The 61,792-nt window shown below is 39.5% G+C and overlaps 7 pseudogenes; all 7 read left to right on the top strand.

The window, feature by feature from the left end:
- The first annotated feature begins 9,747 nt into the window (after positions 1-9,747).
- LOC121281612 lies at positions 9,748-9,856 on the top strand (annotated as a pseudogene).
- Positions 9,857-17,414: 7,558 nt separating this feature from the next.
- Positions 17,415-17,523, top strand: LOC121281703 (annotated as a pseudogene).
- An 814-nt stretch (positions 17,524-18,337) lies between these two features.
- Positions 18,338-18,446, top strand: LOC121281610 (annotated as a pseudogene).
- A 10,375-nt stretch (positions 18,447-28,821) lies between these two features.
- LOC121281702 lies at positions 28,822-28,930 on the top strand (annotated as a pseudogene).
- Positions 28,931-29,744: 814 nt separating this feature from the next.
- LOC121281609 lies at positions 29,745-29,853 on the top strand (annotated as a pseudogene).
- A 13,325-nt stretch (positions 29,854-43,178) lies between these two features.
- On the top strand, positions 43,179-43,287 carry LOC121281701 (annotated as a pseudogene).
- A 3,577-nt stretch (positions 43,288-46,864) lies between these two features.
- Positions 46,865-46,973, top strand: LOC121281700 (annotated as a pseudogene).
- The last annotated feature ends 14,819 nt before the right edge of the window (positions 46,974-61,792 follow it).

Genomic DNA, 61,792 nt, shown 5'->3' with positions numbered 1-61,792 from the left:
ATAGCCAAGTGGTCATGGTACTGGGTTTGTAACCCCAAGATCAAGAGTTCAAATCTCACAATGGCAAACTATGAAATAATGTAACTTCATCTGAATAAGAACAGATGGAAACATGTTTACTTGAAAGAGTTACAATACATGAAGGCTTGGCCTAAGTAGCCAAGTGGTTATGGTACTGGGTTTGTAACCCCAAGATCAAGAGGCTTGGCCTAAATAGTCAAGTGGTTATGGTACTGGGTTTATAACCCCAAGATCAAGAGTTCAAATCTCACAATGGCAAACTATGAAACAATGTAACTTCATCGGAATAGGAACAGATGGAAACATGTTTGTACTCAAAAGATTTACAATACATGAAGGCTTTGCCTAAGTAGCCAAGTGGTTATGGTACTGGGTTTGTAACCTCAAGATCAAGAGTTCAAATCTCACAATGGCAAACTATGAAACAATGTAACTTCATCTGAAACAGATGGAAACGGGTTTGTACTCGAAAGAGCTACAATACATGAAAGCTTGGCCTAAATAGCCAAGTGGTTATGGTACTGGGTTTATAACCCCAAGATCAAGAGTTCAAATCTCACAATGGCAAACTATGAAAAACTATGAACATAAATTTACTCAGCATCCAGTCACAAATTGCAATTCCTTTATGGCTTGGCCTAAATAGCCAAGTGGTTATGGTGCTGGGTTTGTAACCCCAAGATCAAAAGTTCAAATCTCACAATGGCAAATTATAGCTTGGCCTAAATAGCCAAGTGGTTATCGTACTGGGTTTATAACCCTAAGATCAAAAGTTCAAATCTCACAATGGCAAACTATGAAACAATGTAACTTCATCTGAAACAGATGGAAACGGGTTTGTACTCGAAAGAGTTACAATACATGAAGGCTTGGCCTAAGTAGCCAAGTGGTTATGGTACTGGGTTTGTAACCCCAAGATCAAGAGGCTTGGCCTAAATAGCCAAGTGGTTATGGTACTGGGTTTATAACCCCAAGATCAAGAGTTCAAATCTCACAATGGCAAACTATGAAACAATGTAACTTCATCTGAATAGGAACAGATGGAAACATGTTTGTACTCAAAAGATTTACAATACATGAAGGCTTGGCCTAAGTAGCCAAGTGGTTATGGTACTGGGTTTGTAACCCCAAGATCAAGAGTTCAAATCTCACAATGGCAAACTATGTAACTTCATCCGAAACAGATGGAAACGGGTTTGTACTCGAAAGAGTTACAATACATGAAGGCTTGGCCTAAGTAGCTAAGTGGTTATGGTACTGGGTTTGTAACCCCAAGATCAAGAGTTCAAATCTCACAATGGCAAAACTATGTAACTTCATCTGAAACAGATGGAAACGGGTTTGTACTCGAAAGAGTTACAATACATGAAGGCTTGGCCTAAATAGCCAAGTGGTTATGGTACTGGGTTTGTAACCCCAAGATCAAGAGTTCAAATCTCACAATGGCAAACTATGTAACTTCATCTGAAACAGATGGAAACGGGTTTGTACTCGAAAGAGTTACAATACATGAAGGCTTGGCCTAAGTAGCCAAGTGGTTATGGTACTGGGTTTGTAACCCCAAGATCAAGAGTTCAAATCTCACAATGGCAAACTATGAAAAAATGTAACTTCATCTGAAACAGATGGAAACGGGTTTGTACTCGAAAGAGTTACATTAGAAATTGGCTTGGCCTAAGTAGCCAAGTGGTTATGGTACTGGGTTTGTAACCCCAAGATCAAGAGTTCAAATCCCACAATGGAAAAACTAGGCTTGGCCTAAATAGCCAAGCGGTTATGGTACTGGGTTTATAACCCTAAGATCAAAAGTTCAAATCTCACAATGGCAAACTATGAAATAATGTAACTTCATCTGAATAAGAACAGATGGAAACATGTTTACTTGAAAGAGTTACAATACATGAAGGCTTGGCCTAAGTAGCCAAGTGGTTATGGTACTGGGTTTGTAACCCCAAGATCAAGAGGCTTGGCCTAAATAGCCAAGTGGTTATGGTACTGGGTTTATAACCCCAAGATCAAGAGTTCAAATCTCACAATGGCAAACTATGAAACAATGTAACTTCATCGGAATAGGAACAGATGGAAACATGTTTGTACTCAAAAGATTTACAATACATGAAGGCTTGGCCTAAGTAGCCAAGTGGTTATGGTACTGGGTTTGTAACCCCAAGATCAAGAGTTCAAATCTCACAATGGCAAACTATGAAACAATGTAACTTCATCTGAAACAGATGGAAACGGGTTTGTACTCGAAAGAGCTACAATACATGAAAGCTTGGCCTAAATAGCCTAGTGGTTATGGTACTGGGTTTATAACCCCAAGATCAGGAGTTCAAATCTCACAATGGTAAACTATGAAAAACTATGAACATAAATTTACTCAGCATCCAGTCACAAATTGCAATTCCTTTATGGCTTGGCCTAAATAGCCAAGTGGTTATGGTGCTGGGTTTGTAACCCCAAGATCAAAAGTTCAAATCTCACAATGGCAAATTATAGCTTGGCCTAAATAGCCAAGTGGTTATGGTACTGGGTTTATAACCCTAAGATCAAAAGTTCAAATCTCACAATGGCAAACTATGAAACAATGTAACTTCATCTGAAACAGATGGAAACGGGTTTGTACTCGAAAGAGTTACAATACATGAAGGCTTGGCCTAAGTAGCCAAGTGGTTATGGTACTGGGTTTGTAACCCCAAGATCAAGAGGCTTGGCCTAAATAGCCAAGTGGTTATGGTACTGGGTTTATAACCCCAAGATCAAGAGTTCAAATCTCACAATGGCAAACTATGAAACAATGTAACTTCATCTGAATACGAACAGATGGAAACATGTTTGTACTCAAAAGATTTACAATACATGAAGGCTTGGCCTAAGTAGCCAAGTGGTTATGGTACTGGGTTTGTAACCCCAAGATCAAGAGTTCAAATCTCACAATGGCAAACTATGAAAAACTATGAACATAAATTTACTCAGCATCCAGTCACAAATTGCAATTCCTTTATGGCTTGGCCTAAATAGCCAAGTGGTTATGGTGCTGGGTTTGTAACCCCAAGATCAAAAGTTCAAATCTCACAATGGCAAATTATAGCTTGGCCTAAATAGCCAAGTGGTTATGGTACTGGGTTTATAACCCTAAGATCAAAAGTTCAAATCTCACAATGGCAAACTATGAAACAATGTAACTTCATCTGAAACAGATGGAAACGGGTTTGTACTCGAAAGAGTTACAATACATGAAGGCTTGGCCTAAGTAGCCAAGTGCTTATGGTACTGGGTTTGTAACCCCAAGATCAAGAGGCTTGGCCTAAATAGCCAAGTGGTTATGGTACTGAGTTTATAACCCCAAGATCAAGAGTTCAAATCTCACAATGGCAAACTATGAAACAATGTAACTTCATCTGAATACGAACAGATGGAAACATGTTTGTACTCAAAAGATTTACAATACATGAAGGCTTGGCCTAAGTAGCCAAGTGGTTATGGTACTGGGTTTGTAACCCCAAGATCAAGAGTTCAAATCTCACAATGGCAAACTATGTAACTTCATCTGAAACAGATGGAAACGGGTTTGTACTCGAAAGAGTTACAATACATGAAGGCTTGGCCTAAGTAGCCAAGTGGTTATGGTACTGGGTTTGTAACCCCAAGATCAAGAGTTCAAATCTCACAATGGTAAAACTATGTAACTTCATCTGAAACAGATGGAAACGGGTTTGTACTCGAAAGAGTTACAATACATGAAGGCTTGGCCTAAATAGCCAAGTGGTTATGGTACTGGGTTTGTAACTCCAAGATCAAGAGTTCAAATCTCACAATGGCAAACTATGTAACTTCATCTGAAACAGATGGAAACGGGTTTGTACTCGAAAGAGTTACAATACATGAAGGCTTGGCCTAAGTAGCCAAGTGGTTATGGTACTGGGTTTGTAACCCCAAGATCAAGAGTTCAAATCTCACAATGGCAAACTATGAAACAATGTAACTTCATCTGAAACAGATGGAAACGGGTTTGTACTCGAAAGAGTTACATTAGAAATTGGCTTGGCCTAAGTAGTCAAGTGGTTATGGTACTGGGTTTGTAACCCCAAGATCAAGAGTTCAAATCTCACAATGGCAAATACAATACATGAAGGCTTGGCCTAAGTAGCCAAGTAGTTATGGTACTGGGTTTGTAACCCCAAGATCAAGAGTTCAAATCTCACAATGGCAAACAATGTAACTTCATCTGGAACAGATGGAAATTGGTTTGTACTTGAAAGAGTTACAATACATGAAGGCTTGGCCTAAGTAGCAAAGTAATTATGGTACTGGGTTTGTAACCCCAAGATCAAGAGTTCAAATCTCACAATGGCAAACTATGATCCTGGCAACCAAGTAGGCCAATTATTTAGCTTGGCCTAAATAGCCAAGTGGTCATGGTACTGGGTTTGTAACCCCAAGATCAAGAGTTCAAATCTCACAATAGCAAACTATGAAACAATGTAACTTCATCTGAAACAGATGGAAACGGGTTTGTACTCGAAAGAGTTACAATACATGAAGGCTTGGCCTAAGTAGCCAAGTGGTTATGGTACTGGGTTTGTAACCCCAAGATCAAGAGTTCAAATCTCACAATGGCAAACTATGAAACATGTAACATCATCTGAAACAGATGGAAACGGGTTTGTACTCAAAAGAGTTACAATACATGAAGGCTTGGCCTAAGTAGCCAAGTGGTTATGGTACTGGGTTTGTAACCCCAAGATCAAGAGTTCAAATCTCACAATGGCAAACTATGATCCTTGCAACCAAGTAGGCCAATTATTTAGCTTAGTCTAAATAGCCAAGTGGTCATGGTACTGGGTTTGTAACCCCAAGATCAAGAGTTCAAATCTCACAATGGCAAACTATGAAATAATGTAACTTCATCTGAATAAGAACAGATGGAAACATGTTTACTTGAAAGAGTTACAATACATGAAGGCTTGGCCTAAGTAGCCAAGTGGTTATGGTACTGGGTTTGTAACCCCAAGATCAAGAGGCTTGGCCTAAATAGCCAAGTGGTTATGGTACTGGGTTTATAACCCCAAGATCAAGAGTTCAAATCTCACAATGGCAAACTATGAAACAATGTAACTTCATCTGATTAGGAACAGATGGAAACGTGTTTGTACTCCAAAGAGTTACAATACATGAAGGCTTGGCCTAAATAGCCAAGTGGTTATGGTACTGGGTTTGTAACCCCAAGATCAAGAGTTCAAATCTCACAATGGCAAACTATGAAACAATGTAACTTCATCTGGAACAGATGGAAATTGGTTTGTACTTGAAAGAGTTACAATACATGAAGGCTTGGCCTAAGTAGCCAAGTAATTATGGTACTGGGTTTGTAACCCCAAGATCAAGAGTTCAAATCTCACAATGGCAAACTATGATCCTGGCAACCAAGTAGGCCAATTATTTAGCTTGGCCTAAATAGCCAAGTGGTCATGGTACTGGGTTTGTAACCCCAAGATCAAGAGTTCAAATCTCAAAATAGCAAACTATGAAACAATGTAACTTCATCTGAAACAGATGGAAACGGGTTTGTACTCGAAAGAGTTACAATACATGAAGGCTTGGCCTAAGTAGCCAAGTGGTTATGGTACTGGGTTTGTAACCCCAAGATCAAGAGTTCAAATCTCACAATGTCAAACTATGAAACATGTAACATCATCTGAAACAGATGGAAACAGGTTTGTACTCAAAAGAGTTACAATACATGAAGGCTTGGCCTAAGTAGCCAAGTGGTTATGGTACTGGGTTTGTAACCCCAAGATCAAGAGTTCAAATCTCACAATGGCAAACTATGATCCTTGCAACCAAGTAGGCCAATTATTTAGCTTAGTCTAAATAGCCAAGTGGTCATGGTACTGGGTTTGTAACCCCAAGATCAAGAGTTCAAATCTCACAATGGCAAACTATGAAATAATGTAACTTCATCTGAATAAGAACAGATGGAAACATGTTTACTTGAAAGAGTTACAATACATGAAGGCTTGGCCTAAGTAGCCAAGTGGTTATGGTACTGGGTTTGTAACCCCAAGATCAAGAGGCTTGGCCTAAATAGCCAAGTGGTTATGGTACTGGGTTTATAACCCCAAGATCAAGAGTTCAAATCTCACAATGGCAAACTATGAAACAATGTAACTTCATCGGAATAGGAACAGATGGAAACATGTTTGTACTCAAAAGATTTACAATACATGAAGGCTTTGCCTAAGTAGCCAAGTGGTTATGGTACTGGGTTTGTAACCCCAAGATCAAGAGTTCAAATCTCACAATGGCAAACTATGAAACAATGTAACTTCATTTGAAACAGATGGAAACGGGTTTGAACTCGAAAGAGCTACAATACATGAAAGCTTGGCCTAAATAGCCAAGTGGTTATGGTACTGGGTTTATAACCCCAAGATCAAGAGTTCAAATCTCACAATGGCAAACTATGAAAAACTATGAACATAAATTTACTCAGCATCCAGTCACAAATTGCAATTCCTTTATGGCTTGGCCTAAATAGCCAAGTGGTTATGGTGCTGGGTTTGTAACCCCAAGATCTAAAGTTCAAATCTCACAATGGCAAATTATAGCTTGGCCTAAATAGCCAAGTGGTTATGGTACTGGGCTTATAACCCTAAGATCAAAAGTTCAAATCTCACAATGGCAAACTATGAAACAATGTAACTTCATCTGAAACAGATGGAAACGGGTTTGTACTCGAAAGAGTTACAATACATGAAGGCTTGGCCTAAGTAGCCAAGTGGTTATGGTACTGGGTTTGTAACCCCAAGATCAAGAGGCTTGGCCTAAATAGCCAAGTGGTTATGGTACTGGGTTTATAACCCCAAGATCAAGAGTTCAAATCTCACAATGGCAAACTATGAAACAATGTAACTTCATCTGAATAGGAACAGATGGAAACATGTTTGTACTCGAAAGAGCTACATCTCCAGTCTAATTTTGGCTTGGCCTAAATAGCCAAGTGGTTATGGTACTGGGTTTGTAACCCCAAGATCAAGTATTCAAATTTCACAATGGCAAACTATGAAACAATGTAACTTCATCTGAAACAGATGGAAATGGGTTTGTACTCGAAAGAGTTACAATACATGAAGGCTTGGCCTAAGTAGCCAAGTGGTTATGGTACTGGGTTTGTAACCCCAAGATCAAGAGTTCAAATCTCACAATGGCAAACTATGAAACAATGTAACTTCATCTGAAACAGATGGAAATGGGTTTGTACTCGAAAGAGTTACAATACATGAAGGCTTGGCCTAAGTAGCCAAGTGGTTATGGTACTGGGTTTGTAACCCCAAGATCAAGAGTTCAAATCTCACAATGGTAAACTATGCTTGGCCTAAATAGCCAAGTGGTTATGGTACTGGGTTTGTAACCCTGAGATCGAGAGTTCAAATCTCACAATGGCGAACTATGAAATAATGTAACTTCATCTGAAACAGATGGAAACAGGTTTGTACTCGAAAGAGTTACAATACATGAAGGCTTGGCCTAAGTAGCCAAGTGGTTATGGTACTGGGTTTGTAACCCCAAGATCAAGAGGCTTGGCCTAAATAGCCAAGTGGTTATGGTACTGGGTTTGTAACCCCAAGATCAAGTATTCAAATCTCACAATGGCAAACTATGAAACAATGTAACTTCGTCTGAAACAGATGGAAATGGGTTTGCTTGGCCTAAATAGCCAAGTGGTTATGGTACTGGGTTTGTAACCCCAAGATCAAGAGTTCAAATCTCACAATGGCAAACTATGACTCGAAAGAGCTACAATACATGAAGGCTTGGCCTAAGTAGCCAAGTGGTTATGGTACTGGGTTTGCAACCCCAAAATCAAGTGTTCAAATCTCACAATGGCAAACTATGAAACAATGTAACTTCATCTGAAACAGATGGAAACGGGTTTGTACTCGAAAGAGTTACAATACATGAAGGCGTGGCCTAAGTAGCCAAGTGGTTATGGTACTGGGTTTGTAACCCCAAGATCAAGAGTTCAAATCTCACAATGGTAAACTATGAAACAATGTAACTTCGTCTGAATAGGAACAGATGGAAACATGTTTGTACTCGAAAGAGCTACCTCTCCAGTCTAATTTTGGCTTGGCCTAAATAGCCAAGTGGTTATGGTACTGGGTTTGTAACCCCAAGATCAAGTATTCAAATCTCACAATGGCAAACTATGAAACAATGTAACTTCATCTGAAACAGATGGAAATGGGTTTGTACTCGAAAGAGTTACAATACATGAAGGCTTGGCCTAAGTAGCCAAGTGGTTATGGTACTGGGTTTGTAACCCCAAGATCAAGAGTTCAAATCTCACAATGGTAAACTATGAAACTATGTAACTTCGTCTGAATAGGAACAGATGGAAACATGTTTGTACTCGAAAGAGCTACCTCTCCAGTCTAATTTTGGCTTCGCCTAAATAGCCAAGTGGTTATGGTACTGGGTTTGTAACCCCAAGATCAAGTATTCAAATCTCACAATGGCAAACTATGAAACAATGTAACTTCATCTGAAACAGATGGAAATGGGTTTGTACTCGAAAGAGTTACAATACATGAAGGCTTGGCCTAAGTAGCCAAGTGGTTATGGTACTGGGTTTGTAACCCCAAGATCAAGAGTTCAAATCTCACAATGGCAAACAATGTAACTTCATCTGAATAGGAACAGATGGAAATGTGTTTGTGCTCAAAAGAGTTACAATACATGAAGGCTTGGCCTAAATAGCCAAGTATTATGGTACTGGGTTTGCAACCCCAAGATCAAGAGTTCAAATCTCACAATGGCAAACTATGAAACAATGTAACTTCATCTGAAACAGATGGAAACGGGTTTGTACTCAAAAGAGTTACAATACATGAAGCAGGCTTGGCCTAAATAGCCAAGTGGTTATGGAACAGGGATTGTAACCCCAAGATCAAGAGTTCAAAGCTCACAATGGTAAACTATGAAACAATGTAACTTCGTCTGAATAGGAACAGATGGAAACATGTTTGTACTCGAAAGAGCTACCTCTCCAGTCTAATTTTGGCTTGGCTTAAATAGCCAAGTGGTTATGGTACTGGGTTTATAACCCCAAGTTCAAGAGTTCAAATCTCACAATGGCAAACTATGAAAAACTATGAACATAAATTTACTCAGCATCCAGTCACAAATTGCAATTCCTTTATGGCTTGGCCTAAATAGCCAAGTGGTTATGGTACTGGGTTTGTAACCCCAAGATCAAGAGTTCAAATCTCACAATGGCAAACTATGAAACAATGTAATTTTAGCTTGGCCTAAATAGCCAAGTGGTTATGGTATTGGGTTTGTAACCCTAAGATCAAGAGTTCAAATCTCACAATGGGAAACGATGAAGAATTTTGGGCTTGGCCTAAATAGCCAAGTGGTTATGGTACTGGGCTTGCAACCCCAAGCTCAAGAGTTCAAATCTCACAATGGCAAACTATGAAATAATGTAACTTCATCTGAAACAGATGGAAATGAGTTTGTACTCGAAAGAGCTACAATACATGAAGGCTTGGCCTAAGTAGCCAAGTGGTTATGGTGCTTGGCCTAAATAGCCAAGTGGTTATGGTACTGGGTTTGTAACCTCCAAGATCAAGAGTTCAAATCTCACAATGGCAAAACTATGAAACAATGTAACTTCATCTGAAACAAATGGAAACGTTTGTAAGGCAGGCAGCAATTGCCTACGGCCATACTAGTCTGAAAACGCCTGATCTCGGAAGCTATGTAGACTCAGGCCTGGTTAGTAATTGGATGGGAGACTGCCTGGGAATACCAGGTGCAGTAGGCTTTGCTTGGCCTAAATAGCCAAGTGGTTATGGTACTGGGTTTGTAACCCAAAGATCAAGAGTTCAAATCTCACAATGGCAAACTATGAAACAACGTAACTTCATCAGAAACAGATGGAAACGGGTTTGTACTCGAAAGAGTTACAATACATGAAAGCTTGGCCTAAATAGCCAAGTGGTTATGGTACTGGGTTTATAACCCCAAGATCAAGAGTTCAAATCTCACAATGGCAAACTATGAAAAACTATGAACATAAATTTACTCAGCATCCAGTCACAAATTGCAATTCCTTTATGGCTTGGCCTAAATAGCCAAGTGGTTATGGTACTGGGTTTGTAACCCCAAGATCAAAAGTTCAAATCTCACAATGGCAAATTATAGCTTGGCCTAAATAGCTAAGTGGTTATGGTAATGGGTTTGTAACCCTAAGATCAAGAGTTCAAATCTCACAATGGCAAAACAATGAAATGGAAGAGACATTGAACAAATTTTAGGCTTGGCCTAAATGGTCAAGTGGTTATGGTACTGGGTTTGTAACCCTAAAATCAAGAGTTCAAATCTCACAGTGGTAAACTATGAAACAATGTAACTTCATCTGAAACAGATGGAAACGGGTTTGTACTCGAAAGAGTTACAATACATGAAAGCTTGGCCTAAATAGCCAAGTGGTTATGGTACTGGGTTTATAACCACAAGATCAAGAGTTCAAATCTCACAATGGCAAACTATGAAAAACCAAGAACATAAATTTACTCGGCATCCAGTCACAAATTGCAATTACTTTATGGCTTGGCCTAAATAGCCAAGTGGTTATGGTACTGGGTTTGTAACCCCAAGATCAAAAGTTCAAATCTCACAATGGCAAATTATAGCTTGGCCTAAATAGCCAAGTGGTTATGGTACTGGGTTTATAACCCTAAGATCAAAAGTTCAAATCTCACAATGGCAAACTATGAAACAATGTAACTTCATCTGAAACAGATGGAAACGGGTTTGTACTCGAAAGAGTTACAACACATGAAGGCTTGGCCTAAATAGCCAAGTGGTTATGGTATGGGTTTGTAACCCCAAGATCAAGAGTTCAAATCTCACAATGGCAAACTATGTAACTTCATCTGAAACAGATGGAAACGGGTTTGTACTCGAAAGAGTTACAATACATGAAGGCTTGGCCTAAGTAGCCAAGTGGTTATGGTACTGGGTTTGTAACCCCAAGATCAAGAGCTCAAATCTCACAATGGCAAACTATGAAATAATGTAACTTCATCTGAATAAGAACAGATGGAAACATGTTTACTTGAAAGAGTTACAATACATGAAGGCTTGGCCTAAGTAGCCAAGTGGTTATGGTACTGGGTTTGTAACCCCAAGATCAAGAGGCTTGGCCTAAATAGCCAAGTGGTTATGGTACTGGGTTTATAGCCCCAAGATCAAGAGTTCAAATCTCACAATGGCAAACTATGAAACAATGTAACTTCATCGGAATAGGAACAGATGGAAACATGTTTGTACTCAAAAGATTTACAATACATGAAGGCTTGGCCTAAGTAGCCAAGTGGTTATGGTACTGGGTTTGTAACCCCAAGATCAAGAGTTCAAATCTCACAATGGCAAACTATGAAACAATGTAACTTCATCTGAAACAGATGGAAACGGGTTTGTACTCGAAAGAGCTACAATACATGAAAGCTTGGCCTAAATAGCCAAGTGGTTATGGTACTGGGTTTATAACCCCAAGATCAAGAGTTCAAATCTCACAATGAAAAACTATGAACATAAATTTACTCAGCATCCAGTCACAAATTGCAATTCCTTTATGGCTTGGCCTAAATAGCCAAGTGGTTATGGTGCTGGGTTTGTAACCCCAAGATCAAAAGTTCAAATCTCACAATGGCAAATTATAGCTTGGCCTAAATAGCCAAGTGGTTATGGTACTGGGTTTATAACCCTAAGATCAAAAGTTCAAATCTCACAATGGCAAACTATGAAACAATGTAACTTCATCTGAAACAGATGGAAACGGGTTTGTACTCGAAAGAGTTACAATACATGAAGGCTTGGCCTAAGTAGCCAAGTGGTTATGGTACTGGGTTTGTAACCCCAAGATCAAGAGGCTTGGCCTAAATAGCCAAGTGGTTATGGTACTGGGTTTATAACCCCAAGATCAAGAGTTCAAATCTCACAATGGCAAACTATGAAACAATGTAACTTCATCTGAATACGAACAGATGGAAACATGTTTGTACTCAAAAGATTTACAATACATGAAGGCTTGGCCTAAGTAGCCAAGTGGTTATGGTACTGGGTTTGTAACCCCTAGATCAAGAGTTCAAATCTCACAATGGCAAACTATGTAACTTCATCTGAAACAGATGGAAACGGGTTTGTACTCGAAAGAGTTACAATACATGAAGGCTTGGCCTAAGTAGCCAAGTGGTTATGGTACTGGGTTTGTAACCCCAAGATCAAGAGTTCAAATCTCACAATGGCAAAACTATGCAACTTCATCTGAAACAGATGGAAACGGGTTTGTACTCGAAAGAGTTACAATACATGAAGGCTTGGCCTAAATAGCCAAGTGGTTATGGTACTGGGTTTGTAACTCCAAGATCAAGAGTTCAAATCTCACAATGGCAAACTATATAACTTCATCTGAAACAGATGGAAACGGGTTTGTACTCGAAAGAGTTACAATACATGAAGGCTTGGCCTAAGTAGCCAAGTGGTTATGGTACTGGGTTTGTAACCCCAAGATCAAGAGTTCAAATCTCACAATGGCAAACTATGAAACAATGTAACTTCATCTGAAACAGATGGAAACGGGTTTGTACTCGAAAGAGTTACATTAGAAATTGGCTTGGCCTAAGTAGTCAAGTGGTTATGGTACTGGGTTTGTAACCCCAAGATCAAGAGTTCAAATCTCACAATGGCAAACTATGAAACAATGTAACGTCATCTGAAACAGATGGAAACGGGTTTGTACTCGAAAGAGTTACAAAACATGAAGGCTTGGCCTAAGTAGCCAAGTGGTTATGGTACTGGGTTTGTCACCCCAAGATCAAGAGTTCAAATCTCACAATGGCAAACTATGAAACAATGTAACTTCATCTGGAACAGATGGAAATGGGTTTGTACTTGAAAGAGTTACAATACATGAAGGCTTGGCCTAAGTAGCCAAGTGGTTATGGTACTGGGTTTGTAACCCCAAGATCAAGAGTTCAAATCTCACAATGGCAAATACAATACATGAAGGCTTGGCCAAAGTAGCCAAGTAGTTATGGTACTGGGTTTGTAACTCCAAGATCAAGAGTTCAAATCTCACAATGGCAAACTATGTAACTTCATCCGAAACAGATGGAAACGGGTTTGTACTCGAAAGAGTTACAATACATGAAGGCTTGGCCTAAGTAGCCAAGTGGTTATGGTACTGGGTTTGTAACCCCAAGATCAAGAGTTCAAATGTCACAATGGCAAACTATGTAACTTCATCCGAAACAGATGGAAACGGGTTTGTACTCGAAAGAGTTACAATACATGAAGGCTTGGCCTAAGTAGCCAAGTGGTTATGGTACTGGGTTTGTAACCCCAAGATCAAGAGTTCAAATCTCACAATGGCAAACTATGAAACAATGTAACTTCATCTGAATACGAACAGATGGAAACATGTTTGTACTCAAAAGATTTACAATACATGAAGGCTTGGCCTAAGTAGCCAAGTGGTTATGGTACTGGGTTTGTAACCCCAAGATCAAGAGTTCAAATCTCACAATGGCAAACTATGTAACTTCATCCGAAACAGATGGAAACGGGTTTGTACTCGAAAGAGTTACAATACATGAAGGCTTGGCCTAAGTAGCCAAGTGGTTATGGTACTGGGTTTGTAACCCCAAGATCAAGAGTTCAAATCTCACAATGGCAAAACTATGTAACTTCATCTGAAACAGATGGAAACGGGTTTGTACTCGAAAGACTTACAATACATGAAGGCTTGGCCTAAATAGCCAAGTGGTTATGGTACTGGGTTTTTAACCCCAAGATCAAGAGTTCAAATCTCACAATGGCAAACTATGTAACTTCATCTGAAACAGATGGAAACGGGTTTGTACTCGAAAGAGTTACAATACATGAAGGCTTGGCCTAAGTAGCCAAGTGGTTATGGTACTGGGTTTGTAACCCCAAGATCAAGAGTTCAAATCTCACAATGGCAAACTATGAAAAAATGTAACTTCATCTGAAACAGATGGAAACGGGTTTGTACTCAAAAGAGTTACATTAGAAATTGGGTTGGCCTAAGTAGCCAAGTGGTTATGGTACTGGGTTTGTAACCCCAAGATCAAGAGTTCAAATCCCACAATGGAAAAACTAGGCTTGGCCTAAATAGCCAAGTGGTTATGGTACTGGGTTTAAAACCCTAAGATCAAAAGTTCAAATCTCACAATGGCAAACTATGAAACAATGTAACTTCATCTGAAACAGATGGAAACGGGTTTGTACTCGAAAGAGTTACAACACATGAAGGCTTGGCCTAAATAGCCAAGTGGTTATGGTACTGGGTTTGTAACCCCAAGATCAAGAGTTCAAATCTCACAATGGCAAACTATGTAACTTCATCTGAAACAGATGGAAACGGGCTTGTACTCGAAAGAGTTACAATACATGAAGGCTTGGCCTAAGTAGCCAAGTGGTTATGGTACTGGGTTTGTAACCCCAAGATCAAGAGTTCAAATCTCACAATGGCAAACTATGAAATAATGTAACTTCATCTGAATAAGAACAGATGGAAACATGTTTACTTGAAAGAGTTACAATACATGAAGGCTTGGCCTAAGTAGCCAAGTGGTTATGGTACTGGGTTTGTAACCCCAAGATCAAGAGTTCAAATCTCACAATGGCAAACTATGAAACAATGTAACTTCATCTGAAACAGATGGAAATGGGTTTGTACTCGAAAGAGTTACAATACATGAAGGCTTGGCCTAAGTAGCCAAGTGGTTATGGTACTGGGTTTGTAACCCCAAGATCAAGAGTTCAAATCTCACAATGGCAAACTATGAAACAATGTAACTTCATCTGAAACAGATGGAAATGGGTTTGTACTCGAAAGAGTTACAATACATGAAGGCTTGGCCTAAGTAGCCAAGTGGTTATGGTACTGGGTTTGTAACCCCAAGATCAAGAGTTCAAATCTCACAATGGTAAACTATGCTTGGCCTAAATAGCCAAGTGGTTATGGTACTGGGTTTGTAACCCTGAGATCGAGAGTTCAAATCTCACAATGGCGAACTATGAAATAATGTAACTTCATCTGAAACAGATGGAAACAGGTTTGTACTCGAAAGAGTTACAATACATGAAGGCTTGGCCTAAGTAGCCAAGTGGTTATGGTACTGGGTTTGTAACCCCAAGATCAAGAGGCTTGGCCTAAATAGCCAAGTGGTTATGGTACTGGGTTTGTAACCCCAAGATCAAGTATTCAAATCTCACAATGGCAAACTATGAAACAATGTAACTTCGTCTGAAACAGATGGAAATGGGTTTGCTTGGCCTAAATAGCCAAGTGGTTATGGTACTGGGTTTGTAACCCCAAGATCAAGAGTTCAAATCTCACAATGGCAAACTATGACTCGAAAGAGCTACAATACATGAAGGCTTGGCCTAAGTAGCCAAGTGGTTATGGTACTGGGTTTGCAACCCCAAAATCAAGTGTTCAAATCTCACAATGGCAAACTATGAAACAATGTAACTTCATCTGAAACAGATGGAAACGGGTTTGTACTCGAAAGAGTTACAATACATGAAGGCGTGGCCTAAGTAGCCAAGTGGTTATGGTACTGGGTTTGTAACCCCAAGATCAAGAGTTCAAATCTCACAATGGTAAACTATGAAACAATGTAACTTCGTCTGAATAGGAACAGATGGAAACATGTTTGTACTCGAAAGAGCTACCTCTCCAGTCTAATTTTGGCTTGGCCTAAATAGCCAAGTGGTTATGGTACTGGGTTTGTAACCCCAAGATCAAGTATTCAAATCTCACAATGGCAAACTATGAAACAATGTAACTTCATCTGAAACAGATGGAAATGGGTTTGTACTCGAAAGAGTTACAATACATGAAGGCTTGGCCTAAGTAGCCAAGTGGTTATGGTACTGGGTTTGTAACCCCAAGATCAAGAGTTCAAATCTCACAATGGTAAACTATGAAACTATGTAACTTCGTCTGAATAGGAACAGATGGAAACATGTTTGTACTCGAAAGAGCTACCTCTCCAGTCTAATTTTGGCTTCGCCTAAATAGCCAAGTGGTTATGGTACTGGGTTTGTAACCCCAAGATCAAGTATTCAAATCTCACAATGGCAAACTATGAAACAATGTAACTTCATCTGAAACAGATGGAAATGGGTTTGTACTCGAAAGAGTTACAATACATGAAGGCTTGGCCTAAGTAGCCAAGTGGTTATGGTACTGGGTTTGTAACCCCAAGATCAAGAGTTCAAATCTCACAATGGCAAACAATGTAACTTCATCTGAATAGGAACAGATGGAAATGTGTTTGTGCTCAAAAGAGTTACAATACATGAAGGCTTGGCCTAAATAGCCAAGTATTATGGTACTGGGTTTGCAACCCCAAGATCAAGAGTTCAAATCTCACAATGGCAAAATATGAAACAATGTAACTTCATCTGAAACAGATGGAAACGGGTTTGTACTCAAAAGAGTTACAATACATGAAGCAGGCTTGGCCTAAATAGCCAAGTGGTTATGGAACAGGGATTGTAACCCCAAGATCAAGAGTTCAAAGCTCACAATGGTAAACTATGAAACAATGTAACTTCGTCTGAATAGGAACAGATGGAAACATGTTTGTACTCGAAAGAGCTACCTCTCCAGTCTAATTTTGGCTTGGCTTAAATAGCCAAGTGGTTATGGTACTGGGTTTATAACCCCAAGTTCAAGAGTTCAAATCTCACAATGGCAAACTATGAAAAACTATGAACATAAATTTACTCAGCATCCAGTCACAAATTGCAATTCCTTTATGGCTTGGCCTAAATAGCCAAGTGGTTATGGTACTGGGTTTGTAACCCCAAGATCAAGAGTTCAAGTCTCACAATGGCAAACTATGAAACAATGTAATTTTAGCTTGGCCTAAATAGCCAAGTGGTTATGGTATTGGGTTTGTAACCCTAAGATCAAGAGTTCAAATCTCACAATGGGAAACGATGAAGAATTTTGGGCTTGGCCTAAATAGGCAAGTGGTTATGGTACTGGGCTTGCAACCCCAAGCTCAAGAGTTCAAATCTCACAATGGCAAACTATGAAATAATGTAACTTCATCTGAAACAGATGGAAATGAGTTTGTACTCGAAAGAGCTACAATACATGAAGGCTTGGCCTAAGTAGCCAAGTGGTTATGGTGCTTGGCCTAAATAGCCAAGTGGTTATGGTACTGGGTTTGTAACCTCCAAGATCAAGAGTTCAAATCTCACAATGGCAAAACTATGAAACAATGTAACTTCATCTGAAACAGATGGAAACGTTTGTAAGGCAGGCAGCAATTGCCTACGGCCATACTAGTCTGAAAACGCCTGATCTCGGAAGCTAAGTAGACTCAGGCCTGGTTAGTACTTGGATGGGAGACTGCCTGGGAATACCAGGTGCAGTAGGCTTTGCTTGGCCTAAATAGCCAAGTGGTTATGGTACTGGGTTTGTAACCCAAAGATCAAGAGTTCAAATCTCACAATGGCAAACTATGAAACAACGTAACTTCATCAGAAACAGATGGAAACGGGTTTGTACTCGAAAGAGTTACAATACATGAAAGCTTGGCCTAAATAGCCAAGTGGTTATGGTACTGGGTTTATAACCCCAAGATCAAGAGTTCAAATCTCACAATGGCAAACTATGAAAAACTATGAACATAAATTTACTCAGCATCCAGTCACAAATTGCAATTCCTTTATGGCTTGGCCTAAATAGCCAAGTGGTTATGGTACTGGGTTTGTAACCCCAAGATCAAGAGTTCAAGTCTCACAATGGCAAACTATGAAACAATGTAATTTTAGCTTGGCCTAAATAGCCAAGTGGTTATGGTATTGGGTTTGTAACCCTAAGATCAAGAGTTCAAATCTCACAATGGGAAACGATGAAGAATTTTGGGCTTGGCCTAAATAGCCAAGTGGTTATGGTACTGGGCTTGCAACCCCAAGCTCAAGAGTTCAAATCTCACAATGGCAAACTATGAAATAATGTAACTTCATCTGAAACAGATGGAAATGAGTTTGTACTCGAAAGAGCTACAATACATGAAGGCTTGGCCTAAGTAGCCAAGTGGTTATGGTGCTTGGCCTAAATAGCCAAGTGGTTATGGTACTGGGTTTGTAACCTCCAAGATCAAGAGTTCAAATCTCACAATGGCAAAACTATGAAACAATGTAACTTCATCTGAAACAAATGGAAACGTTTGTAAGGCAGGCAGCAATTGCCTACGGCCATACTAGTCTGAAAACGCCTGATCTCGGAAGCTATGTAGACTCAGGCCTGGTTAGTAATTGGATGGGAGACTGCCTGGGAATACCAGGTGCAGTAGGCTTTGCTTGGCCTAAATAGCCAAGTGGTTATGGTACTGGGTTTGTAACCCAAAGATCAAGAGTTCAAATCTCACAATGGCAAACTATGAAACAACGTAACTTCATCAGAAACAGATGGAAACGGGTTTGTACTCGAAAGAGTTACAATACATGAAAGCTTGGCCTAAATAGCCAAGTGGTTATGGTACTGGGTTTATAACCCCAAGATCAAGAGTTCAAATCTCACAATGGCAAACTATGAAAAACTATGAACATAAATTTACTCAGCATCCAGTCACAAATTGCAATTCCTTTATGGCTTGGCCTAAATAGCCAAGTGGTTATGGTACTGGGTTTGTAACCCCAAGATCAAAAGTTCAAATCTCACAATGGCAAATTATAGCTTGGCCTAAATAGCTAAGTGGTTATGGTAATGTGTTTGTAACCCTAAGATCAAGAGTTCAAATCTCACAATGGCAAAACAATGAAATGGAAGAGACATTGAACAAATTTTAGGCTTGGCCTAAATGGTCAAGTGGTTATGGTACTGGGTTTGTAACCCTAAAATCAAGAGTTCAAATCTCACAGTGGTAAACTATGAAACAATGTAACTTCATCTGAAACAGATGGAAACGGGTTTGTACTCGAAAGAGTTACAATACATGAAAGCTTGGCCTAAATAGCCAAGTGGTTATGGTACTGGGTTTATAACCACAAGATCAAGAGTTCAAATCTCACAATGGCAAACTATGAAAAACCAAGAACATAAATTTACTCGGCATCCAGTCACAAATTGCAATTACTTTATGGCTTGGCCTAAATAGCCAAGTGGTTATGGTACTGGGTTTGTAACCCCAAGATCAAAAGTTCAAATCTCACAATGGCAAATTATAGCTTGGCCTAAATAGCCAAGTGGTTATGGTACTGGGTTTATAACCCTAAGATCAAAAGTTCAAATCTCACAATGGCAAACTATGAAACAATGTAACTTCATCTGAAACAGATGGAAACGGGTTTGTACTCGAAAGAGTTACAACACATGAAGGCTTGGCCTAAATAGCCAAGTGGTTATGGTATGGGTTTGTAACCCCAAGATCAAGAGTTCAAATCTCACAATGGCAAACTATGTAACTTCCTCTGAAACAGATGGAAACGGGTTTGTACTCGAAAGAGTTACAATACATGAAGGCTTGGCCTAAGTAGCCAAGTGGTTATGGTACTGGGTTTGTAACCCCAAGATCAAGAGCTCAAATCTCACAATGGCAAACTATGAAATAATGTAACTTCATCTGAATAAGAACAGATGGAAACATGTTTACTTGAAAGAGTTACAATACATGAAGGCTTGGCCTAAGTAGCCAAGTGGTTATGGTACTGGGTTTGTAACCCCAAGATCAAGAGGCTTGGCCTAAATAGCCAAGTGGTTATGGTACTGGGTTTATAGCCCCAAGATCAAGAGTTCAAATCTCACAATGGCAAACTATGAAACAATGTAACTTCATCGGAATAGGAACAGATGGAAACATGTTTGTACTCAAAAGATTTACAATACATGAAGGCTTGGCCTAAGTAGCCAAGTGGTTATGGTACTGGGTTTGTAACCCCAAGATCAAGAGTTCAAATCTCACAATGGCAAACTATGAAACAATGTAACTTCATCTGAAACAGATGGAAACGGGTTTGTACTCGAAAGAGCTACAATACATGAAAGCTTGGCCTAAATAGCCAAGTGGTTATGGTACTGGGTTTATAACCCCAAGATCAAGAGTTCAAATCTCACAATGAAAAACTATGAACATAAATTTACTCAGCATCCAGTCACAAATTGCAATTCCTTTATGGCTTGGCCTAAATAGCCAAGTGGTTATGGTGCTGGGTTTGTAACCCCAAGATCAAAAGTTCAAATCTCACAATGGCAAATTATAGCTTGGCCTAAATAGCCAAGTGGTTATGGTACTGGGTTTATAACCCTAAGATCAAAAGTTCAAATCTCACAATGGCAAACTATGAAACAATGTAACTTCATCTGAAACAGATGGAAACGGGTTTGTACTCGAAAGAGTTACAATACATGAAGGCTTGGCCTAAGTAGCCAAGTGGTTATGGTACTGGGTTTGTAACCCCAAGATCAAGAGGCTTGGCCTAAATAGCCAAGTGGTTATGGTACTGGGTTTATAACCCCAAGATCAAGAGTTCAAATCTCACAATGGCAAACTATGAAACAATGTAACTTCATCTGAATACGAACAGATGGAAACATGTTTGTACTCAAAAGATTTACAATACATGAAGGCTTGGCCTAAGTAGCCAAGTGGTTATGGTACTGGGTTTGTAACCCCTAGATCAAGAGTTCAAATCTCACAATGGCAAACTATGTAACTTCATCTGAAACAGATGGAAACGGGTTTGTACTCGAAAGAGTTACAATACATGAAGGCTTGGCCTAAGTAGCCAAGTGGTTATGGTACTGGGTTTGTAACCCCAAGATCAAGAGTTCAAATCTCACAATGGCAAAACTATGCAACTTCATCTGAAACAGATGGAAACGGGTTTGTACTCGAAAGAGTTACAATACATGAAGGCTTGGCCTAAATAGCCAAGTGGTTATGGTACTGGGTTTGTAACTCCAAGATCAAGAGTTCAAATCTCACAATGGCAAACTATATAACTTCATCTGAAACAGATGGAAACGGGTTTGTACTCGAAAGAGTTACAATACATGAAGGCTTGGCCTAAGTAGCCAAGTGGTTATGGTACTGGGTTTGTAACCCCAAGATCAAGAGTTCAAATCTCACAATGGCAAACTATGAAACAATGTAACTTCATCTGAAACAGATGGAAACGGGTTTGTACTCGAAAGAGTTACATTAGAAATTGGCTTGGCCTAAGTAGTCAAGTGGTTATGGTACTGGGTTTGTAACCCCAAGATCAAGAGTTCAAATCTCACAATGGCAAACTATGAAACAATGTAACGTCATCTGAAACAGATGGAAACGGGTTTGTACTCGAAAGAGTTACAAAACATGAAGGCTTGGCCTAAGTAGCCAAGTGGTTATGGTACTGGGTTTGTAACCCCAAGATCAAGAGTTCAAATCTCACAATGGCAAATACAATACATGAAGGCTTGGCCAAAGTAGCCAAGTAGTTATGGTACTGGGTTTGTAACTCCAAGATCAAGAGTTCAAATCTCACAATGGCAAACTATGTAACTTCATCCGAAACAGATGGAAACGGGTTTGTACTCGAAAGAGTTACAATACATGAAGGCTTGGCCTAAGTAGCCAAGTGGTTATGGTACTGGGTTTGTAACCCCAAGATCAAGAGTTCAAATCTCACAATGGCAAACTATGTAACTTCATCCGAAACAGATGGAAACGGGTTTGTACTCGAAAGAGTTACAATACATGAAGGCTTGGCCTAAGTAGCCAAGTGGTTATGGTACTGGGTTTGTAACCCCAAGATCAAGAGTTCAAATCTCACAATGGCAAACTATGAAACAATGTAACTTCATCTGAATACGAACAGATGGAAACATGTTTGTACTCAAAAGATTTACAATACATGAAGGCTTGGCCTAAGTAGCCAAGTGGTTATGGTACTGGGTTTGTAACCCCAAGATCAAGAGTTCAAATCTCACAATGGCAAACTATGTAACTTCATCCGAAACAGATGGAAACGGGTTTGTACTCGAAAGAGTTACAATACATGAAGGCTTGGCCTAAGTAGCCAAGTGGTTATGGTACTGGGTTTGTAACCCCAAGATCAAGAGTTCAAATCTCACAATGGCAAAACTATGTAACTTCATCTGAAACAGATGGAAACGGGTTTGTACTCGAAAGACTTACAATACATGAAGGCTTGGCCTAAATAGCCAAGTGGTTATGGTACTGGGTTTTTAACCCCAAGATCAAGAGTTCAAATCTCACAATGGCAAACTATGTAACTTCATCTGAAACAGATGGAAACGGGTTTGTACTCGAAAGAGTTACAATACATGAAGGCTTGGCCTAAGTAGCCAAGTGGTTATGGTACTGGGTTTGTAACCCCAAGATCAAGAGTTCAAATCTCACAATGGCAAACTATGAAAAAATGTAACTTCATCTGAAACAGATGGAAACGGGTTTGTACTCAAAAGAGTTACATTAGAAATTGGGTTGGCCTAAGTAGCCAAGTGGTTATGGTACTGGGTTTGTAACCCCAAGATCAAGAGTTCAAATCCCACAATGGAAAAACTAGGCTTGGCCTAAATAGCCAAGTGGTTATGGTACTGGGTTTAAAACCCTAAGATCAAAAGTTCAAATCTCACAATGGCAAACTATGAAACAATGTAACTTCATCTGAAACAGATGGAAACGGGTTTGTACTCGAAAGAGTTACAACACATGAAGGCTTGGCCTAAATAGCCAAGTGGTTATGGTACTGGGTTTGTAACCCCAAGATCAAGAGTTCAAATCTCACAATGGCAAACTATGTAACTTCATCTGAAACAGATGGAAACGGGCTTGTACTCGAAAGAGTTACAATACATGAAGGCTTGGCCTAAGTAGCCAAGTGGTTATGGTACTGGGTTTGTAACCCCAAGATCAAGAGTTCAAATCTCACAATGGCAAACTATGAAATAATGTAACTTCATCTGAATAAGAACAGATGGAAACATGTTTACTTGAAAGAGTTACAATACATGAAGGCTTGGCCTAAGTAGCCAAGTGGTTATGGTACTGGGTTTGTAACCCCAAGATCAAGAGTTCAAATCTCACAATGGCAAATAAAATACATGAAGGCTTGGCCTAAGTAGCCAAGTGGTTATGGTACTGGGTTTGTAACCCCAAGATCAAGAGTTCAAATCTCACAATGGCAAACTATGAAACAATGTAACTTCATCTGGAACAGATGGAAATTGGTTTGTACTTGAAAGAGTTACAATACATGAAGGCTTGGCCTTAGTAGCCAAGTGGTTATGGTACTGGGTTTGTAACCCCAAGATCAAGAGTTCAAATCTCACAATGGCAAACTATGATCCTGGCAACCAAGTAGGCCAATTATTTAGCTTGGCCTAAATAGCCAAGTGGTCATGGTACTGGGTTTGTAACCCCAAGGTCAAGAGTTCAAATCTCACAATAGCAAACTATGAAACAATGTAACTTCATCTGAAACAGATGGAAACGGGTTTGTACTCGAAAGAGTTACAATACATGAAGGCTTGGCCTAAGTAGCCAAGTGGTTATGGTACTGGGTTTGTAACCCCAAGATCAAGAGTTCAAATCTCACAATGGCAAACTATGAAACAATGTAACTTCATCTGAATACGAACAGATGGAAACATGTTTGTACTCAAAAGATTTACAATACATGAAGGCTTGGCCTAAGTAGCCAAGTGGTTATGGTACTGGGTTTGTAACCCCAAGATCAAGAGTTCAAATCTCACAATGGCAAACTATGTAACTTCATCCGAAACAGATGGAAACGGGTTTGTACTCGAAAGAGTTACAATACATGAAGGCTTGGCCTAAGTAGCCAAGTGGTTATGGTACTGGGTTTGTAACCCCAAGATCAAGAGTTCAAATCTCACAATGGCAAACTATGAAACATGTAACATCATCTGAAACAGATGGAAGCGGGTTTGTACTCAAAAGAGTTACAATACATGAAGGCTTGGCCTAAGTAGCCAAGTGGTTATGGTACTGGGTTTGTAACCCCAAGATCAAGAGTTCAAATCTCACAATGGCAAACTATGAAATAATGTAACTTCATCTGAATAAGAACAGATGGAAACATGTTTACTTGAAAGAGTTACAATACATGAAGGCTTGGCCTAAGTAGCCAAGTGGTTATGGTACTGGGTTTGTAACCCCAAGATCAAGAGGCTTGGCCTAAATAGCGAAGTGGTTATGGTACTGGGTTTATAACCCCAAGATCAAGAGTTCAAATCTCACAATGGCAAACTATGAAACAATGTAACTTCATCGGAATAGGAACAGATGGAAACATGTTTGTACTCAAAAGATTTACAATACATGAAGGCTTTGCCTAAGTAGCCAAGTGGTTATGGTACTGGGTTTGTAACCTCAAGATCAAGAGTTCAAATCTCACAATGGCAAACTATGAAACAATGTAACTTCATCTGAAACAGATGGAAACGGGTTTGTACTCGAAAGAGCTACAATACATGAAAGCTTGGCCTAAATAGCCAAGTGGTTATGGTACTGGGTTTATAACCCCAAGATCAAGAGTTCAAATCTCACAATGGCAAACTATGAAAAACTATGAACATAAATTTACTCAGCATCCAGTCACAAATTGCAATTCCTTTATGGCTTGGCCTAAATAGCCAAGTGGTTATGGTGCTGGGTTTGTAACCCCAAGATCAAAAGTTCAAATCTCACAATGGCAAATTATAGCTTGGCCTAAATAGCCAAGTGGTTATGGTACTGGGTTTATAACCCTAAGATCAAAAGTTCAAATCTCACAATGGCAAACTATGAAACAATGTAACTTCATCTGAAACAGATGGAAACGGGTTTGTACTCGAAAGAGTTACAATACATGAAGGCTTGGCCTAAGTAGCCAAGTGGTTATGGTACTGGGTTTGTAACCCCAAGATCAAGAGGCTTGGCCTAAATAGCCAAGTGGTTATGGTACTGGGTTTATAACCCCAAGATCAAGAGTTCAAATCTCACAATGGCAAACTATGAAACAATGTAACTTCATCTGAATAGGAACAGATGGAAACATGTTTGTACTCAAAAGATTTACAATACATGAAGGCTTGGCCTAAGTAGCCAAGTGGTTATGGTACTGGGTTTGTAACCCCAAGATCAAGAGTTCAAATCTCACAATGGCAAACTATGAAACAATGTAACTTCATCTGAAACAGATGGAAACGGGTTTGTACTCGAAAGAGTTACATTAGAAATTGGCTTGGCCTAAGTAGCCAAGTGGTTATGGTACTGGGTTTGTAACCCCAAGATCAAGAGTTCAAATCTCACAATGTCAAACTATGTAAATTCATCCGAAACTGATGGAAACGGGTTTGTACTCGAAAGAGTTACAATACATGAAGGCTTGGCCTAAGTAGCCAAGTGGTTATGGTACTGGGTTTGTAACCCCAAGATCAAGAGTTCAAATCTCACAATGGCAAAACTATGTAACTTCATCTGAAACAGATGGAAACGGGTTTGTACTCGAAAGAGTTACAATACATGAAGGCTTGGCCTAAATAGCCAAGTGGTTATGGTACTGGGTTTGTAACCACAAGATCAAGAGTTCAAATCTCACAATGGCAAACTATGAAAAAATGTAACTTCATCTGAAACAGATGGAAACGGGTTTGTACTCGAAAGAGTTACATTAGAAATTGGCTTGGCCTAAGTAGCCAAGTGGTTATGGTACTGGGTGTGTAACCCCAAGATCAAGAGTTCAAATCCCACAATGGAAAAACTAGGCTTGGCCTAAATAGCCAAGTGGTTATGGTACTGGGTTTATAACCCTAAGATCAAGAGGCTTGGCCTAAATAGCCAAGTGGTCATGGTACTGGGTTTATAACCCCAAGATCAAGAGTTCAAATCTCACAATGGCAAACTATGAAACAATGTAACTTCATCGGAATAGGAACAGATGGAAACATGTTTGTACTCAAAAGATTTACAATACATGAAGGCTTGGCCTAAGTAGCCAAGTGGTTATGGTACTGGGTTTGTAACCCCAAGATCAAGAGTTCAAATCTCACAATGGCAAACTATGAAACAATGTAACTTCATCTGAAACAGATGGAAATGGGTTTGTACTCGAAAGAGTTACAATACATGAAGGCTTGGCCTAAGTAGCCAAGTGGTTATGGTACTGGGTTTGTAACCCCAAGATCAAGAGTTCAAATCTCACAATGGCAAACTATGAAACAATGTAACTTCATCTGAAACAGATGGAAATGGGTTTGTACTCGAAAGAGTTACAATACATGAAGGCTTGGCCTAAGTAGCCAAGTGGTTATGGTACTGGGTTTGTAACCCCAAGATCAAGAGTTCAAATCTCACAATGGTAAACTATGCTTGGCCTAAATAGCCAAGTGGTTATGGTACTGGGTTTGTAACCCTGAGATCGAGAGTTCAAATCTCACAATGGCGAACTATGAAATAATGTAACTTCATCTGAAACAGATGGAAACAGGTTTGTACTCGAAAGAGTTACAATACATGAAGGCTTGGCCTAAGTAGCCAAGTGGTTATGGTACTGGGTTTGTAACCCCAAGATCAAGAGGCTTGGCCTAAATAGCCAAGTGGTTATGGTACTGGGTTTGTAACCCCAAGATCAAGTATTCAAATCTCACAATGGCAAACTATGAAACAATGTAACTTCGTCTGAAACAGATGGAAATGGGTTTGCTTGGCCTAAATAGCCAAGTGGTTATGGTACTGGGTTTGTAACCCCAAGATCAAGAGTTCAAATCTCACAATGGCAAACTATGACTCGAAAGAGCTACAATACATGAAGGCTTGGCCTAAGTAGCCAAGTGGTTATGGTACTGGGTTTGCAACCCCAAAATCAAGTGTTCAAATCTCACAATGGCAAACTATGAAACAATGTAACTTCATCTGAAACAGATGGAAACGGGTTTGTACTCGAAAGAGTTACAATACATGAAGGCGTGGCCTAAGTAGCCAAGTGGTTATGGTACTGGGTTTGTAACCCCAAGATCAAGAGTTCAAATCTCACAATGGTAAACTATGAAACAATGTAACTTCGTCTGAATAGGAACAGATGGAAACATGTTTGTACTCGAAAGAGCTACCTCTCCAGTCTAATTTTGGCTTGGCCTAAATAGCCAAGTGGTTATGGTACTGGGTTTGTAACCCCAAGATCAAGTATTCAAATCTCACAATGGCAAACTATGAAACAATGTAACTTCATCTGAAACAGATGGAAATGGGTTTGTACTCGAAAGAGTTACAATACATGAAGGCTTGGCCTAAGTAGCCAAGTGGTTATGGTACTGGGTTTGTAACCCCAAGATCAAGAGTTCAAATCTCACAATGGTAAACTATGAAACTATGTAACTTCGTCTGAATAGGAACAGATGGAAACATGTTTGTACTCGAAAGAGCTACCTCTCCAGTCTAATTTTGGCTTCGCCTAAATAGCCAAGTGGTTATGGTACTGGGTTTGTAACCCCAAGATCAAGTATTCAAATCTCACAATGGCAAACTATGAAACAATGTAACTTCATCTGAAACAGATGGAAATGGGTTTGTACTCGAAAGAGTTACAATACATGAAGGCTTGGCCTAAGTAGCCAAGTGGTTATGGTACTGGGTTTGTAACCCCAAGATCAAGAGTTCAAATCTCACAATGGCAAACAATGTAACTTCATCTGAATAGGAACAGATGGAAATGTGTTTGTGCTCAAAAGAGTTACAATACATGAAGGCTTGGCCTAAATAGCCAAGTATTATGGTACTGGGTTTGCAACCCCAAGATCAAGAGTTCAAATCTCACAATGGCAAAATATGAAACAATGTAACTTCATCTGAAACAGATGGAAACGGGTTTGTACTCAAAAGAGTTACAATACATGAAGCAGGCTTGGCCTAAATAGCCAAGTGGTTATGGAACAGGGATTGTAACCCCAAGATCAAGAGTTCAAAGCTCACAATGGTAAACTATGAAACAATGTAACTTCGTCTGAATAGGAACAGATGGAAACATGTTTGTACTCGAAAGAGCTACCTCTCCAGTCTAATTTTGGCTTGGCTTAAATAGCCAAGTGGTTATGGTACTGGGTTTATAACCCCAAGTTCAAGAGTTCAAATCTCACAATGGCAAACTATGAAAAACTATGAACATAAATTTACTCAGCATCCAGTCACAAATTGCAATTCCTTTATGGCTTGGCCTAAATAGCCAAGTGGTTATGGTACTGGGTTTGTAACCCCAAGATCAAGAGTTCAAGTCTCACAATGGCAAACTATGAAACAATGTAATTTTAGCTTGGCCTAAATAGCCAAGTGGTTATGGTATTGGGTTTGTAACCCTAAGATCAAGAGTTCAAATCTCACAATGGGAAACGATGAAGAATTTTGGGCTTGGCCTAAATAGCCAAGTGGTTATGGTACTGGGCTTGCAACCCCAAGCTCAAGAGTTCAAATCTCACAATGGCAAACTATGAAATAATGTAACTTCATCTGAAACAGATGGAAATGAGTTTGTACTCGAAAGAGCTACAATACATGAAGGCTTGGCCTAAGTAGCCAAGTGGTTATGGTGCTTGGCCTAAATAGCCAAGTGGTTATGGTACTGGGTTTGTAACCTCCAAGATCAAGAGTTCAAATCTCACAATGGCAAAACTATGAAACAATGTAACTTCATCTGAAACAGATGGAAACGTTTGTAAGGCAGGCAGCAATTGCCTACGGCCATACTAGTCTGAAAACGCCTGATCTCGGAAGCTAAGTAGACTCAGGCCTGGTTAGTACTTGGATGGGAGACTGCCTGGGAATACCAGGTGCAGTAGGCTTTGCTTGGCCTAAATAGCCAAGTGGTTATGGTACTGGGTTTGTAACCCAAAGATCAAGAGTTCAAATCTCACAATGGCAAACTATGAAACAACGTAACTTCATCAGAAACAGATGGAAACGGGTTTGTACTCGAAAGAGTTACAATACATGAAAGCTTGGCCTAAATAGCCAAGTGGTTATGGTACTGGGTTTATAACCCCAAGATCAAGAGTTCAAATCTCACAATGGCAAACTATGAAAAACTATGAACATAAATTTACTCAGCATCCAGTCACAAATTGCAATTCCTTTATGGCTTGGCCTAAATAGCCAAGTGGTTATGGTACTGGGTTTGTAACCCCAAGATCAAGAGTTCAAGTCTCACAATGGCAAACTATGAAACAATGTAATTTTAGCTTGGCCTAAATAGCCAAGTGGTTATGGTATTGGGTTTGTAACCCTAAGATCAAGAGTTCAAATCTCACAATGGGAAACGATGAAGAATTTTGGGCTTGGCCTAAATAGCCAAGTGGTTATGGTACTGGGCTTGCAACCCCAAGCTCAAGAGTTCAAATCTCACAATGGCAAACTATGAAATAATGTAACTTCATCTGAAACAGATGGAAATGAGTTTGTACTCGAAAGAGCTACAATACATGAAGGCTTGGCCTAAGTAGCCAAGTGGTTATGGTGCTTGGCCTAAATAGCCAAGTGGTTATGGTACTGGGTTTGTAACCTCCAAGATCAAGAGTTCAAATCTCACAATGGCAAAACTATGAAACAATGTAACTTCATCTGAAACAAATGGAAACGTTTGTAAGGCAGGCAGCAATTGCCTACGGCCATACTAGTCTGAAAACGCCTGATCTCGGAAGCTATGTAGACTCAGGCCTGGTTAGTAATTGGATGGGAGACTGCCTGGGAATACCAGGTGCAGTAGGCTTTGCTTGGCCTAAATAGCCAAGTGGTTATGGTACTGGGTTTGTAACCCAAAGATCAAGAGTTCAAATCTCACAATGGCAAACTATGAAACAACGTAACTTCATCAGAAACAGATGGAAACGGGTTTGTACTCGAAAGAGTTACAATACATGAAAGCTTGGCCTAAATAGCCAAGTGGTTATGGTACTGGGTTTATAACCCCAAGATCAAGAGTTCAAATCTCACAATGGCAAACTATGAAAAACTATGAACATAAATTTACTCAGCATCCAGTCACAAATTGCAATTCCTTTATGGCTTGGCCTAAATAGCCAAGTGGTTATGGTACTGGGTTTGTAACCCCAAGATCAAAAGTTCAAATCTCACAATGGCAAATTATAGCTTGGCCTAAATAGCTAAGTGGTTATGGTAATGGGTTTGTAACCCTAAGATCAAGAGTTCAAATCTCACAATGGCAAAACAATGAAATGGAAGAGACATTGAACAAATTTTAGGCTTGGCCTAAATGGTCAAGTGGTTATGGTACTGGGTTTGTAACCCTAAAATCAAGAGTTCAAATCTCACAGTGGTAAACTATGAAACAATGTAACTTCATCTGAAACAGATGGAAACGGGTTTGTACTCGAAAGAGTTACAATACATGAAAGCTTGGCCTAAATAGCCAAGTGGTTATGGTACTGGGTTTATAACCACAAGATCAAGAGTTCAAATCTCACAATGGCAAACTATGAAAAACCAAGAACATAAATTTACTCGGCATCCAGTCACAAATTGCAATTACTTTATGGCTTGGCCTAAATAGCCAAGTGGTTATGGTACTGGGTTTGTAACCCCAAGATCAAAAGTTCAAATCTCACAATGGCAAATTATAGCTTGGCCTAAATAGCCAAGTGGTTATGGTACTGGGTTTATAACCCTAAGATCAAAAGTTCAAATCTCACAATGGCAAACTATGAAACAATGTAACTTCATCTGAAACAGATGGAAACGGGTTTGTACTCGAAAGAGTTACAACACATGAAGGCTTGGCCTAAATAGCCAAGTGGTTATGGTATGGGTTTGTAACCCCAAGATCAAGAGTTCAAATCTCACAATGGCAAACTATGTAACTTCATCTGAAACAGATGGAAACGGGTTTGTACTCGAAAGAGTTACAATACATGAAGGCTTGGCCTAAGTAGCCAAGTGGTTATGGTACTGGGTTTGTAACCCCAAGATCAAGAGCTCAAATCTCACAATGGCAAACTATGAAATAATGTAACTTCATCTGAATAAGAACAGATGGAAACATGTTTACTTGAAAGAGTTACAATACATGAAGGCTTGGCCTAAGTAGCCAAGTGGTTATGGTACTGGGTTTGTAACCCCAAGATCAAGAGGCTTGGCCTAAATAGCCAAGTGGTTATGGTACTGGGTTTATAGCCCCAAGATCAAGAGTTCAAATCTCACAATGGCAAACTATGAAACAATGTAACTTCATCGGAATAGGAACAGATGGAAACATGTTTGTACTCAAAAGATTTACAATACATGAAGGCTTGGCCTAAGTAGCCAAGTGGTTATGGTACTGGGTTTGTAACCCCAAGATCAAGAGTTCAAATCTCACAATGGCAAACTATGAAACAATGTAACTTCATCTGAAACAGATGGAAACGGGTTTGTACTCGAAAGAGCTACAATACATGAAAGCTTGGCCTAAATAGCCAAGTGGTTATGGTACTGGGTTTATAACCCCAAGATCAAGAGTTCAAATCTCACAATGAAAAACTATGAACATAAATTTACTCAGCATCCAGTCACAAATTGCAATTCCTTTATGGCTTGGCCTAAATAGCCAAGTGGTTATGGTGCTGGGTTTGTAACCCCAAGATCAAAAGTTCAAATCTCACAATGGCAAATTATAGCTTGGCCTAAATAGCCAAGTGGTTATGGTACTGGGTTTATAACCCTAAGATCAAAAGTTCAAATCTCACAATGGCAAACTATGAAACAATGTAACTTCATCTGAAACAGATGGAAACGGGTTTGTACTCGAAAGAGTTACAATACATGAAGGCTTGGCCTAAGTAGCCAAGTGGTTATGGTACTGGGTTTGTAACCCCAAGATCAAGAGGCTTGGCCTAAATAGCCAAGTGGTTATGGTACTGGGTTTATAACCCCAAGATCAAGAGTTCAAATCTCACAATGGCAAACTATGAAACAATGTAACTTCATCTGAATACGAACAGATGGAAACATGTTTGTACTCAAAAGATTTACAATACATGAAGGCTTGGCCTAAGTAGCCAAGTGGTTATGGTACTGGGTTTGTAACCCCTAGATCAAGAGTTCAAATCTCACAATGGCAAACTATGTAACTTCATCTGAAACAGATGGAAACGGGTTTGTACTCGAAAGAGTTACAATACATGAAGGCTTGGCCTAAGTAGCCAAGTGGTTATGGTACTGGGTTTGTAACCCCAAGATCAAGAGTTCAAATCTCACAATGGCAAAACTATGCAACTTCATCTGAAACAGATGGAAACGGGTTTGTACTCGAAAGAGTTACAATACATGAAGGCTTGGCCTAAATAGCCAAGTGGTTATGGTACTGGGTTTGTAACTCCAAGATCAAGAGTTCAAATCTCACAATGGCAAACTATATAACTTCATCTGAAACAGATGGAAACGGGTTTGTACTCGAAAGAGTTACAATACATGAAGGCTTGGCCTAAGTAGCCAAGTGGTTATGGTACTGGGTTTGTAACCCCAAGATCAAGAGTTCAAATCTCACAATGGCAAACTATGAAACAATGTAACTTCATCTGAAACAGATGGAAACGGGTTTGTACTCGAAAGAGTTACATTAGAAATTGGCTTGGCCTAAGTAGTCAAGTGGTTATGGTACTGGGTTTGTAACCCCAAGATCAAGAGTTCAAATCTCACAATGGCAAACTATGAAACAATGTAACGTCATCTGAAACAGATGGAAACGGGTTTGTACTCGAAAGAGTTACAAAACATGAAGGCTTGGCCTAAGTAGCCAAGTGGTTATGGTACTGGGTTTGTCACCCCAAGATCAAGAGTTCAAATCTCACAATGGCAAACTATGAAACAATGTAACTTCATCTGGAACAGATGGAAATGGGTTTGTACTTGAAAGAGTTACAATACATGAAGGCTTGGCCAAAGTAGCCAAGTGGTTATGGTACTGGGTTTGTAACTCCAAGATCAAGAGTTCAAATCTCACAATGGCAAACTATGTAACTTCATCCGAAACAGATGGAAACGGGTTTGTACTCGAAAGAGTTACAATACATGAAGGCTTGGCCTAAGTAGCCAAGTGGTTATGGTACTGGGTTTGTAACCCCAAGATCAAGAGTTCAAATCTCACAATGGCAAACTATGTAACTTCATCCGAAACAGATGGAAACGGGTTTGTACTCGAAAGAGTTACAATACATGAAGGCTTGGCCTAAGTAGCCAAGTGGTTATGGTACTGGGTTTGTAACCCCAAGATCAAGAGTTCAAATCTCACAATGGCAAACTATGAAACAATGTAACTTCATCTGAATACGAACAGATGGAAACATGTTTGTACTCAAAAGATTTACAATACATGAAGGCTTGGCCTAAGTAGCCAAGTGGTTATGGTACTGGGTTTGTAACCCCAAGATCAAGAGTTCAAATCTCACAATGGCAAACTATGTAACTTCATCCGAAACAGATGGAAACGGGTTTGTACTCGAAAGAGTTACAATACATGAAGGCTTGGCCTAAGTAGCCAAGTGGTTATGGTACTGGGTTTGTAACCCCAAGATCAAGAGTTCAAATCTCACAATGGCAAAACTATGTAACTTCATCTGAAACAGATGGAAACGGGTTTGTACTCGAAAGACTTACAATACATGAAGGCTTGGCCTAAATAGCCAAGTGGTTATGGTACTGGGTTTTTAACCCCAAGATCAAGAGTTCAAATCTCACAATGGCAAACTATGTAACTTCATCTGAAACAGATGGAAACGGGTTTGTACTCGAAAGAGTTACAATACATGAAGGCTTGGCCTAAGTAGCCAAGTGGTTATGGTACTGGGTTTGTAACCCCAAGATCAAGAGTTCAAATCTCACAATGGCAAACTATGAAAAAATGTAACTTCATCTGAAACAGATGGAAACGGGTTTGTACTCAAAAGAGTTACATTAGAAATTGGGTTGGCCTAAGTAGCCAAGTGGTTATGGTACTGGGTTTGTAACCCCAAGATCAAGAGTTCAAATCCCACAATGGAAAAACTAGGCTTGGCCTAAATAGCCAAGTGGTTATGGTACTGGGTTTAAAACCCTAAGATCAAAAGTTCAAATCTCACAATGGCAAACTATGAAACAATGTAACTTCATCTGAAACAGATGGAAACGGGTTTGTACTCGAAAGAGTTACAACACATGAAGGCTTGGCCTAAATAGCCAAGTGGTTATGGTACTGGGTTTGTAACCCCAAGATCAAGAGTTCAAATCTCACAATGGCAAACTATGTAACTTCATCTGAAACAGATGGAAACGGGCTTGTACTCGAAAGAGTTACAATACATGAAGGCTTGGCCTAAGTAGCCAAGTGGTTATGGTACTGGGTTTGTAACCCCAAGATCAAGAGTTCAAATCTCACAATGGCAAACTATGAAATAATGTAACTTCATCTGAATAAGAACAGATGGAAACATGTTTACTTGAAAGAGTTACAATACATGAAGGCTTGGCCTAAGTAGCCAAGTGGTTATGGTACTGGGTTTGTAACCCCAAGATCAAGAGTTCAAATCTCACAATGGCAAATAAAATACATGAAGGCTTGGCCTAAGTAGCCAAGTGGTTATGGTACTGGGTTTGTAACCCCAAGATCAAGAGTTCAAATCTCACAATGGCAAACTATGAAACAATGTAACTTCATCTGGAACAGATGGAAATTGGTTTGTACTTGAAAGAGTTACAATACATGAAGGCTTGGCCTTAGTAGCCAAGTGGTTATGGTACTGGGTTTGTAACCCCAAGATCAAGAGTTCAAATCTCACAATGGCAAACTATGATCCTGGCAACCAAGTAGGCCAATTATTTAGCTTGGCCTAAATAGCCAAGTGGTCATGGTACTGGGTTTGTAACCCCAAGGTCAAGAGTTCAAATCTCACAATAGCAAACTATGAAACAATGTAACTTCATCTGAAACAGATGGAAACGGGTTTGTACTCGAAAGAGTTACAATACATGAAGGCTTGGCCTAAGTAGCCAAGTGGTTATGGTACTGGGTTTGTAACCCCAAGATCAAGAGTTCAAATCTCACAATGGCAAACTATGAAACATGTAACATCATCTGAAACAGATGGAAACGGGTTTGTACTCAAAAGAGTTACAATACATGAAGGCTTGGCCTAAGTAGCCAAGTGGTTATGGTACTGGGTTTGTAACCCCAAGATCAAGAGTTCAAATCTCACAATGGCAAACTATGAAATAATGTAACTTCATCTGAATAAGAACAGATGGAAACATGTTTACTTGAAAGAGTTACAATACATGAAGGCTTGGCCTAAGTAGCCAAGTGGTTATGGTACTGGGTTTGTAACCCCAAGATCAAGAGGCTTGGCCTAAATAGCGAAGTGGTTATGGTACTGGGTTTATAACCCCAAGATCAAGAGTTCAAATCTCACAATGGCAAACTATGAAACAATGTAACTTCATCGGAATAGGAACAGATGGAAACATGTTTGTACTCAAAAGATTTACAATACATGAAGGCTTTGCCTAAGTAGCCAAGTGGTTATGGTACTGGGTTTGTAACCTCAAGATCAAGAGTTCAAATCTCACAATGGCAAACTATGAAACAATGTAACTTCATCTGAAACAGATGGAAACGGGTTTGTACTCGAAAGAGCTACAATACATGAAAGCTTGGCCTAAATAGCCAAGTGGTTATGGTACTGGGTTTATAACCCCAAGATCAAGAGTTCAAATCTCACAATGGCAAACTATGAAAAACTATGAACATAAATTTACTCAGCATCCAGTCACAAATTGCAATTCCTTTATGGCTTGGCCTAAATAGCCAAGTGGTTATGGTGCTGGGTTTGTAACCCCAAGATCAAAAGTTCAAATCTCACAATGGCAAATTATAGCTTGGCCTAAATAGCCAAGTGGTTATGGTACTGGGTTTATAACCCTAAGATCAAAAGTTCAAATCTCACAATGGCAAACTATGAAACAATGTAACTTCATCTGAAACAGATGGAAACGGGTTTGTACTCGAAAGAGTTACAATACATGAAGGCTTGGCCTAAGTAGCCAAGTGGTTATGGTACTGGGTTTGTAACCCCAAGATCAAGAGGCTTGGCCTAAATAGCCAAGTGGTTATGGTACTGGGTTTATAACCCCAAGATCAAGAGTTCAAATCTCACAATGGCAAACTATGAAACAATGTAACTTCATCTGAATAGGAACAGATGGAAACATGTTTGTACTCAAAAGATTTACAATACATGAAGGCTTGGCCTAAGTAGCCAAGTGGTTATGGTACTGGGTTTGTAACCCCAAGATCAAGAGTTCAAATCTCACAATGGCAAACTATGAAACAATGTAACTTCATCTGAAACAGATGGAAACGGGTTTGTACTCGAAAGAGTTACATTAGAAATTGGCTTGGCCTAAGTAGCCAAGTGGTTATGGTACTGGGTTTGTAACCCCAAGATCAAGAGTTCAAATCTCACAATGTCAAACTATGTAAATTCATCCGAAACTGATGGAACCGGGTTTGTACTCGAAAGAGTTACAATACATGAAGGCTTGGCCTAAGTAGCCAAGTGGTTATGGTACTGGGTTTGTAACCCCAAGATCAAGAGTTCAAATCTCACAATGGCAAAACTATGTAACTTCATCTGAAACAGATGGAAACGGGTTTGTACTCGAAAGAGTTACAATACATGAAGGCTTGGCCTAAATAGCCAAGTGGTTATGGTACTGGGTTTGTAACCACAAGATCAAGAGTTCAAATCTCACAATGGCAAACTATGAAAAAATGTAACTTCATCTGAAACAGATGGAAACGGGTTTGTACTCGAAAGAGTTACATTAGAAATTGGCTTGGCCTAAGTAGCCAAGTGGTTATGGTACTGGGTGTGTAACCCCAAGATCAAGAGTTCAAATCCCACAATGGAAAAACTAGGCTTGGCCTAAATAGCCAAGTGGTTATGGTACTGGGTTTATAACCCTAAGATCAAGAGGCTTGGCCTAAATAGCCAAGTGGTCATGGTACTGGGTTTATAACCCCAAGATCAAGAGTTCAAATCTCACAATGGCAAACTATGAAACAATGTAACTTCATCGGAATAGGAACAGATGGAAACATGTTTGTACTCAAAAGATTTACAATACATGAAGGCTTGGCCTAAGTAGCCAAGTGGTTATGGTACTGGGTTTGTAACCCCAAGATCAAGAGTTCAAATCTCACAATGGCAAACTATGAAACAATGTAACTTCATCTGAAACAGATGGAAACGGGTTTGTACTCGAAAGAGCTACAATACATGAAAGCTTGGCCTAAATAGCCAAGTGGTTATGGTACTGGGTTTATAACCCCAAGATCAAGAGTTCAAATCTCACAATGGTAAACTATCAGAAACTATGAACATAAATTTACTCAGCATCCAGTCACAAATTGCAATTCCTTTATGGCTTGGCCTAAATAGCCAAGTGGTTATGGTGCTGGGTTTGTAACCCCAAGATCAAAAGTTCAAATCTCACAATGGCAAATTATAGCTTGGCCTAAATAGCCAAGTGGTTATGGTACTGGGTTTATAACCCTAAGATCAAAAGTTCAAATCTCACAATGGCAAACTATGAAACAATGTAACTTCATCTGAAACAGATGGAAACGGGTTTGTACTCGAAAGAGTTACAATACATGAAGGCTTGGCCTAAGTAGCCAAGTGGTTATGGTACTGGGTTTGTAACCCCAAGATCAAGAGGCTTGGCCTAAATAGCCAAGTGGTTATGGTACTGGGTTTATAACCCCAAGATCAAGAGTTCAAATCTCACAATGGCAAACTATGAAACAATGTAACTTCATCTGAATACGAACAGATGGAAACATGTTTGTACTCAAAAGATTTACAATACATGAAGGCTTGACCTAAGTAGCCAAGTGGTTATGGTACTGGGTTTGTAACCCCAAGATCAAGAGTTCAAATCTCACAATGGCAAACTATGTAACTTCATCTGAAACAGATGGAAACGGGTTTGTACTCGAAAGAGTTACAATACATGAAGGCTTGGCCTAAGTAGCCAAGTGGTTATGGTACTGGGTTTGTAACCCCAAGATCAAGAGTTCAAATCTCACAATGGCAAAACTATGTAACTTCATCTGAAACAGATGGAAACGGGTTTGTACTCGAAAGAGTTACAATACATGAAGGCTTGGCCTAAATAGCCAAGTGGTTATGGTACTGGGTTTGTAACTCCAAGATCAAGAGTTCAAATCTCACAATGGCAAACTATGTAACTTCATCTGGAACAGATGGAAATGGGTTTGTACTCGAAAGAGTTACAATACATGAAGGCTTGGCCTAAGTAGCCAAGTGGTTATGGTACTGGGTTTGTAACCCCAAGATCAAGAGTTCAAATCTCACAATGGCAAACTATGAAACAATGTAACTTCATCTGAAACAGATGGAAACGGGTTTGTACTCGAAAGAGTTACATTAGAAATTGGCTTGGCCTAAGTAGTCAAGTGGTTATGGTACTGGGTTTGTAACCCCAAGATCAAGAGTTCAAATCCCACAATGGAAAAACTAGGCTTGGCCTAAATAGCCAAGTGGTTATGGTACTGGGTTTATAACCCCAAGATCAAGAGTTCATATCTCACAATGGCAAACTATGAAACAATGTAACCTCATCTGTATAAACAGATGGAAACATGTTTGTACTTGAAGGGCTTGGCCTAAGTAGCCAAGTGGTTATGGTACTGGGTTTGTAACCCCAAGATCAAGAGTTCAAATCTCACAATGGCAAATACAATACATGAAGGCTTGGCCTAAGTAGCCACGTGGTTATGGTACTGGGTTTGTAACCCCAAGATCAGGAGTTCAAATCTCACAATGGCAAACTATGAAACAATGTAACTTCATCTGGAACAGATGGAAATTGGTTTCTACTTGAAAGAGTTACAATACATGAAGGCTTGGCCTAAGTAGCCAAGTGGTTATGGTACTGGGTTTGTAACCCCAAGATCAAGAGTTCAAATCTCACAATAGCAAACTATGAAACAATGTAACTTCATCTGAAACAGATGGAAATGGGTTTGTACTCAAAAGAGTTACAATACATGAAGGCTTGGCCTAAGTAGCCAAGTGGTTATGGTACTGGGTTTGTAACCCCAAGATCAAGAGTTCAAATCTCACAATGGCAAACTATGAAACATGTAACATCATCTGAAACAGATGGAAACGGGTTTGTACTCAAAAGAGTTACAATACATGAAGGCTTGGCCTAAGTAGCCAAGTGGTTATGGTACTGGGTTTGTAACCCCAAGATCAAGAGTTCAAATCTCACAATGGCAAACTATGATCCTTGCAACCAAGTAGGCCAATTATTTAGCTTGGTCTAAATAGCCAAGTGGTCATGGTACTGGGTTTGTAACCCCAAGATCAAGAGTTCAAATCTCACAATGGCAAACTATGAAATAATGTAACTTCATCTGAATAAGAACAGATGGAAACATGTTTACTTGAAAGAGTTACAATACATGAAGGCTTGGCCTAAGTAGCCAAGTGGTTATGGTACTGGGTTTGTAACCCCAAGATCAAGAGGCTTGGCCTAAATAGCCAAGTGGTTATGGTACTGGGTTTATAACCCCAAGATCAAGAGTTCAAATCTCACAATGGCAAACTATGAAACAATGTAACTTCATCGGAATAGGAACAGATGGAAACATGTTTGTACTCAAAAGATTTACAATACATGAAGGCTTTGCCTAAGTAGCCAAGTGGTTATGGTACTGGGTTTGTAACCCCAAGATCAAGAGTTCAAATCTCACAATGGCAAACTATGAAACAATGTAACTTCATCTGAAACAGATGGAAACGGGTTTGTACTCGAAAGAGCTACAATACATGAAAGCTTGGCCTAAATAGCCAAGTGGTTATGGTACTGGGTTTATAACCCCAAGATCAAGAGTTCAAATCTCACAATGGCAAACTATGAAAAACTATGAACATAAATTTACTCAGCATCCAGTCACAAATTGCAATTCCTTTATGGCTTGGCCTAAATAGCCAAGTGGTTATGGTACTGGGTTTGTAACCCCAAGATCAAATATTCAAATCTCACAATGGCAAACTATGAAACAATGTAACTTCGTCTGAAACAGATGGAAATGGGTTTGCTTGGCCTAAATAGCCAAGTGGTTATGGTACTGGGTTTGTAACCCCAAGATCAAGAGTTCAAATCTCACAATGGCAAACTATGACTCGAAAGAGCTACAATACATGAAGGCTTGGCCTAAGTAGCCAAGTGGTTATGGTACTGGGTTTGTAACCCCAAGATCAAGAGTTCAAATCTCACAATGGTAAACTATGAAACAATGTAACTTCGTCTGAATAGGAACAGATGGAAACATGTTTGTACTCGAAAGAGCTACCTCTCCAGTCTAATTTTGGCTTGGCCTAAATAGCCAAGTGTTTATGGTACTGGGTTTGTAACCCCAAGATCAAGTATTCAAATCTCACAATGGCAAACTATGAAACAATGTAACTTCGTCTGAAACAGATGGAAATGGGTTTGTACTCGAAAGAGTTACAATACATGAAGGCTTGGCCTAAGTAGCCAAGTGGTTATGGTACTGGGTTTGCAACTCCAAGATCAAGTGTTCAAATCTCACAATGGCAAACTATGAAACAATGTAACTTCATCTGAAACAGATGGAAATGGGTTTGTACTCGAAAGAGTTACAATACATGAAGGCTTGGCCTAAGTAGCCAAGTGGTTATGGTACTGGGTTTGTAACCCCAAGATCAAGAGTTCAAATCTCACAATGGTAAACTATGCTTGGCCTAAATAGCCAAGTGGTTATGGTACTGGGTTTGTAACCCTGAGATCGAGAGTTCAAATCTCACAATGGCGAACTATGAAATAATGTAACTTCATCTGAAACAGATGGAAACAGGTTTGTACTCGAAAGAGTTACAATACATGAAGGCTTGGCCTAAGTAGCCAAGTGGTTATGGTACTGGGTTTGTAACCCCAACATCAAGAGGCTTGGCCTAAATAGCCAAGTGGTTATGGTACTGGGTTTGTAACCCCAAGATCAAGTATTCAAATCTCACAATGGCAAACTATGAAACAATGTAACTTCGTCTGAAACAGATGGAAATGGGTTTGTACTCGAAAGAGTTACAATACATGAAGGCTTGGCCTAAGTAGCCAAGTGGTTATGGTACTGGGTTTGCAACCCCAAGATCAAGTGTTCAAATCTCACAATGGCAAACTATGAAACAATGTAACTTCATCTGAAACAGATGGAAACAGGTTTGTACTCGAAAGAGTTACAATACATGAAGGCGTGGCCTAAGTAGCCAAGTGGTTATGGTACTGGGTTTGTAACCCCAAGATCAAGAGTTCAAATCTCACAATGGTAAACTATGAAACAATGTAACTTCGTCTGAATAGGAACAGATGGAAACATGTTTGTACTCGAAAGAGCTACCTCTCCAGTCTAATTTTGGCTTGGCCTAAATAGCCAAGTGGTTATGGTACTGGGTTTGTAACCCCAAGATCAAGTATTCAAATCTCACAATGGCAAACTATGAAACAATGTAACTTCATCTGAAACAGATGGAAATGGGTTTGTACTCGAAAGAGTTACAATACATGAAGGCTTGGCCTAAGTAGCCAAGTGGTTATGGTACTGGGTTTGTAACCCCAAGATCAAGAGTTCAAATCTCACAATGGTAAACTATGAAACTATGTAACTTCGTCTGAATAGGAACAGATGGAAACATGTTTGTACTCGAAAGAGCTACCTCTCCAGTCTAATTTTGGCTTGGCCTAAATAGCCAAGTGGTTATGGTACTGGGTTTGTAACCCCAAGATCAAGTATTCAAATCTCACAATGGCAAACTATGAAACAATGTAACTTCATCTGAAACAGATGGAAATGGGTTTGTACTCGAAAGAGTTACAATACATGAAGGCTTGGCCTAAGTAGCCAAGTGGTTATGGTACTGGGTTTGTAACCCCAAGATCAAGAGTTCAAATCTCACAATGGCAAACAATGTAACTTCATCTGAATAGGAACAGATGGAAATGTGTTTGTGCTCAAAAGAGTTACAATACATGAAGGCTTGGCCTAAATAGCCAAGTATTTTGGTACTGGGTTTGCAACCCCAAGATCAAGAGTTCAAATCTCACAATGGCAAACTATGAAACAATGTAACTTCATCTGAAACAGATGGAAACGGGTTTGTACTCAAAAGAGTTACAATACATGAAGCAGGCTTGGCCTAAATAGCCAAGTGGTTATGGAACAGGGATTGTAACCCCAAGATCAAGAGTTCAAATCACACAATGGTAAACTATGAAACAATGTAACTTCGTCTGAATAGGAACAGATGGAAACATGTTTGTACTCGAAAGAGCTACCTCTCCAGTCTAATTTTGGCTTGGCCTAAATAGCCAAGTGGTTATGGTACTGGGTTTATAACCCCAAGATCAAGAGTTCAAATCTCACAATGGCAAACTATGAAAAACTATGAACATAAATTTACTCAGCATCCAGTCACAAATTGCAATTCCTTTATGGCTTGGCCTAAATAGCCAAGTGGTTATGGTACTGGGTTTGTAACCCCAAGATCAAGAGTTCAAGTCTCACAATGGCAAACTATGAAACAATGTAATTTTAGCTTGGCCTAAATAGCCAAGTGGTTATGGTATTGGGTTTGTAACCCTAAGATCAAGAGTTCAAATCTCACAATGGGAAACGATGAAGAATTTTGGGCTTGGCCTAAATAGCCAAGTGGTTATGGTACTGGGCTTGCAACCCCAAGCTCAAGAGTTCAAATCTCACAATGGCAAACTATGAAATAATGTAACTTCATCTGAAACAGATGGAAATGAGTTTGTACTCGAAAGAGCTACAATACATGAAGGCTTGGCCTAAGTAGCCAAGTGGTTATGGTGCTTGGCCTAAATAGCCAAGTGGTTATGGTACTGGGTTTGTAACCTCCAAGATCAAGAGTTCAAATCTCACAATGGCAAAACTATGAAACAATGTAACTTCATCTGAAACAGATGGAAACGTTTGTAAGGCAGGCAGCAATTGCCTACGGCCATACTAGTCTGAAAACGCCTGATCTCGGAAGCTAAGTAGACTCAGGCCTGGTTAGTACTTGGATGGGAGACTGCCTGGGAATACCAGGTGCAGTAGGCTTTGCTTGGCCTAAATAGCCAAGTGGTTATGGTACTGGGTTTGTAACCCAAAGATCAAGAGTTCAAATCTCACAATGGCAAACTATGAAACAACGTAACTTCATCAGAAACAGATGGAAACGGGTTTGTACTCGAAAGAGTTACAATACATGAAAGCTTGGCCTAAATAGCCAAGTGGTTATGGTACTGGGTTTATAACCCCAAGATCAAGAGTTCAAATCTCACAATGGCAAACTATGAAAAACTATGAACATAAATTTACTCAGCATCCAGTCACAAATTGCAATTCCTTTATGGCTTGGCCTAAATAGCCAAGTGGTTATGGTACTGGGTTTGTAACCCCAAGATCAAGAGTTCAAATCTCACAATGGCAAACTATGAAACATGTAACATCATCTGAAACAGATGGAAACGGGTTTGTACTCAAAAGAGTTACAATACATGAAGGCTTGGCCTAAGTAGCCAAGTGGTTATGGTACTGGGTTTGTAACCCCAAGATCAAGAGTTCAAATCTCACAATGGCAAACTATGATCCTTGCAACCAAGTAGGCCAATTATTTAGCTTAGTCTAAATAGCCAAGTGGTCATGGTACTGGGTTTGTAACCCCAAGATCAAGAGTTCAAATCTCACAATGGCAAACTATGAAATAATGTAACTTCATCTGAATAAGAACAGATGGAAACATGTTTACTTGAAAGAGTTACAATACATGAAGGCTTGGCCTAAGTAGCCAAGTGGTTATGGTACTGGGTTTGTAACCCCAAGATCAAGAGGCTTGGCCTAAATAGCCAAGTGGTTATGGTACTGGGTTTATAACCCCAAGATCAAGAGTTCAAATCTCACAATGGCAAACTATGAAACAATGTAACTTCATCGGAATAAGAACAGATGGAAACATGTTTACTTGAAAGAGTTACAATACATGACGGCTTGGCCTAAGTAGCCAAGTGGTTATGGTACTGGGTTTGTAACCCCAAGATCAAGAGTTCAAATCTCACAATGGCAAACTATGAAACAATGTAACTTCATCTGAAACAGATGGAAACGGGTTTGTACTCGAAAGAGCTACAATACATGAAAGCTTGGCCTAAATAGCCAAGTGGTTATGGTACTGGGTTTATAACCCCAAGATCAAGAGTTCAAATCTCACAATGGCAAACTGTGAAAAACTATGAACATAAATTTACTCAGCATCCAGTCACAAATTGCAATTCCTTTATGGCTTGGCCTAAATAGCCAAGTGGTTATGGTACTGGGTTTGTAACCCCAAGATCAAGAGTTCAAATCTCACAATGGCAAACTATGAAACAATGTAACTTCATCTGAAACAGATGGAAATGGGTTTGTACTCGAAAGAGTTACAATACATGAAGGCTTGGCCTAAGTAGCCAAGTGGTTATGGTACTGGGTTTGTAACCCCAAGATCAAGAGTTCAAATCTCATAATGGTAAACTATGCTTGGCCTAAATAGCCAAGTGGTTATGGTACTGGGTTTGTAACCCTGAGATCGAGAGTTCAAATCTCACAATGGCGAACTATGAAATAATGTAACTTCATCTGAAACAGATGGAAACAGGTTTGTACTCGAAAGAGTTACAATACATGAAGGCTTGGCCTAAGTAGCCAAGTGGTTATGGTACTGGGTTTGTAACCCCAAGATCAAGAGGCTTGGCCTAAATAGCCAAGTGGTTATGGTACTGGGTTTGTAACCCCAAGATCAAGTATTCAAATCTCACAATGGCAAACTATGAAACAATGTAACTTCATCTGAAACAGATGGAAATGGGTTTGTACTCGAAAGAGTTACAATACATGAAGGCTTGGCCTAAGTAGCCAAGTGGTTATGGTACTGGGTTTGTAACCCCAAGATCAAGAGTTCAAATCTCACAATGGTAAACTATGAAACTATGTAACTTCGTCTGAATAGGAACAGATGGAAACATGTTTGTACTCGAAAGAGCTACCTCTCCAGTCTAATTTTGGCTTGGCCTAAATAGCCAAGTGGTTATGGTACTGGGTTTGTAACCCCAAGATCAAGTATTCAAATCTCACAATGGCAAACTATGAAACAATGTAACTTCATCTGAAACAGATGGAAATGGGTTTGTACTCGAAAGAGTTACAATACATGAAGGCTTGGCCTAAGTAGCCAAGTGGTTATGGTACTGGGTTTGTAACCCCAAGATCAAGAGTTCAAATCTCACAATGGTAAACTATGAAACTATGTAACTTCGTCTGAATAGGAACAGATGGAAACATGTTTGTACTCGAAAGAGCTACCTCTCCAGTCTAATTTTGGCTTGGCCTAAATAGCCAAGTGGTTATGGTACTGGGTTTGTAACCCCAAGATCAAGTATTCAAATCTCACAATGGCAAACTATGAAACAATGTAACTTCATCTGAAACAGATGGAAATGGGTTTGTACTCGAAAGAGTTACAATACATGAAGGCTTGGCCTAAGTAGCCAAGTGGTTATGGTACTGGGTTTGTAACCCCAAGATCAAGAGTTCAAATCTCACAATGGCAAACAATGTAACTTCATCTGAATAGGAACAGATGGAAATGTGTTTGTGCTCAAAAGAGTTACAAAACATGAAGGCTTGGCCTAAATAGCCAAGTATTATGGTACTGGGTTTGCAACCCCAAGATCAAGAGTTCAAATCTCACAATGGCAAACTATGAAACAATGTAACTTCATCTGAAACAGATGGAAACGGGTTTGTACTCAAAAGAGTTACAATACATGAAGCAGGCTTGGCCTAAATAGCCAAGTGGTTATGGAACAGGGATTGTAACCCCAAGATCAAGAGTTCAAATCTCACAATGGTAAACTATGAAACAATGTAACTTCGTCTGAATAGGAACAGATGGAAACATGTTTGTACTCGAAAGAGCTACCTCTCCAGTCTAATTTTGGCTTGGCCTAAATAGCCAAGTGGTTATGGTACTGGGTTTATAACCCCAAGATCAAGAGTTCAAATCTCACAATGGCAAACTATGAAAAACTATGAACATAAATTTACTCAGCATCCAGTCACAAATTGCAATTCCTTTATGGCTTGGCCTAAATAGCCAAGTGGTTATGGTACTGGGTTTGTAACCCCAAGATCAAGAGTTCAAGTCTCACAATGGCAAACTATGAAACAATGTAATTTTAGCTTGGCCTAAATAGCCAAGTGGTTATGGTATTGGGTTTGTAACCCTAAGATCAAGAGTTCAAATCTCACAATGGGAAACGATGAAGAATTTTGGGCTTGGCCTAAATAGCCAAGTGGTTATGGTACTGGGCTTGCAACCCCAAGCTCAAGAGTTCAAATCTCACAATGGCAAACTATGAAATAATGTAACTTCATCTGAAACAGATGGAAATGAGTTTGTACTCGAAAGAGCTACAATACATGAAGGCTTGGCCTAAGTAGCCAAGTGGTTATGGTGCTTGGCCTAAATAGCCAAGTGGTTATGGTACTGGGTTTGTAACCTCCAAGATCAAGAGTTCAAATCTCACAATGGCAAAACTATGAAACAATGTAACTTCATCTGAAACAGATGGAAACGTTTGTAAGGCAGGCAGCAATTGCCTACGGCCATACTAGTCTGAAAACGCCTGATCTCGGAAGCTAAGTAGACTCAGGCCTGGTTAGTACTTGGATGGGAGACTGCCTGGGAATACCAGGTGCAGTAGGCTTTGCTTGGCCTAAATAGCCAAGTGGTTATGGTACTGGGTTTGTAACCCAAAGATCAAGAGTTCAAATCTCACAATGGCAAACTATGAAACAACGTAACTTCATCAGAAACAGATGGAAACGGGTTTGTACTCGAAAGAGTTACAATACATGAAAGCTTGGCCTAAATAGCCAAGTGGTTATGGTACTGGGTTTATAACCCCAAGATCAAGAGTTCAAATCTCACAATGGCAAACTATGAAAAACTATGAACATAAATTTACTCAGCATCCAGTCACAAATTGCAATTCCTTTATGGCTTGGCCTAAATAGCCAAGTGGTTATGGTGCTGGGTTTGTAACCCCACGATCAAAAGTTCAAATCTCACAATGGCAAATTATAGCTTGGCCTAAATAGCCAAGTGGTTATGGTACTGGGTTTATAACCCTAAGATCAAAAGTTCAAATCTCACAATGGCAAACTATGAAACAATGTAACTTCATCTGAAACAGATGGAAACGGGTTTGTACTCGAAAGAGTTACAACACATGAAGGCTTGGCCTAAATAGCCAAGTGGTTATGGTACTGGGTTTGTAACCCCAAGATCAAGAGTTCAAATCTCACAATGGCAAACTATGTAACTTCATCTGAAACAGATGGAAACGGGTTTGTACTCGAAAGAGTTACAATACATGAAGGCTTGGCCTAAGTAGCCAAGTGGTTATGGTACTGGGTTTGTAACCCCAAGATCAAGAGTTCAAATCTCACAATGGCAAACTATGAAATAATGTAACTTCATCTGAATAAGAACAGATGGAAACATGTTTACTTGAAAGAGTTACAATACATGAAGGCTTGGCCTAAGTAGCCAAGTGGTTATGGTACTGGGTTTGTAACCCCAAGATCAAGAGCCTTGGCCTAAATAGCCAAGTGGTTATGGTACTGGGTTTATAGCCCCAAGATCAAGAGTTCAAATCTCACAATGGCAAACTATGAAACAATGTAACTTCATCGGAATAGGAACAGATGGAAACATGTTTGTACTCAAAAGATTTACAATACATGAAGGCTTGGCCTAAGTAGCCAAGTGGTTATGGTACTGGGTTTGTAACCCCAAGATCAAGAGTTCAAATCTCACAATGGCAAACTATGAAACAATGTAACTTCATCTGAAACAGATGGAAACGGGTTTGTACTTGAAAGAGCTACAATACATGAAAGCTTGGCCTAAATAGCCAAGTGGTTATGGTACTGGGTTTATAACCCCAAGATCAAGAGTTCAAATCTCACAATGGTAAACTATGAAAAACTATGAACATAAATTTACTCAGCATCCAGTCACAAATTGCAATTCCTTTATGGCTTGGCCTAAATAGCCAAGTGGTTATGGTGCTGGGTTTGTAACCCCAAGATCAAAAGTTCAAATCTCACAATGGCAAATTATAGCTTGGCCTAAATAGCCAAGTGGTTATGGTACTGGGTTTATAACCCTAAGATCAAAAGTTCAAATCTCACAATGGCAAACTATGAAACAATGTAACTTCATGTGAAACAGATGGAAACGGGTTTGTACTCGAAAGAGTTACAATACATGAAGGCTTGGCCTAAATAGCCAAGTGGTTATGGTACTGGGTTTATAACCCCAAGATCAAGAGTTCAAATCTCACAATGGCAAACTATGAAACAATGTAACTTCATCTGAATAGGAACAGATGGAAACATGTTTGTACTCAAAAGATTTACAATACATGAAGGCTTGGCCTAAGTAGCCAAGTGGTTATGGTACTGGGTTTGTAACCCCAAGATCAAGAGTTCAAATCTCACAATGGCAAACTATGTAACTTCATCTGAAACAGATGGAAACGGGTTTGTACTCGAAAGAGTTACAATACATGAAGGCTTGGCCTAAGTAGCCAAGTGGTTATGGTACTGGGTTTGTAACCCCGAGATCAAGAGTTCAAATCTCACAATGGCAAAACTATGTAACTTCATCTGAAACAGATGGAAACGGGTTTGTACTCGAAAGAGTTACAATACATGAAGGCTTGGCCTAAATAGCCACGTGGTTATGGTACTGGGTTTGTAACTCCAAGATCAAGAGTTCAAATCTCACAATGGCAAACTATGTAACTTCATCTGAAACAGATGGAAACAGGTTTGTACTCGAAAGAGTTACAATACATGAAGGCTTGGCCTAAGTAGCCAAGTGGTTATGGTACTGGGTTTGTAACCCCAAGATCAAGAGTTCAAATCTCACAATGGCAAACTATGAAACAATGTAACTTCATCTGAAACAGATGGAAACGGGTTTGTAATCGAAAGAGTTACATTAGAAATTGGCTTGGCCTAAGTAGTCAAGTGGTTATGGTACTGGGTTTGTAACCCCAAGATCAAGAGTTCAAATCCCACAATGGAAAAACTAGGCTTGGCCTAAATAGGAAAGTGGTTATGGTACTGGGTTTATAACCCCAAGATCAAGAGTTCATATCTCACAATGGCAAACTATGAAACAATGTAACCTCATCTGTATAAACAGATGGAAATATGTTTGTACTTGAAGGGCTTGGCCTAAGTAGCCAAGTGGTTATGGTACTGGGTTTGTAACCCCAAGATCAAGAGTTCAAATCTCACAATGGCAAACTATGAAACAATGTAACGTCATCTGAAACAGATGGAAACGGGTTTGTACTCGAAAGAGTTACAAAACATGAAGGCTTGGCCTAAGTAGCCAAGTGGTTATGGTACTGGGTTTGTCACCCCAAGATCAAGAGTTCAAATCTCACAATGGCAAACTATGAAACAATGTAACTTCATCTGGAACAGATGGAAATGGGTTTGTACTTGAAAGAGTTACAATACATGAAGGCTTGGCCTAAGTAGCCAAGTGGTTATGGTACTGGGTTTGTAACCCCAAGATCAAGAGTTCAAATCTCACAATGGCAAATACAATACATGAAGGCTTGGCCTAAGTAGCCAAGTGGTTATGGTACTGGGTTTGTAACCCCAAGATCAAGAGTTCAAATCTCACAATGGCAAACTATGAAACAATGTAACTTCATCTGGAACAGATGGAAATTGGTTTGTACTTGAAAGAGTTACAATACATGAAGGCTTGGCCTAAGTAGCCAAGTGGTTCCGGTACTGGGTTTGTAACCCCAAGATCAAGAGTTCAAATCTCACAATGGCAAACTATGATCCTGGCAACCAAGTAGGCCAATTATTTAGCTTGGCCTAAATAGCCAAGTGGTCATGGTACTGGGTTTGTAACCCCAAGATCAAGAGTTCAAATCTCACAATAGCAAACTATGAAACAATGTAACTTCATCTGAAACAGATGGAAACGGGTTTGTACTCGAAAGAGTTACAATACATGAAGGCTTGGCCTAAGTAGCCAAGTGGTTATGGTACTGAGTTTGTAACCCCAAGATCAAGAGTTCAAATCTCACAATGGCAAACTATGAAACATGTAACATCATCTGAAACAGATGGAAACGGGTTTGTACTCAAAAGAGTTACAATACATGAAGGCTTGGCCTAAGTAGCCAAGTGGTTATGGTACTGGGTTTGTAACCCCAAGATCAAGAGTTCAAATCTCACAATGGCAAACTATGATCCTTGCAACCAAGTAGGCCAATTATTTAGCTTAGTCTAAATAGCCAAGTGGTCATGGTACTGGGTTTGTAACCCCAAGATCAAGAGTTCAAATCTCACAATGGCAAACTATGAAATAATGTAACTTCATCTGAATAAGAACAGATGGAAACATGTTTACTTGAAAGAGTTACAATACATGAAGGCTTGGCCTAAGTAGCCAAGTGGTTATGGTACTGGGTTTGTAACCCCAAGATCAAGAGGCTTGGCCTAAATAGCCAAGTGGTTATGGTACTGGGTTTATAACCCCAAGATCAAGAGTTCAAATCTCACAATGGCAAACTATGAAACAATGTAACTTCATCGGAATAGGAACAGATGGAAACATGTTTGTACTCAAAAGATTTACAATACATGAAGGCTTTGCCTAAGTAGCCAAGTGGTTATGGTACTGGGTTTGTAACCCCAAGATCAAGAGTTCAAATCTCACAATGGCAAACTATGAAACAATGTAACTTCATCTGAAACAGATGGAAACGGGTTTGTACTCGAAAGAGCTACAATACATGAAAGCTTGGCCTAAATAGCCAAGTGGTTATGGTACTGGGTTTATAACCCCAAGATCAAGAGTTCAAATCTCACAATGGCAAACTATGAAAAACTATGAACATAAATTTACTCAGCATCCAGTCACAAATTGCAATTCCTTTATGGCTTGGCCTAAATAGCCAAGTGGTTATGGTGCTGGGTTTGTAACCCCAAGATCAAAAGTTCAAATCTCACAATGGCAAATTATAGCTTGGCCTAAATAGCCAAGTGGTTATGGTACTGGGTTTATAACCCTAAGATCAAAAGTTCAAATCTCACAATGGCAAACTATGAAACAATGTAACTTCATCTGAAACAGATGGAAACGGGTTTGTACTCGAAAGAGTTACAATACATGAAGGCTTGGCCTAAGTAGCCAAGTGGTTATGGTACTGGGTTTGTAACCCCAAGATCAAGAGGCTTGGCCTAAATAGCCAAGTGGTTATGGTACTGGGTTTATAACCCCAAGATCAAGAGTTCAAATCTCACAATGGCAAACTATGATCCTTGCAACCAAGTAGGCCAATTATTTAGCTTGGTCTAAATAGCCAAGTGGTCATGGTACTTGGTTTGTAACCCCAAGATCAAGAGTTCAAATCTCACAATGGCAAACTATGAAATAATGTAACTTCATCTGAATAAGAACAGATGGAAACATGTTTACTTGAAAGAGTTACAATACATGAAGGCTTGGCCTAAGTAGCCAAGTGGTTATGGTACTGGGTTTGTAACCCCAAGATCAAGAGGCTTGGCCTAAATAGCCAAGTGGTTATGGTACTGGGTTTATAACCCCAAGATCAAGAGTTCAAATCTCACAATGGCAAACTATGAAACAATGTAACTTCATCGGAATAGGAACAGATGGAAACATGTTTGTACTCAAAAGATTTACAATACATGAAGGCTTTGCCTAAGTAGCCAAGTGGTTATGGTACTGGGTTTGTAACCCCAAGATCAAGAGTTCAAATCTCACAATGGCAAACTATGAAACAATGTAACTTCATCTGAAACAGATGGAAACGGGTTTGTACTCGAAAGAGCTACAATACATGAAAGCTTGGCCTAAATAGCCAAGTGGTTATGGTACTGGGTTTATAACCCCAAGATCAAGAGTTCAAATCTCACAATGGCAAACTATGAAAAACTATGAACATAAATTTACTCAGCATCCAGTCACAAATTGCAATTCCTTTATGGTTTGGCCTAAATAGCCAAGTGGTTATGGTGCTGGGTTTGTAACCCCAAGATCAAAAGTTCAAATCTCACAATGGCAAATTATAGCTTGGCCTAAATAGCCAAGTGGTTATGGTACTGGGTTTATAACCCTAAGATCAAAAGTTCAAATCTCACAATGGCAAACTATGAAACAATGTAACTTCATCTGAAACAGATGGAAACGGGTTTGTACTCGAAAGAGTTACAATACATGAAGGCTTGGCCTAAGTAGCCAAGTGGTTATGGTACTGGGTTTGTAACCCCAAGATCAAGAGGCTTGGCCTAAATAGCCAAGTGGTTATGGTACTGGGTTTATAACCCCAAGATCAAGAGTTCAAATCTCACAATGGCAAACTATGAAACAATGTAACTTCATCTGAATAGGAACAGATGGAAACATGTTTGTACTCAAAAGATTTACAATACATGAAGGCTTGGCCTAAGTAGCCAAGTGGTTATGGTACTGGGTTTGTAACCCCAAGATCAAGAGTTCAAATCTCACAATGGCAAACTATGAAACAATGTAACTTCATCTGAAACAGATGGAAACGGGTTTGTACTCGAAAGAGTTACATTAGAAATTGGCTTGGCCTAAGTAGCCAAGTGGTTATGGTACTGGGTTTGTAACCCCAAGATCAAGAGTTCAAATCTCACAATGGCAAACTATGTAACTTCATCCGAAACAGATGGAAACGGGTTTGTACTCGAAAGAGTTACAATACATGAAGGTTTGGCCTAAGTAGCCAAGTGGTTATGGTACTGGGTTTGCAACCCCAAGATCAAGTGTTCAAATCTCACAATGGCAAACTATGAAACAATGTAACTTCATCTGAAACAGATGGAAACAGGTTTGTACTCGAAAGAGTTACAATACATGAAGGCGTGACCTAAGTAGCCAAGTGGTTATGGTACTGGGTTTGTAACCCCAAGATCAAGAGTTCAAATCTCACAATGGTAAACTATGAAACAATGTAACTTCGTCTGAATAGGAACAGATGGAAACATGTTTGTACTCGAAAGAGCTACCTCTCCAGTCTAATTTTGGCTTGGCCTAAATAGCCAAGTGGTTATGGTACTGGATTTGTAACCCCAAGATCAAGTATTCAAATCTCACAATGGCAAACTATGAAACAATGTAACTTCATCTGAAACAGATGGAAATGGGTTTGTACTCGAAAGAGTTACAATACATGAAGGCTTGGCCTAAGTAGCCAAGTGGTTATGGTACTGGGTTTGTAACCCCAAGATCAAGAGTTCAAATCTCACAATGGTAAACTATGAAACTATGTAACTTCGTCTGAATAGGAACAGATGGAAACATGTTTGTACTCGAAAGTGCTACCTCTCCAGTCTAATTTTGGCTTGGCCTAAATAGCCAAGTGGTTATGGTACTGGGTTTGTAACCCCAAGATCAAGTATTCAAATCTCACAATGGCAAATTATGAAACAATGTAACTTCATGTGAAACAGATGGAAATGGGTTTGTACTCGAAAGAGTTACAATACATGAAGGCTTGGCCTAAGTAGCCAAGTGGTTATGGTACTGGGTTTGTAACCCCAAGATCAAGAGTTCAAATCTCACAATGGCAAACAATGTAACTTCATCTGAATAGGAACAGATGGAAATGTGTTTGTGCTCAAAAGAGTTACAATACATGAAGGCTTGGCCTAAATAGCCAAGTATTATGGTACTGGGTTTGCAACCCCAAGGTCAAGAGTTCAAATCTCACAATGGCAAACTATGAAACAATGTAACTTCATCTGAAACAGATGGAAACGGGTTTGTACTCAAAAGAGTTACATTACATGAAGCAGGCTTGGCCTAAATAGCCAAGTGGTTATGGAACAGGGATTGTAACCCCAAGATCAAGAGTTCAAATCTCACAATGGTAAACTATGAAACAATGTAACTTCGTCTGAATAGGAACAGATGGAAACATGTTTGTACTCGAAAGAGCTACCTCTCCAGTCTAATTTTGGCTTGGCCTAACTAGCCAAGTGGTTATGGTACTGGGTTTGTAACCCCAAGATCAAGTATTCAAATCTCACAATGGCAAACTATGAAACAATGTAACTTCATCTGAAACAGATGGAAATGGGTTTGTACTCGAAAGAGTTACAATACATGAAGGCTTGGCCTAAGTAGCCAAGTGGTTATGGTACTGGGTTTGTAACCCCAAGATCAAGAGTTCAAATCTCACAATGGTAAACTATGAAACAATGTAACTTCGTCTGAATAGGAACAGATGGAAACATGTTTGTACTCGAAAGAGCTACCTCTCCAGTCTAATTTACCTTGACCTAAATAGCCAAGTGGTTATGGTACTGGGTTTGTAATCCCAAGATCAAGAGTTCAAATCTCACAATGGCAAACTATGAAACAATGTAACTTCATCTGAAACAGATGGAAACAGGTTTACTCAAAAAGAGTATCAAGAATTCAAATCTCACAATGGCAAAACTATGAAACATTGTAAGAGCTTGGCCTAACTAGCCAAGTGGTTATGGAACTAGGCTTGTAACCCTAAGGGGCTTGGCCTAAATATCCAAGTGGCTATGGTACTGGGTTTGTAACCCTAAGATCAAGAGATCAAATCTCACAATGGCAAACTATGAAACAATGTAACTTCATCTGAAACAGATGGAAACAGGTTTACTCAAAAGAGTATCAAGAGTTCAAATCTCACAATGGCAAACTATGAAACAATGTAACTTCATCTGAAACAGATGGAAATGGGTTTGTACTCGAAAGAGTTACAATACATGAAGGCTTGGCCTAAGTAGCTAAGTGGTTATGGTACAGGGTTTGTAACCCCAAGGTCAAGAGTTCAAATCTCACAATGGCAAACAATGTAACTTCATCTGAATAGGAACAGATGGAAATGTGTTTGTGCTCAAAAGAGTTACAATACATGAAGGCTTGGCCTAAATAGCCAAGTGGTTATGGTACTGGGTTTATAACCCCAAGATCAAGAGTTCAAATCTCACAATGGTAAACTATGCTTGGCCTAAATAGCCAAGTGGTTATGGTACTGGGTTTGCAACCCCAAGATCAAGTGTTCAAATCTCACAATGGCAAACTATGAAACAATGTAACTTCATCTGAAACAGATGGAAACAGGTTTGTACTCGAAAGAGTTACAATACATGAAGGCTTGGCCTAAGTAGCCAAGTGGTTATGGTACTGGGTTTGTAACCCCAAGATCAAGAGTTCAAATCTCACAATGGTAAACTATGCTTGGCCTAAATAGCCAAGTGGTTATGGTACTGGGTTTGTAACCCTGAGATCGAGAGTTCAAATCTCACAATGGCGAACGATGAAATAATGTAACTTCATCTGAAACAGATGGAAACAGGTTTGTACTCGAAAGAGTTACAATACATGAAGGCTTGGCCTAAGTAGCCAAGTGGTTATGGTACTGGGTTTGTAACCCCAAGATCAACAGGCTTGGCCTAAATAGCCAAGTGGTTATGGTACTGGGTTTGTAACCCCAAGATCAAGAGTTCAAATCTCACAATGGCAAACTATGACTCGAAAGAGCTACAATACATGAAGGCTTGGCGTAAGTAGCCAAGTGTTTATGGTACTGGGTTTGTAACCCCAAGATCAATTATTCAAATCTCACAATGGCAAACTATGAAACAATGTAACTTCGTCTGAAACAGATGGAAGCAGGTTTGTACTCGAAAGAGTTACAATACATGAAGGCGTGGCCTAAGTAGCCAAGTGGTTATGGTACTGGGTTTGTAACCCCAAGATCAAGAGTTCAAATCTCACAATGGTAAACTATGAAACAATGTAACTTCGTCTGAATAGGAACAGATGGAAACATGTTTGTACTCGAAAGAGCTACCTCTCCAGTCCAATTTTGGCTTGGCCTAAATAGCCAAGTGGTTATGGTACTGGGTTTGTAACCCCAAGATCAAGAGTTCAAATCTCACAATGGCAAACTATGAAACAATGTAACTTCATCTGAAACAGATGGAAACGTGTTTGTACTCGAAAGAGTTACAATACATGAAGGCTTGGCCTAAGTAGCCAAGTGGTTATGGTACTGGGTTTATAACCCCAAGATCAAGAGTTCAAATCTCACACTGGTAAACTATGAAACAATGTAACTTCATCTGAAACAGATGGAAACAGGTTTGTACTCGAAAGAGTTACAATACATGAAGCAGGCTTGGCCTAAGTAGCCAAGTGGTTACGGTACTGGGTTTATAACCCCAAGATCAAGAGTTCAAATCTCACAATGGCAAACTATGAAACAATGTAACTTCATCTGAAACAGATGGAGACAGGTTTACTCAAAAGAGTATCAAGAGTTCAAATCTCACAATGGCAAACTATGAAAAACTATGAACATAAATTTACTCAGCATCCAGTCACAAATTGCAATTCCTTTATCGCCAGTTTCGCTTGGCCTAAATAGCTAAGTGGTTATGGTACTGGGTGTGTAACCCCAAGATCAAGAGTTCAAATCTCACAATGGCAAACTATGAAACAATGTAACTTCATCTGAAACAGATGGAAACGTGTTTGTACTCGAAAGAGTTACACCTGTGGCTTGGCCTAAATAGCCAAGTGGTTATGGTACTGGGTTTGTAACCCCAAGATCAAGAGTTCAAATCTCACAATGGCAAACTATGAAACAATGTAACTTCATCTGAAACAGATGGAAACGGGTTTGTACTCGAAAGAGTTACAATACATGAAGGCTTGGCCTAAGTAGCCAAGTGGTTATGGTACTGGGTTTATAACCCCAAGATCAAGAGTTCAAATCTCACAATGGCAAACTATGAAACAATGTAACTTCAACTGAAACAGATGGAAACAGGTTTACTCAAACGAGTATCAAGAGTTCAAGTCTCACAATGGCAAACTATGAATCAAGAGTTCAAATCTCACAATGGCAAACTATGAAACAATGTAACTTCATCTGAAACAGATGGAAACAGGTTTACTCAAAAGGGTATCAAGTGTTCAAATCTCACAATGGCAAACTATGAAAAACTATGAACATAAATTTACTCAGCATCCAGTCACAAATTGCAATTCCTTTATGGCTTGGCCTAAATAGCCAAGTGGTTATGGTACTGGGTTTATAACCCCAAGATCAAGAGTTCAAATCTCACAATGGCAAACTATGAAAAACTATGAACATAAATTTACTCAGCATCCAGTCACAAATTGCAATTCCTTTATGGCTTGGCCTAAATAGCCAAGTGGTTATGGTACTGGGTTTGTAACCCCAAGATCAAGAGTTCAAATCTCACAATGGCAAACTATGTAACTTCATCTGAAACAGATGGAAACGGGTTTGTACTCGAAAGAGTTACAATACATGAAAGCTTGGCCTAAGTAGCCAAGTGGTTATGGTACTGGGTTTATAACCCCAAGATCAAGAGTTCAAATCTCACAATGGCAAACTATGAAACAATGTAACTTCATCTGAAACAGATGGAAACAGGTTTACTCAAAAGAGTATCAAGAGTTCAAGTCTCACAATGGCAAACTATGAATCAAGAGTTCAAATCTCACAATGGCAAACTATGAAACAATGTAACTTCATCTGAAACAGATGGAAACAGGTTTACTCAAAAGAGTATCAAGAGTTCAAATCTCACAATGGCAAACTATGAAAAACTATGAACATAAATTTACTCAGCATCCAGTCACAAATTGCAATTCCTTTATGGCTTGGCCTAAATAGCCAAGTGGTTATGGTACTGGGTTTATAACCCCAAGATCAAGAGTTCAAATCTCACAATGGCAAACTATGAAAAACTATGAACATAAATTTACTCAGCATCCAGTCACAAATTGCAATTCCTTTATGGCTTGGCCTAAATAGCCAAGTGGTTATGGTACTGGGTTTGTAACCCCAAGATCAAGAGTTCAAATCTCACAATGGCAAAACTATGTAACTTTATCTGAAACAGATGGAAACGGGTTTGTACTCGAAAGAGTTACAATACATGAAGGCTTGGCCTAAATAGCCAAGTGGTTATGGTACTGGGTTTGTAACCCCAAGATCAAGAGTTCAAATCTCACAATGGCAAACTATGAAAAAATGTAACTTCATCTGAAACAGATGGAAACGGGTTTGTACTCGAAAGAGTTACATTAGAAATTGGCTTGGCCTAAGTAGCCAAGTGGTTATGGTACTGGGTTTGTAACCCCAAGATCAAGAGTTCAAATCCCACAATGGAAAAACTAGGCTTGGCCTAAATAGCCAAGTGGTTATGGTACTGGGTTTGTAACTCCAAGATCAAGAGTTCAAATCTCACAATGGCAAACTATGAAACAATGTAACTTCATCTGGAACAGATGGAAATGGGTTTGTACTTGAAAGAGTTACAATACATGAAGGCTTGGCCTAAGTAGCCAAGTGGTTATGGTACTGGGTTTGTAACCCCAAGATCAAGAGTTCAATTCTCACAATGGCAAACTATGATCCTGGCAACCAAGTAGGCCAATTATTTAGCTTGGCCTAAATAGCCAAGTGGTCATGGTACTGGGCTTGTAACCCCAAGATCAAGAGTTCAAATCTCACAATAGCAAACTATGAAACATGTAACATCATCTGAAACAGATGGAAACGCGTTTGTACTCAAAAGAGTTACAATACATGAAGGCTTGGCCTAAGTAGCCAAGTGGTTATGGTACTGGGTTTGTAACCCCAAGATCAAGAGGCTTGGCCTAAATAGCCAAGTGGTTATGGTACTGGGTTTGTAACCCCAAGATCAAGTATTCAAATCTCACAATGGCAAACTATGAAACAATGTAACTTCATCTGAAACAGATGGAAATGGGTTTGCTTGGCCTAAATAGCCAAGTGGTTATGGTACTGGGTTTGTAACCCCAAGATCAAGAGTTCAAATCTCACAATGGCAAACTATGACTCGAAAGAGCTACAATACATGAAGGCTTGGCCTAAGTAGCCAAGTGGTTATGGTACTGGGTTTGTAACCCCAAGATCAAGAGTTCAAATCTCACAATGGTAAACTATGAAACAATGTAACTTCGTCTGAATAGGAACAGATGGAAACATGTTTGTACTCGAAAGAGCTACCTCTCCAGTCTAATTTTGGCTTGGCCTAAATAGCCAAGTGGTTATGGTACTGGGTTTGTAACCCCAAGATCAAGTAATCAAATCTCACAATGGCAAACTATGAAACAATGTAACTTCGTCTGAAACAGATGGAAATGGGTTTGTACTCGAAAGAGTTACAATGCATGAAGGCTTGGCCTAAGTAGCCAAGTGGTTATGGTACTGGGTTTGCAACCCCAAGATCAAGTGTTCAAATCTCACAATGGCAAACTATGAAACAATGTAACTTCATCTGAAACAGATGGAAACAGGTTTGTACTCGAAAGAGTTACAATACATGAAGGCTTGGCCTAAGTAGCCAAGTGGTTATGGTACTGGGTTTGCAACCCCAAGATCAAGTGTTCAAATCTCACAATGGCAAACTATGATACAATGTAACTTCATCTGAAACAGATGGAAGCAGGTTTGTACTCGAAAGAGTTACAATACATGAAGGCGTGGCCTAAGTAGCCAAGTGGTTATGGTACTGGGTTTGTAACCCCAAGATCAAGAGTTCAAATCTCACAATGGTAAACTATGAAACAATGTAACTTCGTCTGAATAGGAACAGATGGAAACATGTTTGTACTCGAAAGAGCTACCTCTCCAGTCTAATTTTGGCTTGGCCTAAATAGCCAAGTGGTTATGGTACTGGGTTTGTAACCCCAAGATCAAGAGTTCAAATCTCACAATGGCAAACTATGAAACAATGTAACTTCATCTGAAACCGATGGAAACGTGTTTGTACTCGAAAGAGTTACAATACATGAAGGCTTGGCCTAAGTAGCCAAGTGGTTATGGTACTGGGTTTATAACCCCAAGATCAAGAGTTCAAATCTCACACTGGTAAACTATGAAACAATGTAACTTCATCTGAAACAGATGGAAACAGGTTTGTCCTCGAAAGAGTTACAATACATGAAGCAGGCTTGGCCTAAGTAGCCAAGTGGTTATGGTACTGGGTTTATAACCCCAAGATCAAGAGTTCAAATCTCACAATGGCAAACTATGAAACAATGTAACTTCATCTGAAACAGATGGAAACAGGTTTACTCAAAAGAGTATCAAGAGTTCAAATCTCACAATGGCAAACTATGAAAAACTATGAACATAAATTTACTCAGCATCCAGTCACAAATTGCAATTCCTTTATCGCCAGTTTCGCTTGGCCTAAATAGCTAAGTGGTTATGGTACTGGGTGTGTAACCCCAAGATCAAGAGTTCAAATCTCACAATGGCAAACTATGAAACAATGTAACTTCATCTGAAACAGATGGAAACGTGTTTGTACTCGAAAGAGTTACACCTGTGGCTTGGCCTAAATAGCCAAGTGGTTATGGTACTGGGTTTGTAACCCCAAGATCAAGAGTTCAAATCTCACAATGGCAAACTATGAAACAATGTAACTTCATCTGAAACAGATGGAAACGGGTTTGTACTCGAAAGAGTTACAATACATGAAGGCTTGGCCTAAGTAGCCAAGTGGTTATGGTACTGGGTTTATAACCCCAAGATCAAGAGTTCAAATCTCACAATGGCAAACTATGAAACAATGTAACTTCATCTGAAACAGATGGAAACAGGTTTACTCAAAAGAGTATCAAGAGTTCAAGTCTCACAATGGCAAACTATGAATCAAGAGTTCAAATCTCACAATGGCAAACTATGAAACAATGTAACTTCATCTGAAACAGATGGAAACAGGTTTACTCAAAAGAGTATCAAGTGTTCAAATCTCACAATGGCAAACTATGAAAAACTATGAACATAAATTTAGTCAGCATCCAGTCACAAATTGCAATTCCTTTATGGCTTGGCCTAAATAGCCAAGTGGTTATGGTACTGGGTTTGTAACCCCAAGATCAAGAGTTCAAATCTCACAATGGCAAACTATGTAACTTCATCTGAAACAGATGGAAACGGGTTTGTACTCGAAAGAGTTACAATACATGAAAGCTTGGCCTAAGTAGCCAAGTGGTTATGGTACTGGGTTTGTAACCCCAAGATCAAGAGTTCAAATCTCACAATGGCAAAATTATGTAACTTCATCTGAAACAGATGGAAACGGGTTTGTACTCGAAAGAGTTGCAATACATGAAGGCTTGGCCTAAATAGCCAAGTGGTTATGGTACTGGGTTTGTAACCCCAAGATCAAGAGTTCAAATCTCACAATGGCAAACTATGTAACTTCATCTGAAACAGATGGAAACGGGTTTGTACTCGAAAGAGTTACAATACATGAAGGCTTGGCCTAAGTAGCCAAGTGGTTATGGTACTGGGTTTGTAACCCCAAGATCAAGAGTTCAAATCTCACAATGGCAAACTATGAAAAAATGTAACTTCATCTGAAACAGATG

This window comes from Carcharodon carcharias, chromosome 8, assembly GCF_017639515.1.
Source record: "Carcharodon carcharias isolate sCarCar2 chromosome 8, sCarCar2.pri, whole genome shotgun sequence".
In the NCBI taxonomy this organism is placed as follows: Eukaryota; Metazoa; Chordata; class Chondrichthyes; order Lamniformes; family Lamnidae; genus Carcharodon; species Carcharodon carcharias.
This window is presented reverse-complemented; position numbering and strand designations above follow the sequence as displayed.